General features: G+C 40.7%; 2 protein-coding genes across 2 annotated transcripts; one reads left to right on the top strand and one right to left on the bottom strand.

The window, feature by feature from the left end:
- Positions 1-39,176: 39,176 nt before the first annotated feature.
- Positions 39,177-41,556, top strand: LOC111916901 (protein RICE SALT SENSITIVE 3). Its single transcript, XM_023912554.3, has 7 exons — positions 39,177-39,475; positions 39,566-39,616; positions 39,712-39,831; positions 39,977-40,082; positions 40,186-40,227; positions 40,368-40,424; positions 40,789-41,556. The coding sequence occupies exons 1-7, from the start codon at positions 39,345-39,347 to the stop codon at positions 41,434-41,436; spliced, it is 1,155 nt and encodes a 384-aa protein (XP_023768322.1). The 5' UTR covers positions 39,177-39,344; the 3' UTR covers positions 41,437-41,556.
- A 17,309-nt stretch (positions 41,557-58,865) lies between these two features.
- Positions 58,866-59,686, bottom strand: LOC111916867 (uncharacterized). Its single transcript, XM_023912523.3, has one exon. The coding sequence runs from the start codon at positions 59,563-59,565 to the stop codon at positions 58,936-58,938; it is 630 nt and encodes a 209-aa protein (XP_023768291.1). The 5' UTR covers positions 59,566-59,686; the 3' UTR covers positions 58,866-58,935.
- Positions 59,687-72,089: the final 12,403 nt, after the last annotated feature.

Genomic DNA, 72,089 nt, shown 5'->3' with positions numbered 1-72,089 from the left:
CCTTTACCATCACAACCCCACACACTTGAGTTGAAACCTACATCCAACTAGGTGTTCAGGTCATACCTCAAATTCTGAACCCATCATCAGACAAGAATAACTAGCGAGGCTCTAACACTTCCATCGATCTGGATTCATCCACAAACCTGCTATACATAACAAGAAGATGTCGACCAGCTACTAGGAGTTCCTTATACTCCCACTTACAAAACATTGAACTAAACGGCCACTTGATTCATCTCTATTCCTGACCAGGATGCGAAACTTGTCCTAGTTCCACACCAGATCCAATTCCCATAAATTCCAATTGATCTTCCCCCACATGGATTCGACGAAGCTCTCTCATCTAATAAGTCTGATGGATTCCCAAACCATCGAACCTCATATAACGTGAACTTTGTATGCCCCGTGCTTACCAAAACTAGCGTTCCATTACTATCCAATCTCAACGATTTCCAAACTCCTAGAATCCGAAAGAATACTCTTGAGACCTTAACTAGTCTGATGATCCAAATCACCTCCCATGATACCAAGACAATTCTACGAGCTCTTATGCATGCGACTATGAACCATAACCCTTGTCATCCAGTGGTGAACCTCCACTCTAATTTCAATCCTCAAGGAATCACTAGACTCCAACCAACTTTAGACCATGCAAAGATACGATTCCCTTGACATGTTCAATGATCTCCCAATTCATCCAATTGACACCACTATCTTCCTGCTACCATTCCTTTCCTAGCAACGGTAGTGCCTTAACTCCAATGTTCTACCCTAGGCAGCTGCCAATCATATCCGAACAGATGATAGAACCACTAAACCCTAACTTCACTGGAGAACTATCCCACTAACCTAAGTTCCTCCAAGCAATACTCCCTAACTAATCCCGACAAGGACCCAGAACAATAACAGAACATGCAGAACCCACTCCACGAGATACGACCATTTGTAGATTCATTGAAGACTCCCAGCATGCAGAATGGCATATCCCAATCCTTGATAATAAAATTCCAACACTAGTAGAGAACCGATCCAAGATATAATCAAAATAAACCAGCAAAATTTCCAATGCAAAGCAAATTCCCGATATCCACCACGATGAAAACAGAAGATGACATACTCACATAAGCACCCAAAGAAATCCTAACCTCCCCTTTCGATTCCAGATAACAAGAACTAACCACAGGGTCCTCCTCCTGAAGGATTCTAGAGAATCACAAGTTTTGGGCTGTAGAAGAGTTCCTAATTGCCCTACTACAAGCTTAGCCTGAAGGCCCCGAGATGACCATCCAAAAGCTCCAAAATCTCTTCCTTAAATGAACCAAAGACCACCAAGGTTTAGCCAAAACACCGCAAGAAATACTTAATGAGACGAACTCCCACATCCACGCATCGATCGGACCAGGTCCTGCCCCTGAGCCAGAACTAGAATTTGAATCCCATTATTGAGTGCTCAAGACCATACCGAAATGACATGCAAGAATTCCAAATATATCCAAGAATCCTCATCTCACAGGCTTCTTAGATTTTCCAAGACTCTCCCTGATTCAATTATGGATCCTGTGCTTTCAATAGTACGGTCCCAATACTACCTTCCACACCTATCCATACTTTCCTCAAGATTCATCCCGAATCCTCCAAGTCACCCTCTCAAACTAATACTCTAAATGCTTGCTAACAGCGCAGCCAAATCCACTAAAGCATTTCCTAGGCTTTCCTAGGTCTTCGTCCTCACCCTGCCATCAACTGCTGAAGAGCCCCCCATAACGTCAGTTAGCTACCTCATGAATACTGTCACATGCAATAAAGCTCAGATAATCCTACGAGTAAAAGACTCATCACTAAAACGGTTAGACTCAAACAAGATCTGCGCAATAGTGTCAAATCCATCACTCTGAGATTATTCGACCTTTACTACATGTGACTTAACACATTCACTTAATAGCTAACTCACATCACTTAAGAGTCCCACAAAGCACAAAGAAAGAAGCATTCGTGCAGTAGCGCTCCCATCCATAAAATAATCAAAGAACATTCAACTCATATACTACAACTCTTGTTGGAACTTCCACTCTTATTTCCGATTGCCTTATGCATACAACTCAAGTCATTCTATCCACTGATCTGAAAACCATACTAGAATGCAACTCTACAAGCGCATAAAATCAAGCATATAAAGGCATCTATCCAATCATAAAATCTTGAGCAGATCCTTAGTCCTAATCTAGCATGCAATTCTCATAATCATATCATATATCATAATAAACATGTATGGTATTTTGGGAAAACTTACTTGAGCTCGGCTGATTGCACACACCACGCCCTTTCTTGTCTTAGAAAACTGTTTCCTCAAAAAATGTATTCCTTTTTGAAAAACTTTACCAAATCCTCAGTTTGAGTTCATACACACCCGAGAGTATATCCGACTCACTCAAACTAAGGCTCTGATACAAACTTGTAACATCCCTACAATAAGGCCATAAAATTTCATTTTTAATCAGTGCTCCAAACATTATCCATACAAGTTTAACAATGAAAGTGTATGAGTATAATTTCAAATCAGGGTAAATTATAAAATGTGGAAACATGTGGTGCGTACCCTGCAATCATCTGGAGCTCCCTTGTTTGAAAACCAAAGTACCCGAAACACAAACTGAAAACCGTAAGCACAAAGCTTAGGTAGTTCCCCCATCATACCACATAATAACATCCTGTCAGGCATTTCTGGGTGCCCAACATATCCTTTCAGCCTATTTCAATCGGTTATTCCCGAGCATATCTGGGTACCCGACCTACCCATTCGGTCTATTTCAATCGGATACTGTCGAGCATATCTGGGTGCTTGACCTACCCTATACGGGGTCTATTTCATCCCCCTACCACTACCATATAATATCAAAGCATACAAGAACATAAATCACAACAGATAGTGGCATACCTGACAATTATCACAAAGACCATCATCTTTACTAATAACAACAACTAGTGGGCCACCATTGGTGCCTGCGACACACTAATACATGGAAGGTAACTCACCTCGCACTATTGAAGTCCTGCAGATAAAACTCTAGCTGCTGGCTGACAGATCACCGAACTGTCAACATCAAAACAGCACCCAATTAATAATTGGGCTCCAATATATCACCATAAATCCATAGTTGGGATAAAAAGACTACTTTACCTCCAACCTAGCTTGATCCAAGCCCAAGGCCCAAACATACACTTTGAAGGCCCAAAAGCCAAACAATGAACCACGGCCCAACATATGGCCCAATTTTTCAAATTGGGCCCAAACCCATCACATGGGCCTTAACCTAAAGCCCATCCAAATATCCTAGTCCATATACTTGTTCTTAGATGGCCCATCAAGAATCCAAACATCTAAGTCCAATAGAAAACCCCAACTCAAACCCAGCACAATTAGGGTTTTCACATAAAATGATGATTAGGGTTAATTAAGAACACTTGACCCATTAAGTACTTAGTCCATTAAGTCCATCACTCTACTACGTCAACCATACAATATGGTTGGGTTTAATTCATAATTCCAACCCAATGGTCCAAAACACATGTCCCGACAAATCCAAAACTAACATTTCCAAAATTAGGGTTTTCTGAGCCCTAATTAGGTTTTCAAACCCAATTGCATGCCAATTAGTCTAATGGTTAAGTTTTTAGATCAATTAGGGTTTTCACTACGCCGGACACCACCCACTGCCACCTCGGGCGGTGGTGATCAACGGCAACAGCCACCACCTCACGGTGGTGGTGGTTATGATTTTAGGCCAAGATAATCAAACAAAAATGCACACAACCACCCAAGGTGGCGGATGAATGGCGGCATGAGGTGGCAGCCACCACCTCACAGTGGTGGTGACAGGTTTTCTTCGGTTTCCTGCCAAGCAAAGTCCATAAAATATCAAACCCATGAAATACACACACACACACCAAATCACACACACAACCATATTCAAAACACACACAATACAGCCAACCTTGCGATGGCCAGAGATGATAGCCACCACCTCACACTGGTGGTGATGGTTTCTATTGTGATGTTTGGCCAAGTAAAACACACACAAAACAGGTGGCGCACAACACAACCACCCACCTGGTGGCGTACGACAATGACACGATTGGCGAGCAACATCAGCGCTACCGGCCAGCATTAGCAACGGCGGAGGAGGCTGGAGTGTAGCACCGACGTTAGCAACAACAGTGGAAAATGGTATCCACTCTTGGTCTTCGCCTTCACCGGCAAAGGGAGTGACGACGTGCTGGTTGACGGCTCACATCGCCGACAAGAGTATCGGTGGAGAACAGTGGTCGCTTGGTGGCCATTAACTGATCGAAAAAAATGATCAAAACGGGTGGTGGCGACTGACTATAGCTTAGGGTTAGGGTTTGAAGTGTATCCGGTTAGAATATGGTGGAGGGGAACGAGTTTAATTCCCATATCTAACTCTCAAACTTCATATGCAATTGACACTTCCAGTCCCTCCTTCTCACAATCTATTCAACTCCAGCCAAAATTTTACCAATTCGCCCACAGCTTTCAGATTTCATTACAATCCAAGTCCCAGAGTTACTATTTAACTCCCGAAGTGCACACCCCACTAATTAATACAACTTTAGAGCTAGGAAAATTAAATAAATTACATCTCGAAGTTTAAAGTATTATTACTTATTTATTTAATTATTTTTGTTAAACAGAATGTTACAACACATTTCATCCCGATCGCATAGAGCATATCCGTAGAGAAGCTAATTGATATTTATGTCTGGGAGGTGGTGGTACGACACAGGGTGCTAGTTTCAGTGGTCTCGAACCGTGATGTATGTTTCACTTCTAGGTTTGGAGGAAGTTTCATGAGGAGTTGGGTACACAGTTGCATTTTAGTACAACGTACCACCCCCAGACCAACGTCTAGAGCGAGTGGACGATCCAGACGCTCGACGATATGCTTCGAGCCCGTGTGTTGGATTTTGGAGGGAGTTGGGAAACTTACAGTCCACTGGCAGAGTTCTCCTAGAACAACAGTTATCATGCAAGTATTGACCAACCACCATTTGAGATGTTACACAGGAGAAGGTGTAGGACCCTATTTTGTTGGGGAGAAGTTGGTCATTGGAAGCACTAAAGTGATGCTTAAGACCACGAAATTGATTTAGCATGTGTGCGATAGGTTATGGGTCGAGCAGAGTCGATGGAAGAGTTATGCAGAACGACGACGTTCGGACCTTGAGTTTTAGGTGGGAGATTTGGTATAGCTGAAGGTGTCACCTTGGAAAGTTGTCATCCGGTTTCAGAAGCGGGGCAAGCTGGGCCCCCGGTTTATTGGTCCCTTCAGGATTATCGCTCGGGTGGGCAGAGTTGCATACCGGCTGGATTTGCTTGATGAGATAAGTCAGATCTATAACACCTTCCACGTGTCTCAGTTGCGGACGTTTATAGCCGATGATACGACAATGATTTCTCTATATGATATTCAGTTGGATGAGCGCTTGAACTACGTGGAGAGGCCGATTGCATTCAAATGCCAAGAATTATATGATGGACGCCAGGCATTTGAACATAGAGACCAAACCCTAATTTTAAGGTTTCGCACCCTATTTAAAGAGCATTATGGCCTCAAAACCCTTCACCACTCCAGCCACCAACTTCACTTCAAAAACCCTAAGTGTGTATGAGAGTTTGAAGCCTTGGTTCATCTTTTTGGTATAATTTAGTGTTCTTGATAAGAGAAGGAAGATCTTTGGATTATTGTGTTTGCTCTCTAGCTTGTGGATCTGGACTCGTATCACCTTGGAGCATCAGTTTGAGGTATAAAGTTCAGATCTTGATGTGTCATTCCTAAATTTTGACTTAGAGCTAGTTTATGTTCTCTTTTCGTCCCAAAGACTTGATCTTCGGGAGTTTGGAATGCTCCAGAGGTTTAAACTGTCCTTTTAAGCATAATAGTGAGTCTAAAATCATAAAAATTTAATCTTGGGTCTTTATAATCTTCCATGCAAGAGTTTTGGAGCCTTATAGTTGATTTTGAGTTAGGATCTTGGTGTTGGGCTCATAGTAGCCATGCATGGCCATAAAGTTTGCAACTTTATGGATTTAGACATTCAATTATGATCGGATCTGAATTTTGGACATGAGATCTTAATCCATTAAGAAATTTGTTTGGAAGTTGGTAATCAGCGAGCAAACGCCAAGCGTTTGCATGAGAACGCCCAGCTTTTGGACGCCAGGTATCATTGGGTGGAATGTCATGCGTTCTCAGCAGAAGCCCAATGGATGGATTTTAGGCCCAAGGCCATTAGGGGTTTAGGGCTCAGTTTAGTTGGGCTTGTATATAAAGGACAAAATGGTATTTTTCCCTCATCATGATGAGAAATGGATTAGTGTAACGACGGAAATTTTAAAACAAGTTTTTAATTTCTAAAAATGTATTTTCATCCAAAACAAGGCATAAATATCCAACGTATCATGTCATAATACAAAGCATATGAATCCCAAGATCATAAATCATCTATCAGTGTGTACAGATCACGCTGGCGCCTTCCCACGGTCCTCGCTAGTACCTGAAACACATACACGACAACTGTAAGCATAAATGCTTAGTGAGTTCCCCCAAAATACAACTTACGCACATACGCCTTTCCAGGCCTTGACCTTCCGGTCCATGTGTCTCAGGGGACTTCCGTCCCTGCTGGGTAAACCTTCCGGTCCTACCCACGCCAACCCTTCGGTCCACATTACGATGCCTTCCGGCCCATAACATATTCGCCTTCCGGCCCACATTAAACATATCATACATAGCACATATAAAAATTAACTTATCACATATAACACATATGTCTCATATCATATCCGACCTTCCGGTCACACAATCAAACCCTTCCGGGTATAGTATAGTGAGAAGACTCACCTCGTGAATATCGATAGCTAGCAAATCCTGAAATCACTCGAGCTTGATCCTCCAAGCTACAATCTCCCTATAACATCATACATCTCTTATTAACACTTTTCATCTCTAAGGTTGACTATCCCTAAGAAGTCAACATAGGTCAACTCTGGTCAACGGTCAACGGTCAACTTTGACCGGACTCGGCGAGTGCACAAGGGCAACTCGGTGAGTCTAGACGTTTTCACCAACTCTATAGGATTCCCTTCTTACACGTCAAGTACTCCCCCTGACTCGACGAGTTCCACCTGGAAGAATCGCGGGGCCACCCTGACTCAACTCGCCGAGTCTCAAGAACAACTCGGCGAGTCCCAGCTTGACTCAGACCACTTGACCACCCTTCCCTAACTCGCCTTGACTCACTGAGTCAACCCATGACTCGACTGGACCACTCACTGGCCGATCCAAGGCAATCTTCAAGCTACTCGCCGAGTCTGCTCATCGGACTCGGTGAGTACATGCCATGCAATCACTCAAACTCACTTCTAAGGTCAGATCTGTTCCATCAATTCATAGATCTGGCCTTCCTAGACTGATTCACCACGTAAAGCCCCAGACTTGGTATACATATATGAAGACTTATCAACAAATATCCCAACTCAAGGTCATAACCTCCATTGATCTTCATAAAGCTTGATGAATGAGGCTCTCTGGACCTCTATGGATCCAGATCCAAAGCCTCATCACTAGCAAGGGACTATTTGGCCATCAAATCAACCCAACAAAGGCCACAAGAAACCCTAAATCCAAATATACTCCACAAAACAGAAGATGAGCCAAAATCATACCTTTAGATCGATGATCTAAGCTTCAAATCCACAGAATAGCAACCTCATTTGCTTCCTCTTGGCTAGGACTTCCCTCTTCTTTGCTAAACAACACACAAAGGTCAAGAAATGCTTCCTTTCTCTCTCAAATCGCTAAAGCACTCTAGGGTTTCTCTCTATGGACTGCTGGGTACAATTGACGGCCATAAGGCCCCTTTAAATAGGTCCCAAACCCGAGAAATTAGGGTTTCATTAAACAGCGCGGACTCGCCGAGTCCATATCCTGGACTCGCCGAGTCCAGGCGAATCCCGCGTCCCTACTCGGCGAGTCTGAGCTCCGACTCGCCGAGTCCCCTCTCAAAACACCAAAATCATAAACAATAAAGATACCTGGAAATCCGGGCTGTTACAATTCTCCCCCACTAGAACTAGACTTCGCCCTCGAAGTCTCGCTCTGAAAATAGCTCCGGATGTTGCACTCGCATCTCGCGCTCCGGCTCCTAGGTCATCTCCGATCCCTTCCGGTGTTGCCACTGAACCAACACTAGAGGTACCTCCTTGTTCCTCAGAACCTTGATCTTCCGATCTCTGATGGCCACAGGCCTCTCTGCATAATTCAGGCTCGCATCCACCTGAATATCCTCTAATGGAACCACTGCCGACTCATCGGCTATACACTTCCTCAATTGCGACACATGAAAAGTGTCGTGGATCTGCCCCAACTCTGCTGGCAACTCCAAGCGATAGGCTACCCGGCCTACCCTCGCAATCACACGAAATGGACCAATATACGGGGGCCCCAACTTGCCCCTCTTCCTGAATCGAATCACTCCTTTCCAAGGAGAGACCTTCAGGAGAACGAAGTCGCCGACCTGAAACTCAAGCTCGGACCGACGTCTGTCTGCATAACTCTTCTGTCGGCTCTGGGCGGTCAATAACCTCTGTCTGACCTGCTGAATCTACTCTGTCTTCTGAAGCATGATCTCTGTACTGCCCATCACTCTCTGCCCAACCTCTCCCCAACAAATGGGGGTCCGACACCTCCTACCATACAATAGCTCAAAGGGTGGCATACCAATGCTCGAATGATGGCTGTTGTTGTAGGAAAACTCTGCCACAGGTAAATACGCATCCCAACTACCCCCGAAATCCAACACACATGCTCGAAGCATGTCCTCAAGCGTCTGAATCGTCCGTTCACTCTGACCGTCTGTCTGGGGATGATATGCGGTACTAAAATGCAATCTAGTACCCAACTCCTCATGAAATTTCTTCCAGAATCTGGAAGTGAAACGCACATCACGGTCCGAAACAATCGAGATCGGCACCCCATGCCGAGATACCACTTCTCTCACATATATCTCCGCCAACTTCTCCGCTGAAGAACTCTCACTGATGGCAAGGAAGTGAGCGCTCTTCGTCAACCTATCCACAATCACCCAAATTGCATCAACTCCCCTGGCAGTCCTTGGCAATTTGGTGATGAAATCCATGGTCATCTGTTCCCACTTCCACTCGGGAACCTCCAATGGCTGCAACTTGCCATGCGGACTCTGGTGCTCGGCCTTGACCCTGTGGCAGGTCAAGCACCTCTCAACAAACCAGGCAACGTCCCTCTTCATACAGGGCCACCAATACTCTTTCCTCAAATCCAAATACATCTTCGTGGCCCTCGGATGGATCGAAAATTTCGACCGATGAGCCTCTTCCATCAAAGTAATACGGGTTCCGCCCACAAACGGTACCCAAATCCGACCCTGAAAGGTCATAAGCCCTCGTCCATCCGTGGCGAACTCCGAAACCAACCCAACGACCCGCTCCTTTTTCTGCATCTCCGGTTGCACAGCCTCGGCCTGTGCCCCGCGAATGGCATCCATTACCGGAGCTATCACGGTCAATCTCAAACATACATCCCACAGTGGAGTGCTCTCCGCTCTGCGGCTCAACGCATCGGCTACCACATTAGCCTTGCCTGGGTGGTACAGGATCTCACAATCATAATCCTTGACCACATCCAACCACCTCCTCTGCCGCATATTTAGGTTGGGCTGATCCATCAAGTACTTCAAACTCTTATGGTCCGTGTATATCGTACACCGGACCCCATACAAGTAGTGACGCCAAATCTTGAGGGCGAACACTACTGCCCCCAACTCTAGATCATGCGTGGGATATCTCATCTCATGAGGCTTCAGCTGCCTCGATGCGTATGCTATCACATGACCCCTCTGCATCAACACCGCACCCAACCCCAAAATCGATGCATCACAATATACTACAAAATCCTCCATCCCTTCCGGGAGAGCTAATACCGGGGCTTCGCACAACCTTTGGCGAAGTGTCTCAAAGGAGGTCTGCTGCTCGGGACCCCATGAGAATGCAACACCCTTCCGGGTCAATCTGGTGAGCGGCACTGCGATCTTGGAGAAATCCTTGATAAATCTCCGATAATACCCTGCCAACCCAAGGAAACTCCTGATCTCAGATGGTGACTTCGGCACCTCCCAACTCATCACCGCCTCAACCTTTGCCGGATCGACCAGAATCCCTTCCTGGTTAACAAGATGTCCTAGGAACTGGACCTCCCGCAACCAGAAATCACACTTGGAGAACTTTGCATAAAGCTTCTCCGATCTCAAAACCCCAAGGACCTCCCTCAAATGCTCCTCATGCTGCTCTCTAGATCTCGAATACACCAAAATATCATCGATAAATACAATCACCGACCGATCCAACATTGGCCTGCATACCCTGTTCATGAGATCCATGAACACAGCCGGGGCATTGGTGAGCCCAAAAGGCATCACCACAAACTCATAATGCCCATATCGTGTCCTGAACGCTGTCTTCTAGACGTCCTCATCCCGCACTCTCACCTGATGATATCCCGACCTCAAATCGATCTTGGAAAACCAAGATGCTCCCTGCAACTGATCGAATAAATCGTCGATCCTCGGTAACGGGTAACGGTTCTTGACCGTCAGCTTGTTCAACTCCCGGTAGTCAATGCACATCCGGTGTGAGCCATCCTTCTTCTTGAAGAACAAGATAGGTGCTCCCCACGGCGAGCTGCTCGGCCGAATAAACCCCTTCCCCAGCAACTCCTGGAGCTGCGAGGACAACTCTCGCATCTCAGGAGGTGCAAGGCGATAAGGCACCTTAGCGATAGGCGCGGCCCCCGGAACCAAATCAATATTGAACTCCACTTGCCTCACAGGAGGCACACCCGGTAACTCCTCGGGAAAAACATCTGGAAACTCACGCACCACCGGAACCTCCTCAACTAAACTCGGTCTCTTGGAACGCGTATCCATCACATACGCCACAAAACCCTTACAGCCCTGCTGTAGACACTGCCTCGCCCTAGTGGCCGAACAAAAAACTGATCCAGAACGTGTACCCTCACCGTACACTGAAAGAACTCCCCCACTAGGGTCTCGTATGGTCACCAGCTGACGCTCACAGTCGATGACTGCACCAAATCGGCTCAACCAGTCCATGCCCACAATGACACAGACATCACCCATCGCAATAGGAATCAGATCAATCGGAAACTCAACCCCGAAAATCTCTAACACACATCTCTGGAGAACCTCCGTGGCACAAATCACTCTCTCATCAGTTATAGAAACTCTCAGAGGCCGACTCAACGGCTCACGACTAACACCGATCTGCTGACTAAAGGCCAAAGATACGAAAGACCGACTCGCACCCGAGTCAAATAACACTAAAGCAGGTACAGAGTTCACAAGGAAAGTACCTACGCATATCATAACATAAGCATAATATCTCAACATCAAAATAAATACATGAAATAAAGCATACCTGCCACAACATCGGGTGCAGCGCGGACCTCTTCCGCTGTCAGCTAAAAGGCTCTCCCACGAGCCCTCGGGGCCTCGGCCTTCACTGGTCGAGTCTCAGTAGCCCTGGCAGCAGGTGCAGATCCCTAAAGAAGCTGAGGGCACTCGACCTTCCGATGGACGGTCTGGTTGCATTGAAAGCAAACCATAAACCCGAGGATTTCCACTCATTCAGCCACCTGGGTCGTCTTTCATCCTGACAGGAGAGCAAAACTTCTCCTAGTTCCAAAACCGCTGCTGCTCCAATAACATGATTGTTTCTCCCCCACTTAGCTTCGGCTAAGTCTTTACTGCACGCGAAAACCCGAGGATTTCCACTCCTTCCTCCCTTGCACAATAGGCATGGTAACTACCATTGCCTTGATGTCGCTAGCGATCCATCACTAGCCCATTCCAAATACCGTACGATTACCAAAAACTAGATGAACACCTCCTGCTTCCCGATACTGATAATCCCCTGGGCTCCAACTAATGCCTTTAAAGTCCGAATAACTAATGCTCAGAGCAACCCCATCAGTGATAGACCACTCCCCTTGATGCTTCCAAAAGCTATCCAAAGTACCAAGACTAGAGCCACCAACCCTGATAATGGTGGAGGGTTACTCCCTGGACCCTGCCCACCCACCTCCACGCAATGCTCCTGAACCGCTTTTGGTCATAATCGAAATAATACTGGACACTTCGAACCCGAAGTGAGAAATATCCTTACACTAGCTACTAATCGCTCCTGATATGCAATTAGCATAAGACAATTCTGAAAGTACAATCCGAATACAAGCAGAGAGACAACTCATACATACTATTACCAGAGTCTGGGGTAAGAACAACCCTAATACGCATAGAATCGAAAATAGCCATAGATACATACCTGCAACATTCCCTGCTGTAATCCAGATCTCCCTCCTCTGTCACTGCAAGGCCCTACCCTCTCACCCATCCGTAAACCTCAACGTTTGTCGGGGAAGATGCACTTCCCGCTTCTCCCCTCATCGTCGGGCAGTCAGCCTTCTTGTGGCCCACCTGATTGCACTGAAAACATAATGGGCTTGCCCCTTGTGGGCAGTCCCTGTTAACGTGACGAACACTGCCACACTTGTAGCAGCCTGAACCCCTGGAACGACAAACTCCCTCGTGCAGTTTCCCACACGTGCTGAACTGACTTCGGCCCTGCCGGTCCGCTAACCGCTGATCTGAAGTCTTAGGTCTCTTCTCGGGACCCTCCAAAGTATACATCTGATCCGACCTCCTCTTCGCAATGTGCTCCAAATCAATCTCCCTTTCCCGCGCCCTGGCAATCATAGAGTCCAGGGTCGGGCATGCCGAGAGCTGACATATTCCCGAATATCAGCTCTCAACATGTCATGATAATGGGTCCTCTGCATCTCATCATCCCTCGCATACTGAGGCACCAATAAGGCCCTCTCCCGAAACATGGCGGTAATCTCCGCCACCGACTCTGTCGTCTGTCTCATGTCTAGGAACTCTCTGGCCAACTTTTAAAGCTCCACCGCTGGCGCAAACTCCTCCCTAAACCTGGTCACAAATTCGGGCCAGGTCATAGCCTCAATGGCTGAGGCTTCCAAGGAATCACCAACTGACTCCCACCAGTCTCTGGCTCTATCTCTCAAACATCCCGCCGCAATGCGGACCTTCGACCCCTCCGGGAAAAAGCTCGTCAACTGTGCAGGCTCAATTTCTGCGATCCATCTCCTGGCAGCAATGGGGTCCTTCATCCCGTGAAAATCCGGCGCACCACTCCCTCTGAAGTCACTGAAGGACAGTGTGCGTGTACTCGCCTGGCCAGACGCCAAATCACTCCTAAAAGCTCGGAGGTGATCCTCCATCAGCTCAATGATACCTTCCTTGATCGACCCGAAAATGACCGGGGTCACCTCAAGGATGCCTCTCGTAATCTCTGACGTGATGAACTCGCGTAACTCGTCATCAACTTTCTCGGATCCCGTGCCCGTGCTCGATCCTGACCCAGATACTGAGCCTACTGCTGAGCCTCCTGCTCCATGTCGCATGGTCACCATACTGGAAATAAACACATAAATGTCCAGATCAAAACATACCCTGAGAGGTCTCACACATTATCTAAGATTCCTGGTTCCATCTCGACCCTCCTTGACTCGAGTACAGATCCTCTGCTTCCGGCAGTATGGGCCCATACTACCTTCCACATCTATCCGTACTTTCCTCAAGGGTTGCTTCAACTTCACCAAGTCCATTTCACTACTACTAACACTGCATCCAACACTACTCTCATCCTAGGCTTGCCCTAGGGTAACCTCCAACCCGCACACAGTCCTCAGCTAACGAAGGCCACCATGTAATGCCAATTAGCCATTACCTGAATACCATCACATGTGATGAGGCTCAGATAATCCTTCGAGTAATAGACTCGTCCCTACAACGGTTAGACTCAAACGAGAGCAGCGCAATAGGGCCAAATCCAACACTCTGAGATTATTCAACCCTGATCACATGTGACCTGGCGTATTCACCTAATGGCTAACTCCCATCACTCAGAGTCCCACAAAGCACAAAGCAAGTAGCATTCAGACAAAATGGAGATCTAATCAGAACATAATCAAGCAATTCTATCCTCACAACAAGAATATGTACTAGCATGTGATGCTAAGCTCATATAATCAGGCATAACCTAAATAGGCTATCCTATTACTATCTACTCAATACTAGCATGCAATCCTCATAAGCTGAAACACATAAAGCAGGCACGTAAGGCATCATTCCTAGATCCTTAGTCTTATTCTAGCATGCTGCTCTACTGAAACTGATAAACATAATGTAAACGTGTATGGGTATCTTGGGATAAACTTACTTGAGCTCGGCTGATTGCACGCATCACACACTTTGTTCTTCTCAAATTTCTTTTCTCTTCCCAGATTCTTTTCAAACTCATGTTTACAAAATGGTTTTCCTTTTGAAAACTTTCATACCAAGCCCTTAGTTTGAGTTCAGACACACCTAAGGGTATGTCCGAATCCCTCAAACCAAGGCTCTGATACCAACTTCTAACATCCCAAAATTCAAGGCTAAAAATTTCATTTTTAAATAGGATATTACATAAAACCATCAGTACAAAGACATTCATTATAATATCTCATGACAACCCAAAGTGTCTGTAAACAATACATATTATCATAAAACCATATCAGAGTGTAATCCCAAAGATCTCATGTGCGGAAAACATAGTGTGATGCACTGCGATCGAGCCGGCTCGTTTCCTTGAAAATAAAATACCTGAAACCAAAACTGAAAAACATAAGCACGAAGATTAGTGAGTTCCCCAGATACCACATACCATACAAACCAACTGATCCATACATGCCATACATAGCCAAGAGCCATACATAACCAACATATCCATAATCAAGTATGGTGCTATGTGCCAAACATAGTCTTGCCAAGGTTCTATTGACCAAACATAGTCTTGTGGTTATGCCACGGGCCACATGTGGTCTTCATGATCAAGCCTGGGGCCACTCCTTGGGTCTTACAAACAATTGCCAAGGGCCATCCCCTGGTCTTTCATGCAAGTATCACAAAGACAACTATACATCCTACTCTAATAGGCTACTTCGCATATAGTGTGCCAGGAGTAACCTCCTGGTCTTTCTTACATATTGCCTAGGGCTAACCCCCAGGTCTTCCTATCATACATTATAACATATTGTGTTCCAGGAGCCGCCTCCTGGTCTTTCATGCATAATGCCTAGGGCTAACCCCCAGGTCTTCCTATCATACATAACCACATGGGCCGGCATTGTGGCCGTAGACCCATACAAACAGTGAGGAGACTCACCTTGCACTGCTGAACATTGATGATAAACCTATGGCTGCTGTCCGAAAACTCTCTGAACTGCTGCCCCACTAGCTCCTCAAGCTATTAATATCAATATAACACTTAGTTTTAAACTGAACTCTAGAAGTCAAACTAAGTCAACTCTGGTCAAAGTCAAAATCTTGGTCAAAGTCAACCTTCCAGTTGACTCGACTCGCCGAGTCCTTAAACTCAGAAGCTCTCAAAATACGACCCAACTCGCCGAGTCACCCCAAGACTCGTCGAGTTCAACGATCTCTAAGTCCCATCCTGACCAACTCACTGAGTCAGCACTCAACTCATTGATCTGTGTCTTAACTAAAAGAGGTTGGGGGTTCTGCGATCTGACTCGTCGAGTCCAAGAACAGACTCGCCGAGTCCTAGGCAATCTTCAACAGACTCGTCGAGTTGTTCTTCCAACTCGCTGAGTCCATGCACAAGTTCATACAACTCGTCGAGTATACCCATGTGACTCGCCGAGTCTCTCCAGTTCTCAATCCATACAGTGGATTTTCGAGCCATGTAGGGGCTCCAATCCATATATCCACTCTTCTACAGTCTATCCCCCACATAAAGTTGCAACCTTTACATGAAACCAAGGAGCCAAAGGCCCAAAACACTCTAGGGCTAGGGTTTAAGACAAAGGGGTTTCACCAATAAGTTATTGACTTCAGCTTTAAGACATTCTGGACCATCAGAAACCTAGATCTGAAGTAGCAACCTTAAATGTAAGTCCCAAACCCGAAATAGATCTCAATCTTACCAAAATAGCCCCAAAATCTCATTCAAGAATAGATCTAACTGCAATAAAGCCAAAGCAACAGCTTATTACCTCAAGGATGACCTCCCACTAAAGAATAATCCAACTCTCTACAAATCCCTTTGCTCCAAGCTTCTTGATCTAAAATATCACTTCACAAAACTCCCTTATCTAAGCTCCAAATTGCTCCCAAGGACTCTCACTCGCGATTTAGGGTTTATGGATCTCAAAAGGGAAGTAGAGAGGCTAGGGAAGGGATGTGATGTTCTTTAAATAGGGCACAACCCCCGGGATTAGGGTTTTCCTCATCCAGACCAGACTCACCGAGTCCACTAGCTGACTCGACGAGTCGGTCACTTACTTTATGCCCCGGATCCCGCTCCGACTCGTCGAGTTCCTCCCTGGACTCGACGAGTTAACTATTGACTTAGAGCCTTTCTTTTCTTTTCTTGGTCATTCTGATTATGGGTGTTACAGGACACCCATTAAACGACCATTTTATAGGCCATAAACTTATACCCCCTTAGATCGGCTTCGTAAATAAGGCCTACTAACGGTAAGACTAGCATTTAAGTTATACATATATAATATTAGACTTTTTAATATTATATTTAGTATAATAGTGTATTTTACACTTTTAAAATACTATGTGGTCTAATTTAATAAATTACACTTTTAATTTAATTAAATGCAAACCATATCACTATTAACTCTATTTTAATTATACACTAAATTAATTTAATTAAATCATTTGGGTGCAATTTGAACTTTTCAAAATTAGCGTTTTAGAATTTAACATTTTAAAATTAAACTTTTAATTAAAATTTAAATTCCAAAACTTGAGGGCAAGTTTTGAAAATTTTCAAATCATTAGGGTTTTAATCTTATTTAAAATTTCTGAAAATTAAAATCTTTTAATTTGAAATTTTAAATATTAAAACTTTGATTTAATAATTAACAATTGTTGGGTCAAAATATGGTTTATACTTTGCTTTTCTGGGCAAATGTATTTTTCTATAATATTTTTGGAGTTTACGGCTGAGTTTACGGCCGTAAACCCATTTACGGCCCATGTTATCCGGCCCATGTTCTCCAACTTTAAATATAGGTGTTAGGGTGAGGAGTAGAGATCGATGAACCCTAGAGAGTTTACGGCCAGAGAGACAGAAGAACTATTGTGTGTTAGTGTGTATGAATCTCTTGTATCCGGATCGTCATTCTATTCATTAATACATTGAGATTCATCATCTACTTCTTCTCCATCTCTTCTATTTGATCTGACTTCATCTGTTTGATTGGGATTTCGCACCATCAAACGGATCTGATTGATACACAGGCAGATTAGGGACTTACAATTGGTATCAGAGCCAAGTTGTATCAGTCAATTTTGTCAGATTTGGGGCATAATTTGATCTTATTTTCGAAATATTCTTGCGTTTTTGGATAGATCTCTGAAAATTAAGGGGGGTTTGTTCTTCGTGTTTTTCATAAAAAAAAGGTTTTTGATCGAATTTTGGAGCAAAAAAGGGCAAAAATCACTGTTTTTTGGTCGTAACTTGCGAGGGGGTGGCGGCCAGCAGCTAGGGTTTCCGAGGAGTTCACGGCCCGAGGTTTGCGGCTCGGAGTTTGCGGCCTCGGCTCGGAGTATACGGCTCAACAATTTGTGGCTCGGTCTCGCACGTTTCCGGCTTCTGAGTTCTCGGCCTCGCAAGCGCAGCCTCGCAAGAACCATCCTCGCTTCGCATTTAAAAAAAAATCGGACGGGACTTTGGAGGTGTTGGGGATCGAACACGCGACCTCCAACTCGCATTCCTTCAGTGCCTTACCAACTCCTCTAGGCCACAAGTCGATACACTCCTTCCTCATTTAATTCATAAACCGTCTTTTTCGCTTCAAATTTCAAATTTTTTAGACTTTCAGCCCAAAATTCAATTCCTTTTAATTCTAAATTCTTTTTTCATCCAAAATAAAAAATTAATAAAAATAATAATAATAAATAAATAAAAATAAATTAAATTAAAATTAATAAATAAAATTATATTTTAATTTTTTTTTACTTTTATTTTTTTAACTTTTGACCTTATATTTTGACTTTGACTTCCATGTTTGATCTTTGACTTTAAACTTTGACTTTTTCGTTTAACTTTTAAATTTTCAAATTTAGCTTTTCGGTTTGACTTTTCAAGTTTGACTTTTGAGTTTAACTTTTTAAATTTGACTTTTAAGTTTGACTTTTGAGTTTAACTTTTTAAATTTGACTTTTAAGTTTGACTTTTGAGTTTAACTTTTTAAATTTGACTTTTAAGGTTGACTTTTGAGGTTTATAATCAAAGGGTTTGACTTTTAAGTTTGATTTTGGTTTTTAGTTGTGCTTTTTAATTGATTTTAAGGTCTACGAGGGAGTTGAAAACATGAAAGAGAGTCGTCAGGATATGTTAAGACAAAATTTTAACATTTTCGATTATATCCCTGGAGAAACCCTCGAAACTCAGTTGCAGCGATTTACTACACTCACAACTGAGATGAATATAGCTGGGATCTTCTTGTCCAAATCTGAGATAAACAAAAAGCTATTGAATTCACTTCCGAAATCGTGGGATATGAACGTGGCTATCATCAAGAAGACAAAAGATCTCAATCATCTTAGTCTTGCTGATGTAATTCAAGAACTTGATGCTTTGAAGTGTAGAGAAACAATGAGTTCTGAAAACATTCCGGTCACTGAAGTTACATGTACTCCAGCTTGTGAAGCCACGATTAAATTTCTTCGGGAACAAATTGATTTATTTAAAAGAGAAGTTCAGGACCTGAGATATGAAGGATATCAACTCAGGAAAGGACAGAAACCCCTAAAGGCTGAGTTAGAAGCAAAAACCAAGGACTTTAGGAAACTTCAGGAAGAGTATAGCAACAAGTGTGAAAATTATGATTATGTTAAGAGACAACTTGCTGCTGTAACTGAAGAACTTGACGCTTTAAAAATTAAGTGTAGAAAAATAGATGTTAGTTTCAAAAATTATACTGCTTCAAGTCAGACAGTCGAGTCCTTGTTTGAAACCCAATTAAAATTTAAAGGTAATCAAAACAAGGGTCTAGGGTATGATAGTGTTCCTCCACCTTTCAATCATAACTACACATCCATCCCTATGACACAGGAAGAAATTGACAGGGAGGCACATCATAAATATGGCAAACGAGCTGAATTTGTGTCAGGAGGAGTTATTAATATTGAAGATACTAATGTTGCTACTTCTTGTGCAGTCAAAGTAACAGAGGGTGAGAACAAGGAGAGTTCTTTTGAACAAACACACGACCCCTTGAACTCTGAATATGTTGCTTCTAATCAACCTGCCGTTAGTAAATACAGGCCACCATTTCAAGCTAAACAGAGTGCCTGTTGCAACTGTGCGTGTAGGAAAAGCAAGAGACAAGGCTTGGATACGCCACCAGGGACAGGAAGAAATAACTTTATAGTGAATAAAAAGACATGTTTCCACTGTGGAACACTTGGACACATTGCCCGAAACTGTCTAAATCGCGCATATGTTCCCTACTATGCACAAGGCTGGCAAAACTCGCCAAGAGGGAGATTTTTCAATAGAAACCCCTCAAAGTCACGTTCAGACAATGCCGACTGGAATGCCATGAAGGCCAAGAATTCAACTCCCAAGGCCAAGCATCCAACTCCCAAGGTCAAGCATCCAACTCCTAAGAACAAGAAGGGAATACTGGCCCATAAATCTAGTTCAAGAGATTCTCCTGTGAAGCCAATACCGGTTAGGTCAAAGTCATCTAGGCAGCCGACTTCAAGTTCCAAATCAAGTGTCGAGGCACCCATCGGATCGAACAAGAAATGGGTTAAACCCGAATATAGATGGGTACCAAAGGTGAAAACTCCCAAATTAATTAATGATTCTAATATTTCTACATCTTCTGTTTGTGATAAGCAGGATATGTCATGGGAGAGAGTATTGTGCGTTGATGACAAAGGTCGAACCAGTTTCAAAATGGACTAGGTTACAAAGACCAACTGATCCCGCTCTGTGTCGGAGCAGCTATGGAGGCATATAATTAGACTTCGGTTTGTTGGTAGTGGCTGCTCCTGGCATATGATTGGGGACATCTCTCAACTATACAACACTCAGAACATTATTTGAGAGTATGTGTCCTTTGCGGGAAGGGAAGAAAGGAAGGGATCACTCATGGGGTTAGTTGTTAATGACGTAAAGAATTTTCGGATCTGTTCTGAGATTACGCATGTTGTTCTCAGACCTTCTGAATGCAGATTCAATAGGTGAATTACGGTTTGCGTTTTCTTCTCTATACTACGGAGTTTTTCTTAAGCTGATTCGCTTTAAAGACCAAATTTTGTTTTAGCATAGTTTAAACTTGTGCATTTATTTTCATTTCTCTCCTATGCACAAATTTAGGGGGAGAAATAAAAACAAAACAAAAATTAGAAAATTCAAAAAAAAAATCCAAAAACATTACAAAATCAGAAAATAAAAATATGGTGTTAATGGAATGTGCTTGCAGGAGATGCTTTGGGAAATGAAATTAGCAAGTGATAACGGGCAATCTGAATCGGCGTAACGTACCTAAGTTGAATCGTCTACGCTCTGTGTTCGATGCGCTGGTAGGCACGAAAGATTTTAAATGGACTTGACTAGGGAAAGTTGAACCTAATGAATTGAAGGACTTGACAAACTTTGACCTAGTTAGATCCGTTTAACCTGATTTCACGACGCTCGGATAGGTTGAGCAGGGAGATATACATGGGAATCTACCGATCACATTAAATAACCCGTATCTAGAACTGTGGATTCACTTTTCCTTGATGTGCGGATTTTGTCCTTAATTCCGGTTGGATGGGGCGACTGGTAAATTCCGATAAATTAGGTCTGTAGAATATCATTTTCTTTTTTTTCCGTCTGTTAGTCATATGTTGTCTCCTTTGCGTGACTTCCAATCCGACCTGGTACACAACATATGCAACTCTATTTCTCTGCATGTTATATATATGAAATTCCTCTTATCTGTTACCCATATGTTGTCTCCTTTGCGTGACTTCTAATCCGACCTGGTACACAGCATATGCAACCTTCTACTTCTCAACCCCTCTGAAATAATAAGTAATAGAATTCTGAATCTATCCTCTCTCTCTGAATGGTTGTCTGCTCACCCGGTGTTAGGAGTACTCTGGAAGTTCTTGATGGCTGGGGCACATTAGGAAACGGTAAAGATGTTCTAGTACACTAAAAATTGAACACATACAGATTGTCTGTAGATCTCGCTGCTCGATTTAGGTGGACAACAATATCCCTGGTTGTAGTCAGTTAAATTGTCATAAGAAAATTTTATTTAAGAATTAGGGCCAATCATGATGATAAAGTTACATTTAGCTATATGCATATGTCATGTCATTGGTAAACTGTCCAAAACTGTCACAAATTTTTCGTGTTTAAGTGGACCACAATATTGGTGATCGGTCAGACGAAGATGTGAAGATAAGGGTACCGACAAGTGGAATAAGGCTGTCTAACAACTTTGATCCAAAATCACTCTTAAAGTTAGCTATTACTTTGGTTTTTGTTAAGTTTGTTCATAGTGTTCTTCTAATTTAAATATTAGGGGAGAAATTAAAAAAAAAATCAGAAAATTAAAAATTAAAAAATAGTGTTATTTCTGTTTTATTTCTTTTTCAGAAAATATGAAAAATCCAAAAATATTTTTGTTTTTGTTTTAATTTGTGTGCTAAGTTTTCTTTTAGTTTTGTTTTGTCTTGAAAAGTGATTTCAGGTGAAGATGAAACTCATGGAGCTTGTGTTGAAGATTTCTGAGCCAAGGCTTCGTCCGTGAGCATCGAAGAATTCTCATTCGAAGGAGCAAGAAATGAAGATTATTCTTTCAAATTCAATCTTTCAACCCCAGAAGCAAGGTGAAGCTAAAATTGAAGATTATGTGACGGATTGCATTGAAGCCTTCTCAATCAGTCAACTGCTATCTTGAACCTGCTGAAGTGATCCAGAAGATTTGTTCTCTTTGATATTCTCTCTGAAGATTCTCAAGCTGAAAGCGTCATCTTTCAAAAATTAATACGTCAAGCCTCCTCACCCAATGTGCGTTCAATGCCAAATTCTAAAGAAAACCTCAAGTGATCAAGATGAAGTCATTCATTGAAGATTCATATGTTCATCCTGATGTTGTGAAGAAGTCGAAGGTTAAAGCTGAAGCCAAGCTCCCAATGAAGATTAAAGGGAAGAGTCAGCTACTTTTTAGGGGGAGCTTGTTGGGTCATTAAGAAAAGAAAGTTATAAACCAAGGGGGAGATTGTTGGGTCAAAATATGGTTTATACTTTGCTTTTCTGGGCAAATGTATTTTTCTGTAATATTTTTGGAGTTTACGGTTGAGTTTACGGCCATAAACACCTTACGGCCGTAAACCCATTTACGGCCCATGTTATCCGGCCCATGTTCTCCAAGTATAAATATAGGTGTTAGGGCGAGGAGTAGAGATTGATGAACCCTAGAGAGTTTACGGCCAAAGAGACAGAAGAACTATTGTGTGTTAGAGTGTGTGAATCTCTTGTATCCGGATCATCATTCTATTCATTAATACATTGAGATTCATCATCTACTTCTTCTCCTTCTCTTCTATTTGATTTGACTTCATCTGTTTGATTGGGATTCCGCACCATCAAACGGATCTGATTGATACATAGGCAGATTAGGGACTTACAACAATTAATTAGGGTTTTTATATAGGTGTAGGAATTAGAGTTTCAGTCCTTATCCTTATTTGGTTGCTTAGCCACCAAACAGCCCAAAGGATAACCCTAGAAACCTTATAATGGACGAATTCTAAGGCCTTATCCCCTTGAATTCGTCCACCCTGTCATATAGGCATCCTTTGCCCTACTTTGCAACTATCACATAATTACAGTTCAGTCCCCCTAGTTCAATTAACTTCTTTTGATCATAAAATTAATTCTTAATTAATTCTCGACCAATGTTAACTAAATAAATATGATTTCTCTTTTAATATATTATTCTTATAATATCTTAATAAACCATAATAACCTCTTTCTCTATTATTTCTCCAATCAAGTTGCTTTGGTGAAGGCAACCCAAAAGGACCATGCACAACCGGGTCATGTACTTACCAAATATGGTTACGGGCTTAGACACTAATCCAACAAATTGCATGCTAGAATAGGGCTAGGGATACCTTCAGGAACTGTGCGATAGAATTGTCTGATCTGTGTGATGCCTTATAGCCACTAGAATTGTACGCCATGTATTACTTGGAATTGATGTTAACTCAGTTAATTGCTAAGTGTATGCTATCAAAGTTATATATGATTAGGAATGCATATCCCAAAAATGATTGATTCTGCCTCATTTCTTGCTCCTAGTCTGGTTGTCGACTTTGGGTAGAAACTATATTTGAAAGTCTATGTGATCCTATTTGTGTTAACTTTCATGCATAAGGCAACCAACGGTGTTGATTGAGGTTCTTGGTTCTGCGAGTGGCAAGAGTTGAGAATTCCTAGAAGAGTCTAGGATATGTATGTCGTGTAGCATGAGCTTTAGTCATGGTTATGGTATGGTGACTTGTAGGAATTAGGTCTGACCTTGAGGAAGGTATAGGTAGGTGTGAAATGTAGTATTGGGCCCGTACTACTGGAAGCATATGACCTGTACCTGAGACGAGTGCAGATCTGGAAAATCTAAGGAGACCGGTATAGAGGAGTTCACTCAAACCTCTTCATTGATTGTGTTCTATGATGTATTTTCAGTTTGGGGATGGTGATGACTACACGAGGGGATTCAGGTTCGGGATCGGGCGCTGGTTTAGGGTCAGGTTTACGTGTTAAACCAATTGATGAGAGGCTGTGTGAGCTTATTGCAACCGAGGTTACTCGCGACATTGTTGAAGCAACCCCTGTGATTTTTGGTACTGTCAAGGAGGGGATCTTAAAGATCATGGAGGAGCGGATTCTGTCTTTTCGAGCCTAGATTGTTGCGGGTCAAATTGGGACTCGAACTCACTCATTCCGAGAGTTCAAGGTGTGTGGAGCGCCTGAATTCTTTGCGGTTAAGTGTTGGGTTATGAGCAAAAACATCAATCCTATGGTGCACATGCAAACCCTAAATTTGGATCTAGGTTTTTCTAATTGTACATGCAATAATCATCCAAAGCTTACAAACCCTAATACTAGCATACAAAATCGAAATCAACATCTAATAAACAAGTTAGAATGTTACCTTTGATCGTAGCTTGATAACCTTGAGCTTTTAAGAACCTGGCACCTCAAATGTGATGCCTCTAATAGATCACAAACACCAAAGCAATTGGAGAATCTTAGAGAGAGAGAGGGAGGAGGCTATTTTTGGCTCTTAGGAATCCTTCTAGGGTTGTGGTAGCCAAAATTGTGATGACTAGGGGTTCTATATATTGGTGAGGGATTAGGGTTTCAGTCAAATACCTAATCCGATTGCTTAAGCCATAAGCAGCCCATAGGTACATTCCATAACCCTAGCCTTGGACGTATTCTTATGGGTTATCCATAAGAATTTTCCCACCCCTATCTTTAGGGATCCTCAGCCCATTTTGCAACTATCTCATAATTACAACTTCAGTCCCCTTAATTCAATAAACCTCTTTTGACCACAAAATTAATTCTAAATTAATTCTTGACAAATTTTAATTAAATAATATGATTTCTCTTTTAATATATTATTCATATAATATATTAATAAACTATAATAACCTCTTTCTCTATTATTCATCCAGTTAAGTTGCTTTGATGAAGGCAACCCAAAACGACCATACTACAACCAGGTCAAGTACATACCAAATATAGTTATGGGCTTAGACACCTAATCCAATAGTCTCCCACTTGGATAAGTCTAATAACTATAAATGCAAGTACGACTTCAAAATCCGATTAGCAATCGTAGCTCTCAAAAGTCGATGTCGAACTCTGAGACATCCTTTAGATAAGGGATCGTATAGTCCTCATTTCTAAAGATATCGTGTGGAATTACATGGAACATAGTCATACTTATTGTCCAGCAGTTTGTTTCTCGATCTCAGATTAGTCTGACATAGAACTTAATCGAACACATCAATTCAGTCCTGACCGGGCCTAGCACATAAGTCAAACCAAATCATCGAGGGGCCCAAGATATCGCTTTTACCCTCATAGGATAAAAGGAACAGATAAACTTCTACTTATATGCTTGTACTATTTACTCATCAAATCATACACAACAATACGTTTTATAACATCAAGTTACTGATGCATTTACGTATTATCAATGCACAACCAACTCATAAACAACAACTCATATATCTAGGTTTAAAGACTATATGATATTATCATCTCACAAACACTCGTGATTAAATTCCATGAAGTGATTCATGTGAGCGCGGGTTTAATCCAATACTCAAATCATATTTCAGAAGCACTCATGAATGTTGCAACAAACTTTTGTTATGTCTAAACACTTAGACAATCTACAAGCCAATTCATGACAGTCTTCTTTCATACTTACTTCCAATGTATGATCGACTATGGATAGTTTAAATAATCTTATTATTTAGGAATTCAAAACATGCAAAGTGAAACAATAGTAAATAATTAACACAAGACATTAACTTTACTTATAAATAAAACTCCTTTATTTAATCATCAAATGTTAATTACAAGTTTCTAAAAGCTATCTAATCACTAAAACTAATATCGTCCTTCATTCCAATGCTTCTAGCGTGCTGCAAGTGCTTAACCCTACTCAGTCCCTTCGTTAGGGGATCGACTGGGTTCTCCTCTGACGATACCCTCTTTACTATGAGGAGTCCCTCTTCTACCCAATGTCTAATTAAATGATATATTTTGTCGATATTCCTGGATCTGCCATCATCCCTTGGTTCCTTGTTCAAGGCAATCGCACCTTTGTTATCGTATTGCTTTGGATTGGTAACTACCCTTTCTTAGAATTTTCCATGCTAAAACATTTTAACACTTTATCAAAGTAAGTAATTTGACTAAGTCCTATTAGTCTTTTACTCCTATTTCTCAATATCCTTATCCCAAGAATATAAACAGCTTCACCGAGGTCCTTCATAGCGAAGCACTTTCCAAGTCAGGACTTAACCTCCTACAAGGTTGTGACGTCGTTTCCTATAAGCAGTATGTCATCCACATACAATACGAGAAAGCTAACTATACTCCCAATGGATTTAACATATACACAAGACTCATCCTCGTTTCTTGAGAAACCAAACTCTTTGACTTTCTCATCGAAACAAAGATTCCATCTGTGAGATGCTTGTTTCAATCTGTAGATGGATTTCTCAAGCTTACACACTCTATTAGGGTGCTCTGCGTTGACAAAACCCTCTGGCTGACTCATGTAAACATCCTCAGCCAACTTCCCATTTAGGGAAGCGGTTTTGACATCCATCTGCCATATGTCATAATCATGAAACGCAGCTATGGCTAGCATGACCCTTATAGATTTAATCTTTGCTACTGGTGAGAAGGTCTCATCATAGTCAACTCTAGGAGTTTAAGTAAATCCTTTCACAACCAATCGTGCCTTATATGTGTGCACTTTCCCATCCATTTCGATCTTCGTCTTGAAGATCCACTTCCACTCGACCGTCTTACGACCTAGAACATTGTCAACCAAGTTCCAAACTTGATTGTAATACATGGACTGAATCCCGTTGTCCATAGCCTCTTTCCATTTTGTAGACTCCGTGCCTGCCATGGCTTCCTTCTAGGTGTTAGGTTCATCCAAATTTATCAGCATACTATCACTAATAAACATATCACCCTCAGCAGTTATATCGAAACCATACAATACGGGTGGAACACTAACTCTACTGGAATGTCTAAGAGGTAAGGACTCGTCAACCGTTTCAACAAGAGTTTCCTCCTCGGGTTGAGCGCTAGTGTTAGAGGCTCCTTCATCACTTGATTCTTGAAGCTATTCAAGATCAATTTGCCTCCCACTGTCCTCTTGGCATATGAGTTCTCGCTCTCAGAAAACCCCTCTCCTCGCAATGAAGACAACATTGTCACTCGGTCTATCGAAGAGATATCCAAAGGACTTCTGTGGATAGCCAATGAAAATACACCGCTCACTACAAGGTTCGAGCTTGTTGTGAGTCTCTTGTCTTACGAAAGCCTCGCAACCCCAAACCTTGATATGTGCCAACGAGGGAGCTTTCCCTGTCCAAATCTCCTGAGGTGTTTTGGCAACCTTCTTAGTTGGGACTAGATTAATGATATGGGCGGCAATCTCTAAGGCATACCCCTAAAATGAGATAGGTAACGAAGCTCGACTCATCATGGAACGAACCATGTCTAACAAGGTTTGATTGCGCCTCTCAGCTACACCATTCAACTACGGTGTCCTAGGTGGTGTCAATTGCGAAACAATTCCGCATTCTTTGAGGTAGTCATGGAATTCAATACTAAGGTACTCACCACCTTGATTGGATCAGAGCATCTTAATTTTCCTACCCAACTGATTCTCCACTTCTTGCTTAAACTCTCTGAACTTTTCAAAAGTTTTTGACTTGTGCTTGATTAAGTAGATATACCCATATCTACTATAATCATCGGTGAAAGTCACATAGAAGCGGTCCGTATCCCTTGTGGTGGATCTAAAAGGCCCACATACATCGGTATGTATGAGATCCAATAAACCCTCACCCCTTTCACAAGTACCAGTGAAGGGTGACTTGGTCATCTTTCCAAGTAAACAAGACTCGCACGCATCATCGTCCCTAAGGTCGAATGACTCCAACAGTCCATCCTTTTGGAGTTGGGCTATGCGCTTCATGTTAAGATGTCCAAGACGACAATGCCACAAGCATGCTTTATCCAAACCATTGGAAGAATCGATATGCAACATATCAGTTACTAAGTTGTCTACAACCATCATAGTTTCATATACTCCATTACAAGGCAATGCTTCAAAATAGAAAGTACCATTAAAGAAAGCATTAATAGAACCAGTTTCATTATTAAATGAAAATCTAAAACCTTTTTTATACAAACCATGAAAAGAAATAATGTTTCGTGTCATTTCTGACGAATAGCAACAGTTGTTCAAATCTAAACCTAACCCACTACTAAGCACTAAAGAGTAAACTCCAATCTTGATGACATGCGACGCTTTCCTATTCCCCATGATCAAGTTTATCTTCCCATGCTCCACATCCCTAAATCTTCTTAGACCTCGTAAATCAGAACAAATGTGAAAACCACATCCTGTATCGAGGACCCAAGACATAGCATGTGATGAGTTATTATAATGAATAGTATAAATACCTGCGAAGGTGGCTTTATCTTCCCATCCTTCATGTCCTGCAGGAACTTAGGGCAGCTTCGTTTCCAATGCCCTTTCTCGTGGTGGTAGAAGCACTTTGCATCCTTCGGGTTGGAAGAGGGAGCAGCAGGACCAACTTTGGTTCCACTAGAAAAGGTACCATCATGAGACTTTCCCCTGTGGCTCTTAGAAGGAGCCTTCCTCTTCTTTCCTTTTCCTTGCCTAATAGCCAAGACAGGGGCAGCAATAGTAGGAGTAAATACAATAGATTTTCCTTTTAAACTACTCTTAGCAGTCCTTAGCAGGCCTTGAAGCTTGCTTAGAATGACCTCCTCCTTGTTCATGTGATAGGTCATACAAAACTTGTCGTAGCAAGGAGAAAAGGAGTGTAGAATGATATTTATGGTCGGCTCCTCATCGAAGTTGACATTCAACTTCAGCAAGCGATCCACGAATCTTTGCATTTTCTGCAAGTGGGCCGTGATGGACTCTCCATCCTTGAATTTGGTAGTGATCATCACAGCGATGATCTCATACCTTTCCTTCCTAGCACTTTGATGGTACATTTCCATCAAATCTTGGTGCATCTCGTATGGATAGTAGTCCTCATAGGACTTTTGGATTTCAACAGTCATTGTTGTGAGCCTGATGCAATGAAACTTCGTAGCATCTCGCTCATGAGTTTACGCAACAATTTCCTCGGGCGTAGCGGGTGACCATGCAGATGTTGTAGATACAATCATTAAAAATTGGACCCATCAAATATCACCCTCCCACACAAGTTCATGAGTGAGAATAAGCCAGAAAGGGTTGAGCCAGAAGTGTTGTTTTTTGACATTTGATAAAGAAAAGAGACATGGTTTAAATTAGAAAAGAATCCCTAATTTAACACCTAAATGAGAAATTAGGGCTAGGACCCAACACAATTATTTACAATTTACAAGAGGGATGTCGTAATCTAATTGCAAATAATGTGAAGGTAGGTAAATGACGATTTACCAATTTTCACCATGAAAAACGAAAAAAACAATTAAGTTTTAGATGAGTTGAAATTCCTAGATTCTTTTGAGATTCATTGAACTTTTCAATGGCATGTTTAAATCTCGATATGCCCTTCAAGTTTGTGACTGGGATACCGAGGATCACAAAGAAGGTGTGAATAACCATGCAAATGTACTTGGTACTCTCGATGCCATTTACAACCAAATCAATGTGTCGGTTAACCACACACGCTCCATTGATCTATGATAAACATCGAGCAACCCTTTGCCGCCATTGCTAGTCCCAAATTACTGTGCTGGTTATCCACGCACGCTCCATTAACGACTTGGCAGGGTGCAAAGTGTAATTTCATGGAATAGCATCATTTTTCACATTTTTCCTAAAGTAACTAAGATTAGGAATTTATAAAAACATTTAGTTACTTTATAGATCATTATACTTATTAATGAGGAATTAGTTTCCCTATCCTACACGTTCGGCTAATGACCTTCCACCAATCAAGGAAGCGGTGGATGAGAGTGGACACCCAATAAACCACCATTTTATAGGCAGTAACCTTATACCCCCCTTATATATCGACTTCGTGAATGAGGCCTACTGACGGTATGACTAGCTCATCTTATACATATATATAATTATTAATCTTATAATATTATAATAGTATAAAGTTTGAATTTTAAACTTGTAAAATTCTAGGGTTTAAAATTTAAATATTTCAAAATTAAAACTTTTAATTAAAAATTTAAATCCCAAAACTAGAGGGTAAGTTTTGAAACTTTTCAAAACATCTTTTAGATCAAATTTGAAAAATAATTAAATAAACATATTATTAATCTTTATCACATGATTTGACCTAAACTATTTTCTTGACAAGATAATTCAAATCAAAATACAAATAATTAATATTTATCATATAAAACAAGTAATTATCTTATTTATGACAATTATCTTTCAATTGCATTAGAATAATCAATACCATATTGAAAGAATTGAATTTTATCAGTCATAAAACGTTTTTGATAATTATCCTAATTCAATTTCAGTCAAAATCCCGAAAAATCAGCCACTAACGACCCGACTCGCCGAGTCGCTGATTGGGCTCGTCGAGTAGCCCTGACTTGTCTAGTTTATCAGGTGACTCGATGAGTTCATCATGCAGAGGCACAATTTTTCGATTTTTCAGCTTTGAACAAATTAGCAATGCATCAAATACAAAAGAAAAATGACCTAGGCTCTGATACCATTGTTGGGTTATGAGCAAAACATCAATCTTATAGTACACATGCAAACCCTAAAGCTTTAGATCTAGGTTTTTCTAATTGTACATGCAATAATCATCCAAAGCTTACAAACCCTAATACAAGTATACAAAATCGAAATCAACATCTAATAAACAAGTTAGAATGTTACCTTTGATTGTAGCTTGATAACCTTGAGCTTTTGAGAACCTAACACCTCAAATGTTATGCCTCTAATAGATCACACACACCAAAGCAATTGGAGAATCTTAGAGAGAGAGGGAGGATGCTATTTTCGGCTCTTAGGAATCCTTTTAGGGTTGTGGCAGCCGAAATTGTGATGTCTAGGGGTTCTATATATAAGTGAGGGATTAGGGTTTCAGTCAACTTTGAACAAATTAGCAATGCATCAAATACAAAAGAAAAATGACCTAGGCTCTGATACCATTGTTGGGTTATGAGCAAAACATCAATCTTATAGTACACATGCAAACCCTAAAGCTTTGGATCTAGGTTTTTCTAATTGTACATGCAATAATCATCCAAAGCTTACAAACCCTAATACAAGTATACAAAATCGAAATCAACATCTAATAAACAAGTTAGAATGTTACCTTTGATTGTAGCTTGATAACCTTGAGCTTTTGAGAACCTGACACCTCAAATGTTATGCCTCTAATAGATCACACACACCAAATCAATTGGAGAATCTTAGAGAGAGAGAGGGAGGACGCTATTTTCGGCTCTTAGGAATCCTTTTAGGGTTGTGGCAGCCGAAATTGTGATGCCTAGGGGTTCTATATATAAGTGAGGGATTAGGGTTTCAGTCAAATACTTAATCTGGTTGCTTAAGCCCTAAGCAGCCAATAGGAAAATTCCAGAACCCTAGCCTTAGACGAATTCTTATGGGATATCCATAAGATTTCGTCCACCCTATCTTTAGGGATCCTCAGCCCATTTTGAAACTATCTCATAATTACAACTTCAGTCCCCTTAATTCAATTAACCTCTTTTGACCACAAAATTAATTCTTGACCAAATTTAATTAAATAATATGATTTCTCTTTTAATATATTATTCATATAATATATCAATAAACCATAATAACCACTTTCTCCATTATTCATCCAGTTAAGTTGCTTTGATGAAGGCAACCCAAAAGGACAATGCTACAATCGGGTCAAGTACATACCAAATATAGTTATGGGCTTAGACACCTAATCCAACATTAAGGACCCCATCGCTAGCCGCTATTGGATCACTGACATGGAGAATGATCAGCGCACGGGCTTTTGCTCTGAGGCGGCAAAAGTGGGATTCACGTCCTGCTTGTTGAGGGACAGAGCGTGAGACTGGTGGGAGGAGGTTACCTGAGTGGTAGGGACATCGGTTGTGGCGGTGATGACATGGGAGTATTTTGTACAAAGGTTTCACTGAGAGTTTTCATCGGTTATAGAGGTGCAGTAGCTGGTAAGGGAGTTTCAAGACCTTCTCCAGACTATAGAGACTGTGGTGGAGATTACCACCAAATTCAGAGAGAGGGCCCTATTGGTTTTGAAGTATGCTTAGACGAGGAGATGAGGAAGACGAGATATCATGCTATGTTGAGGGATGATATTAGGGAGTTTGTGAGCTTTACAAGGTGCAAAACCCTGAATGATATGATTGAGAAAGACTGCGAGCGGGAGATTGAGTTGGAGCTTCAAGTGAAGCAAACGTCGGCACAGGTTCAGACTAAGAGACCCATGACCACTGATACTCACTCCAAAGGCCAGTAGGGTCGGGGGCGTTGCACTAAGTGCGGCAAGCCGCACAGTGGAGCTTGCCGATCAACGGGCTCAAGATGTTACAATTGTGGCCAGTCAGGTCACGTGAGTAGGGACTGCCCCAAGAAGGCTCTGATTTGCTTTCATTGTAATCATACCAACCTTAAAAGGGCCGATTGTCTAAGATTATCTGGGGGAGCAATAGTGGCACATGTTCCCGCCACCATGAGGGTTACCGATGGCCGCCAGGGAAAGGCGGAGGCTCCTATGGTGAAGAGCAGGGATTTTTAGCTAACCGCAGATGAGGCTCGTGCAATGCATGATGTAGTTACTGGTATGTCACTTAACCCCACCCCCATCTTTTATTGCTTTCTTGGTCAATGGTTTGTCTGCTCATGTTTTGTTTTATTCGGAAGCTACCTGATCCTTCGTATCTCTTGTACTCAGCAAGAAGTTTTGAGATACTCTAAGGACTTTAGACTTCCCTCTGGAGGTGGAGATTGCAGAAGAGCGTACTGTGAGTGCTTCGAGGGTTTTCCGTGGGAGTGTTTTGAACATATTTAGCGAGAGATTCTCTTTTGATATCGTGCGGGTTCCCTTGCGAGGATTGAAGGTTATCATTGGGATGGATTGGTTGGGCCCCAATGGGACCGTGATTGATTGAGAGCGGTAGCTGGTAAGAGTTCGAACCCCATGTGGGGGAGAACTAGTTATTACATGAGAGAGATTTTCACATGGGCCATCTCTCTGTTCAACCGCGAGGGATAGGAGATATCTACATCATGGTTGTTCTGGGTTTCTAGCTTATGTTTCTGACACGTGGGTGGAGGCCACGAAAGAGATGAGAAGGGTATCCATTGTGAGGGATTTTTCTATATGTTTTTCCTGGAGTGCCTCTTGAGAAGCAGGTCGAGTTTCGGAACGATTTGGTACCTAGTGCGGCTCTAATAGCCAAGGCGTCGTATCGTCTGGAACCACCCGAGATGCAGGAGTTGTCTACGCAGCTGCAAGAGCTGCTAGAAAAGGGTGTTATTCATCCAAGCAGTTCTCCGTGGGGAGCATCGATTCTTTTTGTGAAAAAGAATGATGGTTCATACAGGATGTGCATTGACTATAGGGAATTGAAAAAGCTGAAAGTGAAGAACCGCTACCCACTTCCTAGGATTGACAATTTTTGACCAACTTCAGGGTGTGTCTTGGTTTTCTAAGATTGATTTGTAATTAGGGTACCACCTGAAGAGGGCCAGGGATGAGGATATTTAGAAGACATCCTTCAGGACTCGTTATGATCATTACGAGTTCGTGGTGATGCCCTATGGGCTAACCAATGCACCTTCAACATTCATGGATCTCACGAACCGGGTCTGCAGGTCGATGCTGGGCAGGCCTGTGATTGTTTTCTTTGATGATATTCTGGTCTATTCCAAGACCAAGGAGCAGCACGGTCCACATTTGCGATAGGTGTTGGAGACCCTGAGGAAGGATAGGTTTTATGCTAAATTCTCCAAATGCAAGTTTTGGTTGAGAGAGGTGTAGTTTTCTTGGGCACATCTTCAACCAAAAAGGAATCTTGGTTGACCCGGCTAAGATCGAGGCAGTGATGCGATGGGAGGTCCCGAGGACCACATCTGAGATTCAAAGCTTATTAGGTCTCGCGGGGTATTATTGGAGATTCATCCAAGATTTCTCTAAGATTGTTGTGCCCTTGACTCGCCTGATACAGAAGAATGTGACCTTCCAGTGGGGGCCTAGTCAACAGTTAGTCTTTGAGACACTGAGGCAAAAGTTGTGTGAGGCCCCGATTATGGCGCTACCCGAGGGTTTAGATGATTTTGTGGTGTACTACGATGCCCCTTTTCGGTCCTGGGAGCTGTTCTAATGCAGGTGGTTACGTGATGTGTATGCTTCGAGGTTGATGAAGCCTCACGAGGTGAATTACCCCACACATAATTTGGAATTAGGGGTTATGGTGTGTGTCCTCAAGATCTGGAGGAATTATTTTTATGGGGTTTGGTGTAATATCTACACCGAACACAAGAGTTTTAGGTATTTGATTGACCAGCCAAATTTGAATATGTGGCAGCGGAGGTGATTGGACGTAATGAAAGATTATGATTGTGAGATTTTGTACCTCCCTAAGTAGGCAAATGTGGTGGCCGATGCTTTAAGCCGCACGAAGACAAACTCATATCTCCGAGATACCTGCTTGAGGATGGCTGTCACTTTGCCTTTGATGGATTTGACAAAGAAAGCTCAGGTGGAAGGATTGAAAAAGGGAATTTGGAAGCCCGAGCGGATTAGAGAGCACATTCCTTTATTTGTTAGAGATAGTCGAGGATTGTTGACGTAGTGTGGCGGGGTTTGGGTTCCTATATCAGGTGGTGTGAGACGGACGATTTTGGAGGAGGGGCATAAATCAAATTTTTCTATCCATACGGGTGCCACGAAGATGTATTGAGATTTATGTTTGAGTTATTGGTGGCCCTACATGAAGAGGGAGGTAGATTGGTTTGTTGAGCGGTGACTATCTTGCAGGAAAGTCAAGGCCGAGCACCAGAGACCCCACGACAAGATGCAACCATTACTCATTCCCATGTGGAAGCGGGAGGATATCACCATGGAATTCATCACAAAATTACCTAGGATGGTGTGTGGTGTTGATTATGTCTGGATCATCATGGATAGATTGACCAAAAGTGCACATTTCATCCCGATCGCAGAGAGCATATCCTCAGAGAAGCTAACTGATATTTATGTTTGGGAGGTGGCGGCACGACACGGGGTGCCAGTTTTAGTGGTCACAAACCGTGATGTCCGTTTCACTTCCAGGTTTTGGAGGAAGTTTCATGAGGAGTTGGGTACACATTTGCATTTTAGTACAACGTACCACCCCCAGACCAATGGCTAGAGCAAGTGGACGATCCAGACGCTCGAGGATATGCTTCGAGCCTGTGTGTTGGATTTTGGAGGGAATTAGGATACTTACATTCCACTGGCAGAGTTCTTCTAGAACGACAGTTATCATGCTAGTATTGATTGACCATCATTTGAGCTGTTGTACGGGAGAAGGTGCAGGACCCCAGTTTGTTGGGGTGAAGTTGGTCTTCGGGTTATGGGAAGAACTAAAGTGGTTCTTAAGACCACGAAATTGATTCAACAAGTTCGCGATAGGTTACAAGTCGAGCAGAGTCGAAACAGAAGAGTTATACAGACTGACGACGTTCAGACCTTGAGTTTCAGGTGGGAGATTTGCTATTGTTGAAGGTGTCACCTTAGAAAGGTGTCATCCGATTTCGAAAGCGGGGCAAGCTGGTCCTCCGGTTTATTAGTCCCTTCAGGATTACCGTCCGGGTGGGAAGAGTTGCACACCGGCTGGATTTGCCTGATAAGTTCAGTCAGATCCATAACACTTTCGACGTGTCTCAGTTATGGAAGTATGTAGCCGATGATATGGCAGTGCTTTCTCTGGATGATATTCAGGTGGTGGAGCACCTGAACTACGTAGAGAGGCCGATTGAGATTCTCGACAGGAAAACCAAGACTCTGCGTAATAAGGTGGTAAATCTTGTGAAGGTGCAATGGCAGCACCGTAAGGGATCTGAGTGGACTTAGGAACCAGAGGATGAGATGAGGGAGCACTACCCAGACTTCTGGTAGCAACGGACTTTGAGGACGATGTCTGATCCAAGTCGGGGAGATTTGTAACACCATGGTTTCCAGGTATTTACATTTTTAACCTTGTTGCGTTAATTTTGGGCATTTTGGTCCAAACACCAGGCGTTTGGCATAGAACGCTAGACGTTCTAATGTTAGGCGTTTGCACGCAGAGACCAAAACCTAATTTTTAGGGTTTGCATCCTATTTAAAGAACATTATGGCCTCAAAACCCTTCACCACTCCGGCCTGCATCCTTATTTCGAAAACCCTAAGTGTGTATGAGAGTTTGAAGTCTTGGTTCATCTTTTTGGTATCATTAAGTGTTCTTTATAAGAGAAGGAAGATCTTTGGAGTATTATGGTTGCTCTCCAAATCGTGGATCTAGACTCTTATGATTTTGAGGTATAAAGTTCAAATCTTGATGTCTCATTTGTTAGATCTTGACTTAGGGCTAGTTTATGTTCTTTTTTGGTCCTAAAGACTTGATCTTTTTGAGTTTGGAATGCTCCAGAGGTTTGGACTGTCCTTTCAAGCATAATAGTAAGTCTAGAATCATAAAATATTAGATAAAATATGAAGATGTGCTAGCTGGTGTAGATGATCCTTGCAAGGTTACTACCACACCAAAGGCTACATTCCCCTTCAAAGATCACTACAAACACCAAGAATATGCTCACAATTGCAGTGTGGGCTAGGGTTAGGATTTCAGAGCTTGAGAGGGTATGTAGGTTGAAGGATCACGAAACCCTAGCCTTAATGTTCTTTAACTAGGGCTCATAGAAAAAGATTGCCATGTCGTGGCGGTCATTAAATCCGCGATCCAAAACAATACTGCCATGTGTGGTGAAGCTCCACCACGTCGTGGCCACCCAAAATGAAAGTTTAACATTTAAATATTACTCATACCTGGAACGGGTATTACACATATGTGAATATAAATGTAAGTATATTTTCGTGTTTACCACCCCGCCACCGCAACCACCACTACCACAACCACTTCTACCCCTGTCATCGCCACCACCTCCGTCCGCTATATTCATATATGAATAATCACTCTAGAGTAGACACATACTTATTCATATATATATATATATATATATATATATATATATATATATATATATATATATATATATATATAAAGGTAAGAATATTCTCACGTTTACCACCCCCACCACCACAACCACCACTGCCCCTGCCACCGCCACCACCTCCGCCGCCAACTACCATATTCATATATGAATAATCACTTGATAATTTGATAACAAACACGTACTTTTATATATATATATATATATATATATATATATATATATATATATATATATATATATATATCCATCATCGTCACCGCCAGCTCTGCTACCCACCGCCATCACCACTGCCACCACAAACACTTTTATATATATATATATATATATATATATATATATATATATATATATATATATATATATATATATATATATATATATATATATATATATATATATATATATATATATATATATAAAGTCAATTAAAAAACAGAAAAAATATATACCCCAATGCCATTAAGATTGGATTTACCATGTTAAATTCACAATGGAAAATTAAAAAAAAAATACATATTTCATTCCAAAATCTAGAATAGTGTGTTGGTGAAGAAAAAAAAAACTATTATACTACAAAAAAAAGAAATCACTAAAAATTGACTTTTGTATTCTAAAGAGATGGAAGTAGTATCATAGAGAGATGGAATAAAAATTTTGAGGTGCGGTAAATATGAATATTTAAGGTAGTATTTATAAAAAATGAATTAAAAAAATGGTCATAATGCTAGTGTGTGTATATATATATATATATATATATATATATATATATATATATATATATATATATATATATATATATATATATATATATATATATATATATATATATATATAGTTAGGTTCAAATGTTTTCACTATCTATTGTGTGAATGTATGATTGATTCTAGACCAATTATTTTAGTTATTTTAAGAAAATAATTAATGCATATTAAATGTTGAAGATGTAATTAATATCCATTATATCTTCAACATGTAATATGCATTAATTACTTTCTTAAAATAACTAAAATGATTGGTCCAGAATCAATCATACATGCACACAATAGATAGTAAAAACAAAATAACCTAACCATATATATATATATATATATATATATATATATATATATATATATATATATATAGAGAGAGAGAGAGAGATTGTTTGGAGTCTCAAAAAGTCGTCAAAACACTATCAAGTTGAAGTATTTCGATGGTATAGATTAAATATTCAATTAGTTAAATTTCTGAGATTTCAAACACGGAGATTATGAAGTTATGTTCTTGAGAATGTACTAGATGTTTAGACAAAAAACGAGAATTAACCCTTGTCTGAAAACTAACGAAAACTTTAGAAATTAGTTTTCTCAACCGATAACCTTGGAGAGCACGAGGGACCCTTGGACCTCACTTTCAGGGGCGCTGCCCTGGACCCCGTCAGTTTTAGGTGTTCATCCATGAATAGCAATGCACTTTTAATCTTGAACAAACTCAAACAGTTATGCATTCTATATTATTCTTACTTATTCAATGTTATCAAGATTGTATTTGGTTAACAAATTAATTAATCAATTACATTTAAATAACATTGACAACATAGAGAGAGAGAGAGAGAGAGAGAGAGAGAGAGAGAGAGCCGAGCTCAGCCTAGGCCACTCTCCCGAAACGGTGTGAGCCGTGGTTCATGCCGTGCTCGCTCCTACCGACCTTAGTTATTTTAATAAATATTTCTATTTTTTATATTTAATTTGCTGATGATAATTCACATTTATAATTAAAAAGAAGATAATCACGCCTGCTAATCCCTGATCAGAATGGTCGTCTTTTATAATTAAAAACAACGAACACACCTTTTCTCAAATTTATAGTTTCTTTGTTGCTTTTATAACTTTTTGAGTAATTGTCAATTAAGAGAGAGGGTAACAACAGCAAAATTCTTTTCACAGAGATAACCCACGAATTCACCATTGACAACCAAAGCTGCTTACAAAAACCCTTCCACATTCTCACGTAAATCCTTCTACCATTACAATTTCAGAAACGAGCTACCAGAAAGAAACAAAAATGGCGGGTTCAGGATCAGCAGACAGAGGCAAAGAAGCTATAGGAATGTTAGCTCTTCACGAAACTCTCAGAAACCTCTGTATCAACTCCGATTGGACTTATTCTGTGTTCTGGACCATTCGCCCTCGCCCGTATTCTCCTCAATCTCTCATCATTTTGAAATCAAAACGGAAATCAATCGTAGTTTCTGTAGTTTAATTTGATTTCTCCTTTGTTTTCAGGCGACTTCGAGGTGGTAATGGGTGTAAAGTAGGAGACGACAATGGTAGCTTGTGAGTTCTTCTTCTTCTACTGTAGCTATTTTCTTTCTTCACGAAATCAAACTCGGTGTTCGATTATTCATATCGATTTCTGGTTAATTTTGCAGGATGTTGATGTGGGAAGATGGGTTTTGCAGAGGAAGAGGTGAAGATATGGATGGAGGTGAAGATCAAGTTAAGAAATCATTCAGCAAAATGTCGATTCAACTGTATAATTATGGAGAAGGGTGGGTACTTGGTAGGTGTTTATTAATTTATTTTTTTTATAATTTCTTCATCGATTTTAACCTCACAGCTTAAAAACCAGCAAGATGCGATAATGGAGATTTCAATTAGGGTTTTCTGATTTCGTTTGATCTTCTTGAGATGCAGATTAATGGGGAAAGTTGCTTCTGATAAATGTCATAAATGGGTGTTCAAAGAGCCTTCGGAATCTGAACAGAATATTTCTAATTACTGGCAAAGTTCTTTCGATGCTGTATGCTTCTCAAGAACACACACACACACACAAACACACACTTATTTTCATCATTATTCATTGTTACTGAGTCTTATGAAATTTTCCATATTTGTTTTTGCAGATTCCTACTGAATGGACTGAACAATTTGATTCAGGGATTCAGGTGAGCTTTTGATGATTATTTTGGGTATTCATATGACCAATTATTAAAATAAATTATAAAATGTAGAAGAAAAAAACAATCTACAATTTAAATTTAAAATTTTTAAGTCGTAATAAATATTTTGATTTTGACTTTTATAGACTATAGCTGTCATTCAAGCTGGCCATGGCCTTTTGCAACTCGGTTCATGCAAGATTGTAAGTTTAAATCCATTTCCCTTTTTACATACACAAATGGGTCGGGTCGGGTCAGAGTTTTCATAGGTGTGCTAAAAATAGTAACACATAATCTTTGACATATTGTACCTTACTAAACATTTACTTTTTTACCTTTGGATTCTTATGTAATAATGTAATAACTATTTTTGAGAATCCTATCAAACATAACTATTTAAAAAAAAAAATTATTATTCCAACGTCGATGAGTCAGCACATAATGATCTATGACTCAGGTACATAGTAGTCTGTTAGGTGATGAATGTCAGTAGAATATGAAACTTTGGTACATGTTGCTGCTGAGACTCAAACCATTAACAAATTTTTTATTTTGTTATGTTTTCAGATACCAGAAGACCTCCATTTCGTGCTTAGAATGCGTCACACATTCGAGTCACTCGGCTACCAATCTGGTTTTTACCTTTCCCAACTATTTGCATCAACCCGAGCCAACATGTCACCGCCACCATCTGCCGCCACAATCCCGCTAAAGCAACCGCCCATCCCCACCCGTACGCCGCCCCTCTACAACTGGGCCCCACCAAGAACAATCCCATCACCCAACTTCCACAACCCGACCCAACTTGGGTACCAACAAAAAGACGAAACCCACATGTTCCTCCTCCCTCACTCATCCGAACCACCCCAAATGGAACCCATGATGGGCCAGGACCATGGACAAGGGGACATCAAATGGCCCAATGGGCTTAGTTTCTTTAATGCACTCACGGGTGGGCTTGAAAACAACCCGGGCCCAGAAATGAAAAACCCAAATGATTTCTTGAGTTTGGATAATACAAATTCGGATCATGGTGGGGGAAAAGTGGATCATAATAAGTATAAGAGGAGCTTTAATTTGCCTGTGAGAATGGCGACTTCTTCTTCATCATCTTCATCACTCGATCACCTTAAGCATAATAACAACCCTAATGGAGAATACAGGAACAATGAGGCCTCGATGTATTCTGATGTCATGGAAACTTTCTTGGAGTGATTTGAGATTATGAGTAAGGATTAGGGGGAGTATTATCAGTTGTTTTTATTTCATAGTTTGTTGTTTGAAGTTGTTTTGAACACTTTCACTTTTTAACATAATTTTAAGTTTCTTTGATCCCATTGTTGTTGATTTGGATATTTCGGTTTTGTTTCAAATTGGACTTGGTAATTTGCTCTCAAATTTTATTCTTGTGAAGTATTTCAGCTCGAATTATTTAAAAAATCATAAGAACTATACTTTTTGAGGTTGAACTCAAAGAACTCATTTAATGGAAAACATAATTTGAACTATACTTTGGTAATTGACGTATTAAACGATTGACAAACTTTTTAGATTATCTAGAGGTTTTAATAGTTTATATAATTTAGGAGTGTTTTTATATTGAGCTTAATAAAATAACGGAGGCATTCACATTGGCTCGACGTGACTCGATTATCTTTATAACATAAAATTACATGAAATTGAAATGGAAATATGATTAAGGTTGTGAGTGACACAATTCGATTCTAAAATATGTAAATATGAATAAACTAACGGTAAAAGTGTAAATATAGTTATACTATATTAAGCTCATCTCGATAATGCACTCGAGTAAGCTCAATTACTAAACTCAACTCTACATGTAACAAGTCAATTTCAAATAGCTTTTTCGTGTCGGTTTTAAATATCTCATAAATTATTTCCAAATTGAAGGTCATACTTTATTATTGAAAAGCCAAGTGCCTTTCTTTTTGTCAAATCAGTACTTGGAAGTTTGGGCACTTATTACATGTCAATTTTTAAGACGTTTGTGGGGGGTCTTAAATCTTGGGAGTCCATAAGGAGTAACTTCTTTTGGGGACGAGAATCTTATGGTTGAAAACTTGCTTGGGTTAAGTGGACTCAAGTGATTACTTCATTTGAAAAGGGAGGGCTTTCTATTAGAAATCTTTCGGTTTTCAACAATGTTTTATTAAAAAAGTGGCGGTAACGTTTTGTTACTGACTCTCAGTTGTATAGTCGTATTGGGTGAAACTGGTGACAGCTATTTCGGCTCTGATGGAGGCCTTGGCCCTTTGAGATGCAAGTATTCAAGTGGAGCATGGGTTAAGATTATTACTGCAATTTATCAGATGCATACCTCTAATTTGATTCCTTGTCTACGTTGGAGAAGAGAAATGGGGATTCTATTATTTTCTGGCATGAAGTTTGGATTGGTAACCAGCCTCTACAATCAAGATTTGATAGGTTGTTCAGACTCGACCTTAATGGTGGAATTTGCGCAAAACAGTTCATGGAGGTCGTAAGCAAGAGCAATTTTCATCTCTTGTGTCTTGTTACTTAATATCTTCATTTCATCTTTTTTAGATTGTCTCTTGTGGTCTTTAGATCCTTTAGGTGACTTCTTAGTGCAGGTTACATGTAATCATCTCCGAGTCTTGCCGTGGTTGATGGTAGGGTTGTCACGAGGTGAATATGCAGCTGTTCTAAAAGAATATCTCATAAATTAGTTCAATTCAATTACACACCCAGTTCATATTGCATTCACAGGATCGTCACAAATTACAAAGAAAAGTACATGAAAGTAAAATCATTTTTCTAGTTCATATTCCACTCAGATTATCGTTAAATATTACAAAGAAAAATACATGAAAAATATATTAATTTTTAGATGTAAATTTCTAGATTTGTTCTTAAAAAAAAAAAAAAAAAAAAAAAAAAAGGTAATCCCAAATGGTCAATTCTTGAGAGGTGGTTAAAGCCTTACAGGTATATGCCCCAACAGCCCAACCAAAACGAAGTTCTAGTTCTTAAACTAAACTTCTTAACAGGAAAAAAAATATTGGGAACCAATGATTCTTTTAATTGGGGCTTAGGCCTAAAAGATAAATAAGTCCAATTGAAAGATATTCTTACTGGACATTGTTATTGGACAATGAAAAATAGACCACCATTGATTTCTTTAGTCAAGTTTTTGTTAGATTTTTGGATCTATGTTTTTTTAACAAACCATTATGTTTTTCTTTTCCAAGAAAAGAAAGGAAGGAAATTGATAGAAACAGGAAAGAAAGTAAAATTAATTAGTGTTTTTAAGCTTCATTAAAAAAGGAAAGGAAATGTAAGGAAAACTTTTCCACCTGATTTTTCTTTCAATTAGAAAGAATTTGGAAAGAAATGAACACAATATTTAATTTTTCTTTTTCTAACTTAGGAACGTAAAATATCATTTTTCTATATTTTCTTTTTTCTTCTTACTTTCTTTTTTATTATTTAATTTTCTTTGCTAAAACTCGGGAACTAATCGTTAGTTATAGGTGTTACATATTTGGATCTTTTAATCTCAACGTTTATATTCCGAGGTGAACAACCAACAAAAAAGGAAAATGATTGAATCAAATTAGTTGATCAAATATGCCGTGTAGGCGTGTACAAATTAGTTGGACTAAGAACACGATAATTTGGAAGTGGTTTTACAATCGATAATTCAATATGATAGGGTTTATCCATGGTGGAGGAGGAGATTTTATAAATAAAAGAATTGAAATGATAAACACAAATGGTCCATGTAGTTTTGGGTAGTTTGCATGCTTAGTGGCTAACTCTTTTTTTTTTCAACTCCGATTATTTTTATGGTATGATTTTATAAGCAAATTTGGTCCCTAACAAAACATAAAATAAAAAAGACAAAATTGCAAGAATGGTCCCTGTGGTATGTCAAAACTAGCAACTTTGGTCCAAAATGGGTTTGGCTCTCAAGGATGGTCTAATAGTTTCGTTTTGTTGCGAGTTTAGTCTAATTTTCTATGAACTTTTTTATAATGACGGATTTGCCCTTTATTATTTTATTTTTCATTTTTTTGTATTACAACAATTAAGAAACAATTAAAAATAAAACAAAAATAAAATCTCTCTCTCTCTCTCTCTCTCTCTCTCTCTCTCTCTCTCTCTCTCTCTCTCTCTCTCTCTCTCTCTCTCTCCCCCGATTGATGAACATGAAACATATATTTTTTTCCATTAATAGTTACATTCCTTCTTTTTATGGAATCAAACAAAAAACACCAATATTTTTTTGTTCAAACAAAAACAATATATAATTATTTTGTGGTTTAAAAATGGATTTGTCCATTGTTTATTTTTTTGCTTAACAGATATGGAGAAAATAAGAAAAGACCGACAAAGATGAAGATGAAGGTATCCCAAAATAAAATCGAACCTAAATCTGTTTAATCGAACCTACATCCTCAAACCTTCTTCCTGTTCCTTTCTTACCTCCGGAAATCACCGTCATTCTCGCAGGAATGTCGAACCAAAAATATGTCGTCGTGTGTGATGGTGGTCGAAACCCTCCTAGATGACATGGTTGAACCACAAATCCTCCGTCCCAAATGACAAAACTGATAGTGGTCGAAACCCTAAATCGCTACCCTTATCCGAGAACGACGATATCCTTCTTCTCTGGCTCAAACGATCTCATTCTCTGACTCGATTTCTAGCAAACCACCATCGCAAGTGGGTTTTGAAGCGCTTCACAGTGGCGGCGACATTTCACTGAACTTTATACCATCGCCTGCCGTTTAGGGTTTCTGAATGTCTTTCTCTATCTCGATGACGAGAATGAGAGATTAGACGGTGGCAACATCATCTTTCTTGGCCAATTTTGGTTTCTTATTGTTGTTGCTAACCCTAAGAGTGAGAGAGAGAGAGAGAGAGAGAGAGAGAAGAGTTTGTCTGTGTGTATGTGTATGTGTGTGTGAGAGAAAGAGAGAGAGAGAGAGAGAGAGAGAGAGAGAGAGAGAGTGAATGCAAGAAAGGTGAAGATCGCCTATATGGGGTTTATGAATGTGATTGTGTGTATATGTGTGTACTTGAGCTCTCAAGAAGCTTCAGGGGTTTTTTTGTTGGGATTAAAGCCCAAATATGAGGGTGGTTAAAGAGGGACCAGTTGGGTGGACAACAACAAACCCAGAAAAAGCTCTTAACGAGAGAGAGAGAGAGAGAGAGATTTTATTTTTGTTTTATTTTTTAATTGTTGTAATACAAGAAAAATAGAAAATAAAATAATAATGGCAAATCCGTCATTATAAAAATGTTCATAGGAAATTTGACTAAGCTCGCAACAAAACGAAACTATTGGACCATCCTTGCGAGTCAAACCCATTTTGGACCAAAGTTGCTAGTTTGACATACTACAAGGACCATTCTTGCAATTTTGTCAATAAAAAAACTATTTTGCCTTGATAATTACCTTTATAATTTATTTATTGTTTTTATTATTATTTATAACTTTTAAAAATTAAAATTGGCCCACATTCTTTTATCACGATATGTCTTCTTCCCAAATACACTATCCTTGACCAATTCTGACCATCTGGAAAATACCCCCACCAGCAAAAAAACGCAAAGAATCCGATATTTCTTTGAAAGAAAAGGAACCTGATCAAACATCCAAAAAACACAAGACTCTTGTAAAAAACAATTCTATAGTCATTACTTAGCTGTGGAGAGATCCCCAAAACAAACATGATAGAACAATCCAGAAAAAACAATTGCACAGATCAATAATCAATTATGGAGACATCCCACCAAAAACAAACCTAAAGCAAAATCTCCAAATTGGCCCACAGTGAAATCGAATGAATAAACTATGGTTGGTGGATTGGATCGGAGTTTGTGTATGTGCAATCAACTTTCAGTGAATCATGTTAGCGGATATAGTTTATGTATTTGTACTAGTCTTGTATATAGCTTGGTATTGGTAGCCCAATGTATGTATTCGGCTCATATAGCGTCTTGTATTTATACACTTGTTATTGAATGAATATGGGTCGTGGGGAATATGCAGATTATCATGGTATCAGAGCTATACCTCTAACCCTAGCCGATCCTGCACCTAAGTCAACCCACCCTTCTGTCGACACTATTGGTTGAAGAATCAAGGCTCAGTAATCACTGTTTCACTCTCCTTTCTCACGAGAACCACTCCTCTTCTCCTTCTCTGCTTCATGCTACTGGTTCACCATCACCGTCGCATCGTGGGGGAGGGGGTGGAACCTACATCGGAAACAATCACTACCGAGGTGGAGGTCACAATAACCACCAACGAAGCTAGCATTCCTCTGGTCAAACTCCTTTTGGTCAACACCCATGTAACACCCAATACGGGTGGGTTTATTTTCCACCGCCAAACTCTCTTTCCCAAACATGGACTCCATCTCCTCTGGCCCAATAGAACTAGGCTCCTCCTCAATATGTTTCTTAGCCGACACACTTCAGCAATCAAAATTGGAACAGGCCCACTTCTGGTGGCCCAGGTCTTCTCAGTTGTAGGCCATGAACTCCTTTCCAACCCATGACAGTAACCCCTCAGGCCCATATGCAATTTTCTGGCCTAGATTAGCCCCCGTGGGCCTACCTCGGTAATGATCAGCCCACTTCGATCTCAAACTTATTCAATACTATGTCTTTAAATGATTCGGGAAATGGTGGTTGGGTCATGGACATAGGAGAAACCGATCACGTTCACGCCAATGTAGGTATTCTTAAACCCGTCTCTAATAATCATTAGCCTTGCTCTATTTATGTCGGTAACGGTTCTGCAATACCTTTTGTGACCTCCAGACACTCCATTTTTCTATTCCAAATATTTATCGTACCCTCCACTTACAAAATGTTCTTATCACACCCAATATTATTAAAAACCTCATATTTGTTCGTAAATTTACCACTTATAATAATTTATGTATTGATTTTGATCCTTATGGTTTTACTATTCTTGATTACCAGACTCGTCGTCCTCTCATCCGTTGTGATAGCTTTAGCCCTCTATATCCTGTCACCAGCTCCAACAGTCATGCATTCATCTCCCCTTCATTCACCACTTGGCACCAACAACTTGGTTATCCCGACAATCAATTCTTGAAGCATTTATTTTCTAGTAGTTCTATTTCATGTCGTTTACCTAAAACTAATGTATCTTTCCAATCTTGTCAACCTGGAAAACACACTAGACTTCCCTCACATGGCTGCCAATTTACTAAATATTCTCCTTTCTATCTCCATTTCTAATGACACACCCCACTTCCGCATTTTTCGTCGCCACCCAACTTATGACTACTTACGTGCTTTTGGTTGCCTCTGCTTCCCTCGCCTTCACACCACCCATAAATTCCAACCTCGTTCCACTCCTTGTATTTTCCTTGGCTATTCCACACTCCATCGTGGTTTCTGCTGCTTTGATCTCTCCTCTCGAAAGATCATTATCTCTCGTCATGTCACTTTCGAGGAGTCTATTTTCCCGTACAGCTCAGTTACTCCCACCGACCCTCCTTCCTATGATTTCTTGTTTGACTCTGATATATCTCCTTTTTTTCGTCAGATATTACACTCTACTCCCCCTAATGCTGCATCGCCCACCCTCACCACCACTGATATTCCTACCTCTCCCCATCAGCCAGAGGTCAAACCTATTTCTTCGCCTCCAACCCCTCCACCATCCACCCACGAGATTCCCCCTCCTCTTCCAACCCACCATATGCACACAAGATCTAAATGTGGTATTTTAACACCCATTAAACGCTTCAATCTCCACTCTTCATCTCTCTCCTCTGTCCCTAGGTCACACATACAGACTTTGAAAGATCCAAATTGGCATGAAGCCATGAACGAAGAATATAATGCTCTTATTACAAACGGTACTTAGGTTCTTGTAGCATGTCCACCTGGAGCTAATGTGGTTCGTTCTATGTGGCTGTTCAAACATAAGTTTAATGCCAATGGTTCTTTATCTCACTATAAAGCGAGACTAGTAGAAAACAGGCGCAATCAACAACAGGGGATCGATTGTGATGTGATCTTTAGCCCGGTTGTTAAACCGACAACTATACGTACTGTTCTTAGTCTGGCTATCTACAGGCACGAGCTCCGATTTTGTTTGTGAAGAAAAAGGACGGGTCGCACCGTATGTGTATAGATTACCGGGAGTTGAATAAGGTAACGGTGAAGAACCGTTACCCACTCCCGAGGATAGATGACTTGTTTGACTAGCTTCAGGGAGCGTCTTGGTTTTCCAAGATCGATTTACGTTCCGGGTATCATCAGATGCAAGTCAGAGATGAGGATGTGCAGAAGACTGCTTTCAGGACCAGGTATGGTCATTATGAGTTTGTGGTGATGCCATTTGGGCTCACCAACGCTCCAGCCGCGTTCATGGACCTCATGAATCATGTGTGCAGGCCGATGCTGGACTGGTCTGTGATAGTATTCATAGATGATATCTTGGTGTATTCCAAGACGCAGGAGTAGCACGAGGAGCACCCGAGGGAGGTGCTAGAAGTTTTGAGGAGGGAGAGACTTTTCGCAAAGTTCTCCAAGTGCGAGTTCTGGTTGCGCGAGGTGCAATTCCTTGGTCACGTCGTCAACCAGAAGGGTATTTTAGTAGATCTGGCGAAGATAGAGGCCGTGATGCGGTGGGAGGTCCCGAAGTCTCCATCCGAGATTCGGAGCTTCCTAGGGTTGGCAGGGTATTACCGGAGATTCATTCAGGATTTCTCCAAGATAGCAGTGCCGCTCACCCAACTGACCAAGAAGTCGGTGGTGTTTCGTTGGGGGCCTGAGCAACATGCAACATTTGAGACCCTCAGGCGGAGGTTGTACGAGGCTCCGATCCTTACCCTGCCAGAGGGAGTAGAGGATTTTGTAGTCTACTGTGATGCCTCAATCACAGGTATGGGAGCAGTATTGATGCAGCGAGGCCATGTGATAGCTTACGCCTCGAGACAGTTGAAGCCTCACGAGGCTAACTATCCTACCCATGATTTAGAGTTGGGGGCGGTTGTGTTTGCCCTCAAGATTTGGAGACATTACCTTTATGGGGTCTGTTGTACCATCTACACGGATCACAAGAGTTTGAGGTACCTTATGGATCAGCCGAATCTAAACATGAGACAGAGGAGGTGGTTGGATGTGCTGAAGGATTATGATTGTGAAATCTATTACCATCCAGGGAAGGCCAACGTAGTGGCCGACGCCCTAAGCCGCAAGGTGACAGCAGCCCCTATCAGAGACTTATGTCTGAGGATGACAGTGATTACTCCGTTGTTGGAACGGATCAGGGAGGCTCAGGTTGAGGGCCTCAAGGAGGAGAGACAGAAGCGTGAGAGGATAGTGGGCCGAGTAGCTTTGTTTGATTATGATAGTTGGGGGTTGTTGACCCTTCATGGGAGAGTATGGGTACCGTACTGGGGCGGAGTACGGCAGGTGTTGATGGACGAGGCTCATAAGTCTCGATTTTCTATCCACCCAGGGGCGATGAAGATGTATAGAGATCTTCGAACTGATTACTGGTGGCCCTGAATGAAGCGGGATGTCGCCTGGTATGTAGAGAGGTGCCTGACCTGCAGGAAGGTCAAGGCAGAACACCAGAGGCCTCACGGCAAGATGCAGCCGTTAGACATTCCCGTGTGGAAATGGGAGGACATCACCATGGATTTTATCACCAAGCTTCCCAGGAACGCATGTGGGGTAGATTCGATTTGGGTAATAGTGGATCGGTTGACGAAGAGTGCTCATTTCATACCGATCCAAGAGAGCATATCGGTGGAAAAGTTAGCCGATATTTATGTGCGGGAGGTAGTGGCACGTCATGGAGTGCCGGTATCGGTGGTGTCAGACCGAGACGTCCGTTTGACATCCAGATTCTGGAAGCGGTTTCATGACGAGATAGGTACTCGTCTCCATTTCAGCACCGCTTTCCACCCTCAGACGGACGGGCAGAGCGAGAGGATGATACAGACTCTCGAGGACATGCTCCGGGCATGTGTCCTAGACTTCGGTGGCAGTTGGGATACGTATCTTCCGTTAGCGGAATTTTCGTATAACAACAGTTATCTTGCGAGCATTGATCGACCTCCCTTTGAGATGCTTTATGGGAGGAAGTGTAGGACCCCGATTTGTTGGGGCGAGGTCGGTCAGCGGGTCATTGGGAGCACAGAGGTGGTGCTCAAGACGACCGAGTTGATTCAACAGGTTCGTAGTAGACTGCAGACTGTGCAGAGTCGGCAGAAGAGCTACGCCGACAGGAGGCGTTCAGACTTGGAGTTCCGAGTGGGCGATATGGTCCTTCTGAAGGTCTCACCTTGGAAGGGTGTCATCAGGTTTCGGAAGAGGGGCAAGCTGGGCCCCAGGTTCATTGGTCCTTTCAGGGTTTTGACCCGAGTGGGTTGGGTTGCTTATCGGTTGGATCTTCCAGCAGAGCTTAGCCAGATCCACAACACTTTCCATGTGTCTTAGTTGAGGAAGTTTTTGGTGGATGAGTCAGCAGTTGTTCCCTTAGAAGATATTCAGGTTGATAGCAGCCTGAATTATATTGAGAGGCCGGACGCGATTCTGGACCGGAAGACAAAGACCTTGAGGAACAAGGTAATTCAGTTAGTGAAGGTGCAGTGGCAACACCAGAAGGGGTCTGAGTGGACGTGGGAGGCTGAGGAGGAGATGAGAGAGCACTACTCGGAGTTATTTGCAGATTCAGCCGTAGCAGACTTTGAGGACGAAGTCTGAGACAAGTGGGGGAGAATTATAACGACCCGTCTCTGGTATGTTGCTTCCATGGTATTTATTTAGAAGTTTTCAAGAGGGACTCGGCGAGTCTATAGCCCGACTTGTCGAGTAGGGACGGGATTTCGAGCACGTGTAAGTCGGCGACTCGGCGAGTCCATATTCGGGACTCGGCGAGTCCATATTCGGGACTCGGCGAGTCTGCCTGCCAGGAAGAAACCCTAAATCCCCGGGTTTGCTCACTATTTAAGCAATGTTATGTGCCCCAAACTCGCCTCCTTCACCCTCAGAGAGCCTGTGAGAAACCCTAAACCATTACTTGTTTGATTAAAGTGTTTTTGTGTGAATTCTTGAAGGTTTGAAGAAGAAAAAGAAGAAAGGACCAAAGAGAAGAGGTGTAGAGCAAAGATCCAAGGTCAAGATCAGAGTTCATTGAGGTATTTCTCGGAATCATTCTGTTTTGTGCTTAAAACCTCCATTAGAACACCTCTAAGGCTAGTTAATGTATTTTCCAAGCTTTATAGTTGTATGGATGCCTTGTTGGGTCGAGATATCCCTAGATCTGTTCATTTAGGAGTGTTAGAGCCCTGATCTAGTGCCTTTTCGAAGTTTCCTTGCTTGAGAACCTTAGATCTAGCCTTTATTGTGCTTTTTGAGCCTTTTAATCTTCATGGGTGCATATGGGCACGTAAAGATAGAATCTTTACGTGTTAATCGAGCTAAGGGAACCCAGATCTATAAGTTTTATGCGCTGGATTCAAGCAGAATCGAGTTTAGAGTAGCTGCATGCATGCGACTCGGCGAGTCGGAAGAACGACTCGGCGAGTCGAGTCGCGAGTCCCCGATTTTTCCCCTTTTAAGTGATGCCGAGTGGGGACCAGTGAGTATTAGAGTGGACTCAGTGAGTTGGAGGTCAGACTCAGTAATGGAGGGACTCGACGAGTTGTTCATACAACTCGGTGAGTCCAAGGCAATCTTCTTAGCTCAAGAATAACTCATCGAGTTGTTCATACGACTTGGCGAACCGGATGCAGATAGCCTGAGTTTTAGAATCGAAAGAGAACTCGTCGAGTTGATGCCATAATCGACGAGTAGCAGCGAGTAGGGTTGAGAAGTGAGAATAGGGACTCGGCGAGTTGGCGGCCCAACTCGGCGAGTCAGGTCAACTGTAGGTTGACTTTGACCGGGAGAGTTGACTTTGACCAAGGGTAAAAGAGTCATTTTACCCCAATATATTGATTAGTATTTGATTGAGTGTGTTTATGGAATTGTAGCCGGGGAGATACCGGAGCAGCAACAGATAGCTTCCAGAGCCATACACTCAGCAGCCAGTTCACGAGGTGAGTTTCCTTCCAGTAGGAACGGGTCTATGGCCACAATGCCGGCCCGTTTAGTTAGCAGTAGTTCCGGACTTCAGTCCGATGCAGTAGTTAGAGTGCTTGATGTCTTTGTGATTCAAGCGTGTTTTGTGTTATGTGTTCCGGACTTCAGTTCGATGCAGTATATGTGTTATGTTAGCAAATACGTGTTTATGTTATGCTATGTTCAGACTGTTCCGGACTTCGGTCCGATGCAGTTAGTTCCGGACTCCGGTCCGATGCAGGGGACAAGGTCCCAGTCAGTTCCGGACTTCGGTCCGATGCAGCTAGTTCCGGACATCGGTCCAATGCAGTTAGTTCCGGACTTCGGTCCGATGCAGTTAGTTCCGGACTCCGGTCCGATGCAGGGGACAAGGTCCCAGTCAGTTCCGGACTTTGGTCCGATGCAGCTAGTTCCGGACTTCGGTCCGATGCAGTCAGTTCCGGACTTCGGTCCGATGCAGTGGGCAAGACCCAATATGTGCTTTATTTGTTATTGTGTGGTATGTGGTAGTTTGGGGGAGCTCACTAAGCTTCGTGCTTACGGTTTCAGTTTTTGGTTTCAGGTACTTCCGCAAGTAAAGGGAAGAGCTCGGGATGATGGCATCGCACACACCACAGCTTCAGTTTTTGTCCTGGGAGTTGATTCAATTTCTTAGATATGTTTTGATACAGTTGTGACACAGTTTTTCTCATAGTATTTTAGTATGGTTTTGAGATACGCAACGCATGGTTTTATTATGTGATACTCAGTTTTATGATTTTTGTTATATTAAAAATGAAATTTTCGGGTCGTATTTTTGGGATGTTTCAACATGTTTCGATATGTTGTGACAATCTTGAAGTTTCAATATAGCCTTTGACAATTCGTAATTTAGCTTGTTTTGGATATCGAAAGTAGAGCTTCGAAATTGGTTGCTCCCTTTTGATATTGACATAAGATGAGTTGGCATACATTAGCCATGGTGTATGTTAGTGTAGGCTAGGTTGTTACAACTGATTCACTTGTTTCTCTCTTACGTGTTATGTTATTATTGGTTGATTGTACATTGAATTTATTTTATAGTTGGTATAGTTGGTGTTAGAGAAAGTAATAATTTTTTTGCATGTTCTTGCTATTCATTGTAACACTTGAGATGCAACATCATTCTTTGATCAGTTTATCATTACTCTTGCCCTTTAAATCTTATCCTAACAACAACAACAAGTAATTCAACCATCTCAATCTTTTCTAACCTCCTTAAAAGGGGTACTCCATTCCTTGACATATTTTTGGGTACCATCACCACATCAACAACTTTTTTCATTATCACTCATCTGACATTGAATATCCCACTCAGAAGCATGTTTTTCCTTATATGAGTTAATTTCTAATTTGAAACTTTCATTTTGGGTGGCTACGACGTGGTGGAGCTTCACCACGGCGTGATAATGCTTTTTATGATCGCGGGATTTTAATGACCTGCCACGACATGACCTTGGGTGCCACTACGTGGCAGCTATTTTTAGAGAAAACCCTAATCCTTGGGCTTTGGGTCCTATTTAAAGGACATTATGGCTAGGGTTTCGTGATCATTCATCCTCCATTACCCTCCCAAGCTTAGAAACCTTAACCCTAGCCTCATTTGCATATTATAAGCTCATTTATGGTACTTTTGTGATCATTGAAGGAGAAGGAAGCCTTTTGGTATGGTGGTTCACCCTACAAGCATCATCATCATTTTCTAGTTTATCTTCTAGACCTCGGTGAGTGTCTAAGACTCAATCTTTATGTTGCTAAGACGCTAGATCTCTAGATTTATCTCTTATTCTTCATGTCTTGGTGGGTTGGGGTGGTGAGGTCTCATAAACTTTGCAACTTTATGAATCTCTAGGTTATTTGGTGCCTTGAATCTGAAGTAAGAATGAGTTTTGGTGTCATGCATGAAATCTTGGTCATAAAACCCTTATTTTAACTTAACATGAGTTCAAGACATGCATTAGACATGCATGTTTGTAAAGCACACATTTTTATGTTAGGTGTTGGTGCTAGAAACTCCTCTAAAGCTGATGGACAAGGAACTTTCAAGATTTCGTGCTTAATGATTAAGTCTATGTTATGTTTTGCCATTTTTGGAGCTAGGGTTTGAGATCTTAATATCTTGGAGGGTCTTAGGGGATAAAGTTGGAAACTTTATCCATCTAGACCATAGGAAGGATCTAAGCTTTGGAGCTCTTAGAATCGAAGAAAACAACTTATATCATAAAGCTGTTAAGAATATAGTGCCCACGACGTGGCCTTAGGTCGCCACGACATGGCGTCTGGGAAAATTCCCATTCGTGTTGTTGTTTATGGGCCACAATGTGATCATGGATAGCCACGATGTGACGGTCGATGAAAGTCAACTTTGACCGCTGCTTTAAGTGTTAACTTTTGACTTGAGTTGACTTTTGGTCAAATTCCTAGTTTTGGAAGGAGGGCTAAAGGTTTACCTTCTGTGACTATATAAGTGGTGTTTAGCATTTGTATTTTTGGCTGAGAGAGCAGTATCAGCTAATTATCGTCTGAGAGGGGAGTCTCTTCACTATACTCGTGGGTCGAAGGCACCAATGCCGACTCACTGGATTATGTTTGTAGGATGCTAACTGTCTTTGTGTCTCTTGTGTGTGTTTGTATGTTATGGGATGGGCCCGATTATGTATATATAGGCTACGCCCGATTATATGGGTTGGGCCCAATTATGTACGATATGCGCTCGTCCCATTTGTGTTTGATGTATGACATTTTGGGGAACTCACTAAGCTTTGTGCTTACAGTTTCATGTTTATATTTCAGGTACTTTCGGTTCCAAGGGGAAGTGTTCGTCGTGATTGCATCTCATCCACCAGTGCTCTACACTCCATGATTTGTTTTGCATTCTGATGACTTTTGATACATTTTCCTTATACTTTGATTGAGTTTTGGAATGAACGAATGGTTGTTTTGTAGACTTAAAAGAAAAGTTTTATTTAGTATTTTTAGGACGTTACATTATACTCATTTTTTCAACTTTTAGTTTTGTAATTCAAATTATCAAAATTTTCTTTGACTTTATTTAATTTAATTTTCACAAAGTTATCATCCGTTATGGCCCAAGAAATCCTTATAGTACCATAAAATTTGTCCAAAATCATCTTAGGAATCAAAGAGCTTGAAATGAATCAGACTGTAATTAATGTATTCATTCTTCAAAATAACCGGTCTATGATAAAAAAAAGGCTTCATATCCAACGACAAAGAAACTATATTAGGAAAAACATATGTAACATCTTCTGTCACTAGAAACCAGTCAAGTTTACTCAACGTGTCATCAATTTTATTAATTTGGTTAACTTATAACCAACCATCTAAATTTCCACCAAAGTTGCATTATTAATAAATTTATTAAAAATATCCAATGTGCTTTAACAAAACCTCATTCGCATCTCTTCTTTCATATCCCACTCTGTAATAAAATCACCAAAGAACATATACTTCCTATTAGCTTGACTTATGAAAGCTAAAATGTATATAAAAGAAGTTGTTTAACATGAACATCCTATTGTGCATCCACATTCACCATAAAATATAACAAGTTATAATTCGCCCATTCTCCCCTTACAACAACTATATTGTTCGTACACATTACCCTACTTTTAACCAAAAAAACAAATAGTAGGGTCTAGCTGGTGATAATTCCTTCGGAACGACCATGAATAGAACTACATACAAAATCAAACAAGTAATTGTCCAGCACCTCTTCTTTTTTGTTCCCAGCAACACTTGCTTTGTTCCCAACAACACTTGCATTCAAAGTCATAATATGCATTTATTGATATCTACTGCACTCATTCTAATAATTAAAATTTTAAGTCTCTTTTACACTCTTTCATCTCATACCCTAAACACATTTCCAACTTCTATTAATGCAATATTTCATTAATAAAAGAAAAGAACATGTTTGTCCTTATAATGCTTCATTAATGCATTTTGAGTTAACTCTATGTGAATGACTAGAAGTTTGTGAAAACAAATCGCCGTTAACCCATGAATCAGCTTTTAAGTGTGTTGATGTAGACGAAGCATCTAGACTGTAGAACCGTACACCACCAAATTCAAGCGACTTGGCACAACGTGTTTGATCTTGTTAGGGTTTATGTTACCCTCACATCAACTACAAATCCTTGCATCTACCCTTCCATCCCCTTGGTGTCTGAACACTTAGCTATCAACTTATACATGGATCATACCATCTAATGTTGTATTATTAAGAACCACCACTTTGTCTTCCTTGTTACAAGCTTCACATCGATCAATTAAACATTAGGAGTTAATATTGTCTCTCGATTGTCCAATTCATCTTAATTACCTGACTTTCATCCTTATGAGGCTAAAACACAAGGGGTACCTCTTTGAAAACAACCTCCACATCCTCCTATTCGTCAACTTCACTCATGTTATCCTTAACTAATATACCAATCTCTTCTTATTGAAATTTATATTCGGTCTCAAATTTAGACTCTTAATTAGTTATTGAAGGAACCCTAAGTCGATATCTCTCTAACATAACCCCCATATTGCATATCATCGATAGAAATAAAAACTTTATATGAAACTATTAACGATATAAGAGTGTTTATGCACACCCTTTCAGTGAAGATAGTCTCATCTTGATTGTCATACGAGAACATTACTTTTCCCCATGTACGCACCACCTTCTTAAACGCCTTAGGTGTCAATGGACATAAAGGTAAGACTTTGATTCCCTATCACACCGTACAATCATTAATGATACATGTCTTGTTAAGGATTGAAACTCTTTGAATATTGTTTTGAACACTTCGTGTTGCTTAAACTTGATGCAAGAAGTCCGGATTTTGAATTATAATCAAATCCACAAGCCTCCCACATAATTGATCTCCATATTATAGAAACCTTTATTCTTGCATAGAGTGCATAATTGGTACTCATCTATCCCAAAGAGATACATGCCAAATAAGAAACCACCACCAATTCTAATTTCTCTAACTCAACGCGTTTATCATCTGCATCATTTTGGTTACCGTTTGTACCACCTCCCATCCTTATAAAAACGTCTGCATAAGGTTTAAGGCAATCTTGATTAATTTCCCCCTTCCTTCCTTGGTTATATTGGTGTCAAAGTTGTGTGTGTTGATTAACACTTGTTTCTTTCATCACGACGAGCAAACCTAACAACAGATTGCAAAAACGTGGTGATTTTCCATCCAAATATCACTTAGTTTCCTTGCTAACATATTCCCATAGTTCACCCTCAAGAATGTAACAAATGTGAACCGCTTCACAACTAAGATAGTTTATGTTCAATGTAAACATCCATGATAGTTCCATGTTCATACATCTTCCACAAATCGTAGGATATAGTTTTTTGGAGGAAAATGTTTAATGTAAAACGAAAGTGACATATTCTCTATTGAATTCCCATCTAGTTTCTACAATTTCTACTCAGACCTCCACCCTTCATCCATCACTTTCCCTTTGCTTGTTGGCATTGCAAAATTTCCACTCTTAGTTTGATTTAGGTTTGAACGAGCCACTCATAATTACGATACTTCAAGCAACATTAACCCAACTGTCACTAAACTGAAATCATTACTCAATGGACTGTCAAAACAAAGAGGATGTTCTCCTCGGTGAAACACAAAAACCGAAAAATAGGGGTGCAAACGAGCCAAGCTATTCACGAGCTATTCGGGATCGGATCGTTAAAAACTCGACTCGAAACCGATTTTAAACGAACCCGAGCCGAGCTCAAGCTTAATATTAAGCTCATTTATTAAACGAGCTCGAGTTTGAGCCTATGTCACTAAACTCGATTAGGATCGCGAGCCTAAACGAGCCTTTATATAATATAATTTATTATTATTTTCATATATTAAAAGAAAAACATATTTGGGAATTTAGGGATTTAGGTATTAGTAAACGAGCTTCTTAACGAGCTCGAGCCGATCTTAAACATATTTAGGCACGTCAAACGAAAAACGAGCCGAACCCAAGCCCGAGCTGAGCTTGTATAATTCTTTACGAGATCGAGCCAAACTCAGTACAAGAAAACTCGAATCGAGCCGAGCTCAAGCTCGAGCCTCGTATAACTTAAAGCTCGGCTTGGCTCGTTTGCACCCCTACCGAAAAACATTGGTTTTTCAAATTCAAAACCCCAACTCTTTTAACTTTTAACTTTTAAACCTCCCGAAAATTTTAGGTATTCATTTCTTTTTTTGTTTTAAAATTTTAAAACTTATATTTTAATTAATTTTGTTCAAGTAAAATCTTTTTACAGATTACTTTAACACTAATAAAAAATGTATATTACAAAGTTAACATTTTTTTCCGTTCATTTCAACTGTCAATTCGATCACGGTTTCTTTCAGTTTGACAGTTCTCAACTCTCATGGACATTCCGATTCTCCAGGTAGTTTAATTAAACATGGATGCATGTTGAATACTTTCATCCCAATAAACAAACGATGAGAAGCTCAAAACTCAAACGTAAACAAAAAAACACATAAATCATAGAATCAAATCCCATTAATCATCGAAAAAGATGACAAAAATAAGAAATTATGGTAATCACAAACTCACTTTCAATCTCTTAGAAGGTTCAATCGCATGACACTCTTGGCATGTCGACACAAGCCACCCAAAAAACCTCCGGCAAAAACCCTTCCTAACGCCACCATCTCTCTTCCCCTTTCCACCCTTCCTCTTCTTTAAAGAATTCCGGCGGTTCAACACCGGCACCGGCGCCATAAACTGCCACCTCTGAGAATTGCCATAACCATTACAGTAATATCGAGTTTGACAATCCTTTTTAGGAAATCTAGTCCCGGTGTTTGCCGTTTTGATTGCAACAGATCTGGATTGATCGATTGTTTGTAATTTCCTCCGAAACGAACCTTCGCTAGTACTTGTTCGTGCACTGCTGCAACTGCTGTTGCTGCTACTACTCCGACTGTTTGTGCTATTACTCCGAGAAGACATCAACGAACCCTTGCTGCTGATACTGCTTGTTCGGCTCAAAATCATGGATCTTGGAATGATACAATTCGTGGGTTGCACGGGGAAAGCGTGAAGGAGGAGTTTGCCATTGGAGAACAACTGATCGGCTAACTCTGACTCAGATTCCATGTCCCGTGGCATCGCCGGAAAAGTAAACATATCGACAGTGGAAATAGGTTTCTGCCGGCGATGATCTTCCATAATGGTGGTGGGAAATGGGAACTGGATGGCATTGGACTGGATTAAAGTAGAAGAGTTGGCATGGATTTATAATGGCGAGACATTTGATATATCGAGACTCGAGAGTCGAGGGTAATGGGGATTGGAGGCCAGTTTGGCGTTTTGATTTTCCCCCTAAAGAGGAGGTCATATGGGGCCAGGCTCACTAGCTTAACGTGGCCAACCCGGTTTTTTTTTTTTTTTTTTTTTTTTTTTTTTTTTTTTTTTTTTTATGAATATGGAGATAAAGCTTTTGTCATGTAAATTGTTTGAAAAAATTATCACTTGTTAAAAATTTAGTTGGGTAGTTTGAGAAATTAACTTTTAATTTATAAGTTAGTTGATAAAAAATACTGTTTCGTAAAATTTGTTAGAAGATATGTTTGATTTTAGTGTTATCCGGTTTATTTTAGTATAATAGAATTTAGTGGTTACTAATGGAGTTTAATTCTTGATTTTAAATAAGTCAGGAGGTTCGGAGTCCACCCTTGAATAAAACGAGTTTAATCTCTATTCGGACCAAATAACAGAGTCCTAAGGGCAGAGCCTCAAAAATTTATTTATTTATGAAGAAAATGTTATGGGAAATCTTATTTTTGGAATATATTCTTGATAATTATCTTTGAAACCATCATCCCTTATTTATGTGAAAAAATCAAGCATAAGAAGAAGATGCACTTTCTATTCTCTGAAGATTGTTCATGTTCTAAGCACTCCTACAACATAAGCACAAGAAGATGAAATTGTGGAGCAGACCTGACGTCGCTGCAAGTGGGAGAATTAGGACTACACCTGTAGAGGCCACATTCATAATGGTATGTATGATCCTCTATTTGATATCTACCAAAACATGGAGATTACGAAGGAATTACGGCATACACTTGAGTCTAAGGACATCTCTGAGGATGCTTCTAGTAAGAAGTTCTTGGTTAGCGATTTTAATAATTATAAAACGGTAGAATCAAGGCCTATTATGGAACAAGACAATGAATTCCTTCACATTTTGGATCAATTTACTCTATACAAGATGAAGATGTATGGATGTATTGTTGTGTCGAGTGTGATTGAAAAATTATCACCATCTTGGATGGACTTTAAACATAACTTAAAACATCAAAAGGAAGCATTGCCAATGGTACAACTCAGAAGTCACATATCCTTCACATTTTGGATCAATTCACTCTATACAAGATGAAGATGTATGAAAGTATTGTTGTGTTGAGTGTCATTGACAAGTTATCACCATCTTGAAAGGACTTTAAACATACCTTAAAACATCATAAGGAAGCATTGTCAATGGTACAACTCATGAGTCACATGCAAATTAAGGAATCACTCTATGCTCAAGACTATGACAAAATCAAGGTAAAACGTGATGTTGGACAGCCCGTTGTCCACATGATGAAAGTAAACAAAAGTAATCCAAAACCTAAGTATGACAGTAATAACAAACCAAACAAGAAGCCTTCAGGCATGGTTTGTTGGAGATGTCAAAGGACTGGTCACACTAAGCAGGACTGTAAGGCGAATCTCAATAGGAATGGTACTAGAAATAATGGTGGTGAAAACAGTGGTGGTGGAAACAGTAGGACTAAGGATTCTGCTGCACCTAAAGGAGGTCATAATTTTTTTTACCTTAATAGTTCGATTCATAATTATTGTTCATTAATTCTTGAATCATTTTGATGTATAGGATGATGACTTTATATGGTGGGTTGATTCGGGCGCTACAAGACATATGCAAATATCATCAATGGTTCGAGAAATTGACACCAACTGATGATGGATCCACTGTTAAGATGGGTGATGATGAGTCGAGTCAATCAATTTGTGGTTTTGGAGTTGTACGTTATTCTAAGTTTACTTCTGGAAAAACTATTTAATTATTTGATGTTTTATTTGTTCTTAAGCTTCGTAAGAACCTTGTTAGTAGTGGTTGTTTAAATTCTGATGGTTTAAAACAAGTTTTTGAATTATATAGGTTTATCTTATCTCGGTTTGGCATGTTTATTAGTTTTTGGATATTTTTGCAATCAAATGCTTCGTTTAAATATAATTGATTCCTTTCTTTGTGTAAATAATTCGGTTTTTATGTCATCTTTTCCTTCACCTCCTAAAACTGATGACTCTATGCTTTGGCATGCTCGTTTAGGTCATGTCAATTTTAGAAGAATGCATGAAATGTCAAAAGATAGATAAGTTCTGGATTTTAACATTAGTGTTGAAAAATGTAAAACTTGCATGTTAAAGAAAATTACAAAACATATGCTTCCAAATGCAAATCATGATGATGGAATTTTGGATTTAATTCATAGTGAAATTTGTGATTTTCATTCTGCTCCATCTCTTGGTAATAAAAAGTATATTATTACTTTCATTGATGATTCAAGTTAGTTTTGATTTGTGTATTTGTTGTATTCCAAGGATGAAGCTTTGGAAAGGTTTAAAATATACAAAATCGAGGTGGAATTACAATTGGGCAATCTGGTTAAAACTCTTAGAAATGAACGGGGAGGGGAATATATTGATCCCTAATACTTCCAATCAATCGATATCATTCATTATACCATGGCTCCATATACACCACAACAAAATGGTGTCGTCGAATGGAAAAAATCAAGTTTTAAAGGAAATGGTCAACTTGAAGTTGTCTTAATCAGGTTTGAGTACAAGATTTTAGGGAGACAACAATGTTAATGGCATGCTATGTCTTGAATAGAGTTCCAAATAAAGGGAACAAAACATCCCCATATGAACTTGGGTTCAAAAAGGCTCCAAATTTGAGTTATCCTTCGAATTTGGGGTTGTTGGGCGGTTGTAAAATTACTCGTGCCGAAAAGGATTACTATATGAGAAAGAGAGAGGAATTGATTGTACTGTCATTGGATAAGTTAAAAATTCTAAAGCATATAGGTTATTTGTCATAGATCCTAATGATTTGGTGTCGGTAAATATCGTAATTGAGTCGCATGATGCGATTTTTGATGAAATGTAATTTTCATTGATCCCGAGACCTAAGGATCTAATTTCTAGCAATAATGAAGGTCAAAATTCAAAAACTTTACAGGGCACATTAGATCCAGAACCTCAATAGGTCAGGAGAAGTAAAAAGGGCCGAATTGCTAAAAATTTTGGTTCTAATTTCCAAATGTAATTTGCGGAAGGATCAAGGGACGATCTTGGATTTCAATACTCATATGTTTATAGTATTTATGAAGATCCAAAGACCTTTAAAGATGTCATGGATTCACAAGATGTTTCCTTTTGGAAAGAGGCGATTTCATGATGAATTATGATCAATTTTGGAGAATAATACTTGCACATTATATGATTTGCCACCCGGTTCTAAACCTTTGGGTTGCAAATGGATTTGTAAAGAGAAGATGACGTTAGACGGAACTATTGATAAGTTGAAATGCCAATTAGTTATTCAAGGGCTTAGAAAAAACATGGTATTGATTATTTTGACACGTATATGCCGGTGGCTTGTATATCTACCATTAAATTATTAGTTGTATTGGCGACTATCCATAATCTGATTATCCATCAAATGGATGTCAAAAAAGCCTTCTTAAATGGAGAGATTGATGAAGAAGTTTAATAAAACAGCCAGAAGGCTTTTCTATGCCCGATAATGAGCATAAGGTGTGTAAACTTGTCAAATCATTGTATAGGTTGAAAGAAGCACCCAAACAATGACATAAAAAGTTTTATGAGGTTATTTTTTCATGTAGTTTCAAGTTGAACCAATTGGAAAAATGTGTTTATATTTTTTTTAACTCATCCTGTAACATCAAATCTTGAGGTACACTTTATTTTATTAAATTTTGGCTTTTAGGAGTTTCCATGACATGGTCAAGGATTGCCACGTTGTGGCGAGACGTTTTTGGTCGCATACTTCTTTTGACCTTCCACGACGTGGCAGGTATAGGCCAAGACGTGGCCCGCTAATGACTTAAACCCTATTTTTCTAGGTCTTGCACCCTATTTAAAGGAATTAGGAGGCTAGGGTTTGCTCATCCTCAGCCTCCACCACCATCATTAGACCATAGCTCCGAAGAAATCCTAATTCCTTTTCCTCCATTGTTGAAGCCTACTTTGGTGTTTTGGAAGATTTTGAAGGAAGAAAAAAAGAAAGAATGGGCCAAGAATCAACAAGCAAGTTCCCATTTCTCTTCCTAGCATGTTTCTGGACCTTTGTAAGTGTCCAAGACTCCACCTTTATGTTGCTAGGTTGCTAGGTCATGAGTTTTGTCCCCTTTTCTTCTTTTTCTTGTTAGTTGGGATGGTGAGACCCCATAAAGGTTGCAACTTTATGAATCATTGGTTCATTTGGAGTAATTGATGGTTTGGATCTAAAGTATGGATGATTATTGAACCATGCATGGGATTTTGGTCATAATCATCACTTTTGACCTAATATGAGCTCTAGACATGGATTGGATATGCATGTCTATAAAGCACCAATTTTTAGGATAGTTTTGGAGTTGGAAACTCTTCTAGAGTTGATGGAGTATGAATTTTCGAGATTAAGTGCTTAGTGATTAAGTCCATGTCATGTTTTGCCTTTAGTGAACCTAGGGTTTGAGATCTTGATATCTTGGAGAGTCTTAAGGGATAAAGTTGGAAAATTTATCCATCTAGACCATGGAAAGGACTAGACCTAAGATTTGAAGCTCTTGGAATCGAAGGAAATAACTTAACCCATTAAGTTGTTATACACCTAATGCCTACTGCATGGCCCTAGGCTTCCACGACATGGCGACTGGGGATACTTTCATGGAAGACCCTGAGGGTAGTCTGTGACATTTGTATGAAAGACCATGGGGTTAGCCAATGTCAAATGCATGAAAGACCATGGGGGTAGCCCATGCCATTTGATTGTTAGATCATGGGGGTAGCCCATGACATTTTAAGGAATGACCATGAGGGTAGCCCATGACACTTTATTGTAAGACCTTAGGGGTAGCCCTTGGCAATTTTATGTATGTACATAGTATTTTTGGGGACCCCATTAAGCTTTGTGGTTATGGTTTAATATTTTCACGTACTTCCAGTTTGAAAGGGATGGGCCCAGTGTGATCGCACATCATCTCCTTCATGATTCTGCATTTATTAATAATTTACTCTAATGATTTTGATACACTTTATTGTGGTTGATTTTGAGACACATAATGTATGGATTTGATGATATTAAAAAATGAATAATTTTATCACTATTTTGGGATGTTACACATCCGGTTCCAATGTGATAATTTGCCTTTATGATGACGACATGTTAATTTTGGCACTAATCAAATTCAAGTTTATGAAACTAAAAGTTTATTATAATCAAATTTTCTATGAAGGATATGGCAGAGGCTGATGTGATCCTTGGTATTAGGATTAAACATGTTAACAAGGGCATGGTTATGATGCAAATAGACTATGTTGAGAAAATTTTCAAAAGTTCCATTATGGTGATTATTCTCCTATGAGTAGTCCCATGGATCCTAGTATGAAGTTGATTCCAAATAATCGCAAGGCAATATCATAGTTAGAATACTCTGAAGAGATAGGTTGCTTGGTGTATGCTATGACAAGTACCCTCCCTGATGTCGCATATGCGGTTGGGAGGTTGAGTCAATATATTAGCAATCCTAATACTCAAGATTGACAACAATTCATAGAGTGGCCATGTACTTAAAGAAAACTGTGGATTATGGACTATGTTGTCTAGGGAATCCTACGGTTTTTGAAGGATATTTTGATGCAAGTTGGATAAACCATACTGAAGATCATTCTTCAACAAGTGGTTGGGTATTCTTGCTGGGGGGGGGGGGAGTGTTATCTCATGGGAATCTAAAAAGCTAAATTGCATAACAAACTCAACAATGTAATCATAATTTGTTGTGTTATTCGCAATCGGTAAAGAGGTGGAATGGCTAAGGGATTTAGTCTATGACATTCCATTGTGGAAAAAATCGAATGCACTTATTTCTATTCGTTGTGACAACATTGGCACATTGGCTAAGTCCTATAACTAACAGTATAATGTAAAGTCTAGACACTTGGGTGTTAGACACAACATTATTAGAAATTTCATCATGAATGGTGTAATTTTGGTGGAGTTAGTGAGGTCTCAACATAATTTGGCGGACCATTTGACTAAAGGTTGTAACACCCGTTTTCCAAGATGAATCGAATTATGGTTTCAAGGAGTCAAAAGGTTGGATTTTGGAAGAAAAGAAGCCTCATGGCGTGAGATTGGAGGCTCACGACATGAGATGGGTTGCATGAAAACTTTTTTTCGGGACTGGTCTCATGACGTGAAATATGGAGCTCACGATGTGGGAGTTGATGCAGCCTAAGCCCATGATCATTTTAGGGTTTCCTTTGTATTTAAGCATCTCTAAACTCATTTTAGGGTTTCTTATTAGCCCCCAACCCTATTTCAACTCAGAAAAACACTAGTCTTTACCCTTGCTTGATATTTGTTCATTTTGGAGCTCTTATTGGTTTGGAAGAAGGAGAAAAGAAGAAGAAGAAGGTGATCTTGAGTTAAGGATTGAAAGAAATCTTCACCATCATCATCTTACATTGATTCTAGATCACTGTAAGTATCAAAGATTCCTCCTTTATTGTTCTATGAGGCTAGATTTAGGTTTTGCCCGACTTTTCCTCTTGATTGTGCAAGTTTGATGAATGGAAACCATAAAGTTGGCAACTTTATGTGTTATTAGGGTCTTAAGAGTAATATGGAGTTCAGATCGAGGGAATGGTTGAGTTTTGGAACCTTGCATGAAAGTTTGATGTATTTTCTTAAACTTTTGACGCAAATGAGATATAGACATGTATTGGACATATATGACTTAAAATCATCAACTTTCTGATGAATTACGGAGTTATAAGACCTTCTGGAAAGTTAGAGTTCAAGGATTAATGGATTAAGGAGTTAAAAGTTGGACTTTTGGCTTCAAACTGCTCTCACGACGTCAGACATGGAGCTCATGATGTGAGGGTTGAATGACCATGTTTCTGGTTAGCTTCTTGGAGCTTACTATGTGGGAGGAGGATCTTACGACCTGAGGTCAACTCTGATGACTTTTCATGTCCGAGTTGACTGATCTAAGTCAGGATGAGATGGAATCAAACTAAGTGAGATCTCATGACGTGACCAAGGACTGATCATGACATGAGGATGGATAGTTGAAATTTTGGGCTTTTTGTTGCGCCTTGGGTGTGTTTTTGGATTTGGGACGGTTATTGGGATTTTAGCGCCATTGAGTTTGGGCATTGGTCTACGGGCCAGTTGAGGGGAAGGGCAAAATATTCTTGTACCCTAAGAGTCAGGATTAGTGAATTAAGTGTAAGTCTTGGTCCAGGTATTATTTATTTTTCAATATTTTAGGGTTTTGGATTGGAACTCGACGAGTTGGGAAGGTTTAGCTCGTCGTGTAGGAATTCTTTTGGATGCGGGTTTAAGGAGTCAACTCGACAAGTTGGGGAGACCCAACTCGACAAGTAAACGCTGGAAAGGAAAGACCTAATTTTTAGGGTTTGCACCCTATTTAAAGGCCTTAAACCCCTTTGCTAGCCTCCCTCGTCATCCCCTTTGTCCAGAGAAACCCTAGTTCGTGCTTTTCCTATCATTGTGAGTGTGTAAGAGCTTAAAGAGTGCATTCTTGGTGTTTGTTTGAAGAGGCTTGAAGGAGGAAGTGCATAGCTAAAGAAAGAGGTTATAGATCCGGTGTCTTCACTGTTGAGGCATTCATATTGAGGCATAATGGTGATACATTGATCATACATTTTCTAGATCTCTCCATTACAGGGATGTGTGTCATTTTAGCTTATTCTTGGGTCATTCTTGGACTTGAGCACGGTTTGAAGCTATGAATTCAGATCTGGACACCTCATGGCCTCTTTGGACGTAAAGTTTCCATTTTTATTAAGTCATGGCCCTCCCTCATGCCCTAAATCTCCTAATAAGCCATGTTGAGTGTTTTAACCTCCTTAATGCCATACATGGACGTAAAGTTAGAAACTTTACGTGATTAAACCACCCTAGAGCCTTAGATCTGCAAATGAAATGTTGAAGTAAAGAGATAGAGGCCTAATGAGTCAAGACGCTCTTCAAAGGAGCTAGGGTTTTGGGTCTAATGCTTATTCTACGATCTCAGGGGAAAAGTTGGAAACTTTACCCTCCTTGTCGTCTCTATGGTTAAGGATCTGAAGTTTGGAACCTTTGGATTCAAAAAAAAGGGGGCTTAATGCATTAAGTGGGTCGACAGACTAGAGAAATCAACGAGTTGGCTCGGGGTTTCCCCGATTTCTAAATACTGAGCGAACTCGACGATTTGATGAGATATCTCGGCGAGTTGGCTAGGGTTTTCCCCAGTTTTCTGAACACTAAAGGGACTCGACGAGTTGCCAGATACACTCGACAAGTTGGGTCAACATGGACTGTTGACCTTGACTTTGACTTTTACCCTGACCATGGTTAGCCATGTTTGACGTTTATGGTATCTTTCGTATTTTGGGATTTTGACGAAGTTAGTCACGTGGTGATTGTAGACAGTTGAGTTCGGAGCTGTGAGTCGAGATTTGATCGTACCAGTTCAACATTATTAAGAGGTGAATCTCCTTACCATACCAATGGGTCGAAGGCACCAAGTCCGACCCATTATGTGATATATGGATTGTTCGTGGATTATGTGTTATGTTGGTATGAGATTTGCATGGAAGACCTTGGGGGGTTCCCGTGGCAGTAGATTAAGACCATTTGGGGGTTCCCATGACATTTGGCGTAAGACCTTGGAGGGTTTCCATGGCATCCTAGTATGTTTGTATGTTTAGCTTGCATGATATTTCTTTGGTTAGCCAAGACCATGTGGGGGTTCCCATGGCAGTTAGTGAAGACCATGGGGGGTTCCCATGGCAGATAGTTAAGAACATGTGGGGGTTCCCATGGCAGTGGGTTAAGACCATATGGGGGTTCCAGTGACACCCGGTGTAAGACCTTGGAGGGTTTCCAGGGCATCCTTATATATTTGTATGCATGGCTTATGTGTTTTATGTAGCTTATATAGCTAATATGGATTATGTGATTATGTAGATTGTGTAGGGTATGCTCTGGGGAACTCACTAAGCATTAGCTTACAATTTGTTGGTTGTTTAAGGTACTTTAGGATCTTAGGGCAAGGGCCCGGCGTGATAGCACGACATGCACTCTCTGGCGTTTTGTTTGGGGACACTCTGATTTATGAATAATTTATCTGATGTTATGGATTTTGAAATCAATTGTGATTGGGATTTTATAATTTATGGGAATGATTTCATTGTTTAAAAATGAAAAATTTTATTGAAAATGTGGGCTGTTACAAGTTGGTATCTGAGTCTTGGTTTGAGGGATTCGGGCACACTCTCGGATGTGTCAGGACTCAAACTAAGGAAATGGTAAAAATTGTTTTCAAAAATCAAAGTTAAACACTTCTTAAAATCGATTTCTTGTAAGAAAAAAAGAGAGTGCAATGCGCGTAATCGGCCGAGCTCAAGTAAGTATTTTCCCCAATATGTTAGCCATGCTATGTTGATATTTGGAATGTGATAATCGTATGGATCTTGCTATGTGTATGCTTTCAAAATTGTATACGGTTAGGGTCTTATAGCCTTAAAATAATTGATTTGGCCTTATTTCAAGTTCCTTGTCTAGTTGTGGTTCTAGAGTAGAGTCTGTTATACAAAAGTCTATTTGATCCTGTTCTGTGTATAATTTGCATGCATAAGGCAACCTGTTATGATTGATATGATTTCTGGTTTGATGTGAATGGAGAAAATCTTAGGATCACCTAGGATTTGATTTATGCGGTATCCTGTGAGATATGTTTTGTTGTTGGACGAATTAGGGTTATCCGGTAGAGCCTTGGGGAAGGTACAGGTAGGTGTGGAAGGTAGTATTGGGCCCGTACTACTAAAAGCACAGGACCTGTACTCGAACCAATGTTAGATCTGGAAGCTGTAAGGAGAACCGGTGTGGTAAGATCCTTTTTTTTTGGATATTTTGTTCATTCTGTATTATGACATTTCATATCAGGATGGTGATGACACGTCATGGAGCAGAGGGATCAGGATCCGGATCTGGGTCGGGCTACGCTACAGAGACCATTGACGAGAGGTTGTGCGAGGTTATCGCAGCTGAGGTGACGAGGGGCATTCTTGACGCTACCCGAGTGATTTTTGGGACCGTCAAGGAGGGGATGGTGGAGATTATGGAGGAGCAGCTCGGGTCTTTCCGAGCCGAGATTGCTGCTGGCCAGGTTGAGGCCCGAACTCCCTTATTCCAGGAGTTCATGGCGTGCACAGAGCTTGAGTTCTTTGGGGTCCGGGACCCCATAATTATTCGACGTTGGGTGATAGATATGGAGAATGCCCAGCGCACGAGCTCTTGCCCTGAGGCGGAAAAGGTGGTGTTTGCTTCATGCATGTTAAGGGACTGAGCCAGGGATTGGTGGGAGGAAGTGACCCACCAAGTGGGATCAGCTGGAGTGGTTGAGATGTCATGGGGGTAGTTTGTCAGGTGTTTTGATTTGGAGTTTGCACCATCCATTGAGGTGCAACGGCTAGTGAGGGAGTTCCAGGAGCTCCTCGGACCACCGAGGCTATGACGTAGATCATCGCCAAGTTTTCAAGAACGAGCACTTTTGATTCCGCAATATGCCGCGAATAAGGATATGAAGAGGACGAGGTATCATTCCATGTCGAGGGATGATATCCGTGAGTTTGTGAGCCTTTCAGGGTGCAAAACCCTTAATGAGATGGTGGAGAAGGCCTGGGAACAGGAGATAGAGTTGGAGCACCACACTAAGCCGAAGCCAGAGCAGGTTTAGACAGCTGTGGGTCAGGCTAAAAAGCCTAAGACCTCTGATTCTTCGGGGAAGGGCCAGCAGGGTCGTGGCCGGTGTGCCTAATGTGGGAGATCGCATAGTGGAGTTTGCTAGGTGACGGGCCCGGTGTGTTATACCTATGGCCAGCAGGCCACGTGAGCAGGGACTGCCCCAAGAAGGGCTTGATTTGTTTCCACTGCAACTTGACCGGCCATAAAAGGCCGACCGTTCGAGGTTGCAGGGAATAGGAGCAGTAGCAGTGGCGGCGCCTGCACCCACCACAATGAGGATCACTGATGGCCTCCCTGCCATGGTGGATGCTCCTACGATGAAGAGCCGCACATTTCAGTTGACTACCGAGGAGGCTCGAGCAACGCCAGAAGTCGTGAATGGTACGTAATTTATTTTATGACTCGATATTGATTTTTCATGCTTATGTATATATGTGCTCTAATATAGGGACCTTTTATGGTCAACGATATGTCGGCCCATGTTCTTTTTGATTCGGGGTCTACTTGATCATTTGTATCTCTTGCATTTAGCAAGAAATTCTAAGATGCTCTGGGGACTCTGGATTCCCCGCTTGAGGTTGAGATTGCAAATGACCGCACTGTGAGTGTTGCGAGCATATATGGGGACTATGTCATAAATGTGCTTGGGGAGAGGTTCTGTGTCGACCTGATTCTGATTCCGTTGCGAGGATTGAAGGTAATCATTGGGATGGACTGGTTGGGGGCCAACAGGGCCATGATAGATCGTGAGTGCCAGCTGGTGAGAGTTTGAACCCCAAGTGGGAGAGAACTGGTTATTCAGGGAGAGAGGGCTTCACAGGGGCCAACCCTCTGTTCAGTTGCGAGGGCTGGGAGACTTCTCCATTAGGGTTGTTCAGGATTCTTGGTGTATATCTCAGATATGAGGGTTGAGACTCTGACAGATTTTGGTAGTGTACTGGTTGTATAGGATTTTCGGGATGTCTTTCCCGAGGAGTTTCCTGGGGTGCCTCTGGAGAGGCAATTAGACTTTCACATTGATTTGATGCTGGGTGCTGCTCCGATAGCCAAGGCACTGTATCGACTAGATTTGCTCGAGATGCAGGAGCTTTCAACGCAACTTCAGGAGCTGCTAGACCCAGGGTTTATTTGTCCAAGAAGTTTCCCGTTGGGAGCACCGATCCTGTTCATGAAGAAGAAGGATGGGTCACACAGGATGTGTATCGATTATCAGGAGCTGAACAAGTTAACGGTGAAAAAGTGTTATCCGCTTTCGAGGAGCAATGATTTGTTCGATCAGCTTCAGGATGCATCTTGGTTTTCCAAGAATGACATTTAGTCGGGGTACCATCAGATGAGGATTAGAGATGAGGATATACCGAAGACAACTTTCAGGACTCGGTACAGTCACTATGAGTTTGTGGTGATGCCATTCGGGCTCACCACTGCCCCAGCAACAAACAGGGTGTGTAGGCCGATGTTGGATCGGTATGTGATTGTTTTTATCGATGACATCTTGATCTATTCTAAGACCAAGGAGCAGCATGAGCAGCATCTGAGGGAGGTATTGGAGACAGTGAGGACGGAAAGTCTTTACACCAAGTTCTAAAAGTATGATTTCTGGTTGTGAGAAGTGAAGTTTTTGGGGCACATC

Source organism: Lactuca sativa, chromosome 9, assembly GCF_002870075.4.
Source record: "Lactuca sativa cultivar Salinas chromosome 9, Lsat_Salinas_v11, whole genome shotgun sequence".
Lineage (NCBI taxonomy): Eukaryota > Viridiplantae > Streptophyta > Magnoliopsida > Asterales > Asteraceae > Lactuca > Lactuca sativa.
This window is presented reverse-complemented; position numbering and strand designations above follow the sequence as displayed.

What these genes read in the sequence shown, in the direction of transcription:
- LOC111916901 (XM_023912554.3), top strand. Translation starts at nt 39,345, where the DNA reads ATGGCGGGTTCAGGATCAGCAGACAGAGGCAAAGAAGCTATAGGAATG. An exon ending in AATTTGATTCAGGGATTCAG is followed by an intron (nt 40,228 to 40,367) that starts GTGAGCTTTTGA and finishes TGACTTTTATAG; the next exon opens with ACTATAGCTGTCATTCAAGC. An exon ending in AACTCGGTTCATGCAAGATT is followed by an intron (nt 40,425 to 40,788) that starts GTAAGTTTAAAT and finishes TTATGTTTTCAG; the next exon opens with ATACCAGAAGACCTCCATTT.
- LOC111916867 (XM_023912523.3), bottom strand. Translation starts at nt 59,565, where the DNA reads ATGGAAGATCATCGCCGGCAGAAACCTATTTCCACTGTCGATATGTTT.